The 68,831-nt window shown below is 39.6% G+C and overlaps 7 protein-coding genes and 1 long non-coding RNA gene across 13 annotated transcripts in view; 3 read left to right on the top strand and 5 right to left on the bottom strand.

The window, feature by feature from the left end:
• Positions 1 to 320, top strand: part of LOC117806993 (probable E3 ubiquitin-protein ligase RNF144A-A) — a 4,671-nt gene extending 4,351 nt beyond the window's left edge. The window contains exon 4 of the mRNA XM_034676015.1: positions 1 to 320. This exon is cut by the window's left edge and continues 334 nt beyond it. Coding sequence (XP_034531906.1) covers positions 1 to 122 — 122 coding nt within the window. The 3' untranslated portion in view covers positions 123 to 320.
• Positions 321 to 1,350: 1,030 nt separating this feature from the next.
• LOC117807665 lies at positions 1,351 to 2,899 on the bottom strand. The gene is made up of 2 exons (XR_004630023.1): positions 2,635 to 2,899; positions 1,351 to 2,393 (listed from the first exon to the last, which is right to left on the bottom strand). It is a non-coding gene; the product is annotated as an uncharacterized LOC117807665 (long non-coding RNA).
• Positions 2,900 to 11,719: 8,820 nt separating this feature from the next.
• On the bottom strand, positions 11,720 to 22,993 carry LOC117807630 (ubiquitin carboxyl-terminal hydrolase 47-like). 4 transcript variants are annotated; one of them, XM_034676975.1, is made up of 11 exons: positions 22,665 to 22,993; positions 20,072 to 20,199; positions 19,892 to 19,988; positions 17,395 to 17,510; positions 17,233 to 17,303; positions 16,871 to 16,996; positions 16,423 to 16,518; positions 14,722 to 14,850; positions 14,506 to 14,634; positions 14,333 to 14,408; positions 11,720 to 12,486 (listed from the first exon to the last, which is right to left on the bottom strand). In XM_034676975.1, the coding sequence occupies exons 2-11, from the start codon at positions 20,127 to 20,129 to the stop codon at positions 11,831 to 11,833; spliced, it is 1,554 nt and encodes a 517-aa protein (XP_034532866.1). In that variant the 5' UTR covers positions 20,130 to 20,199; positions 22,665 to 22,993; the 3' UTR covers positions 11,720 to 11,830. The 4 variants fall into 4 exon arrangements, with proteins under 4 accessions (XP_034532866.1, XP_034532867.1, XP_034532865.1 ...); XM_034676976.1 differs by having other exon boundaries at positions 22,682 to 22,993; XM_034676974.1 differs by having other exon boundaries at positions 22,728 to 22,993.
• On the top strand, positions 22,434 to 28,920 carry LOC117807632. 2 transcript variants are annotated; one of them, XM_034676980.1, is made up of 5 exons: positions 22,434 to 22,998; positions 25,104 to 25,207; positions 25,339 to 25,439; positions 27,295 to 27,468; positions 27,560 to 28,920. In XM_034676980.1, exons 2-5 carry the CDS (start codon positions 25,111 to 25,113, stop codon positions 28,013 to 28,015), a joined length of 828 nt encoding a protein of 275 aa, XP_034532871.1. In that variant the 5' UTR covers positions 22,434 to 22,998; positions 25,104 to 25,110; the 3' UTR covers positions 28,016 to 28,920. The 2 variants fall into 2 exon arrangements, with proteins under 2 accessions (XP_034532871.1, XP_034532870.1); XM_034676979.1 differs by having other exon boundaries at positions 22,435 to 22,998; positions 25,090 to 25,207.
• On the bottom strand, positions 28,785 to 35,829 carry LOC117807631 (ubiquitin carboxyl-terminal hydrolase 47). Its single transcript, XM_034676978.1, has 13 exons — positions 35,654 to 35,829; positions 35,097 to 35,216; positions 34,873 to 34,965; positions 34,436 to 34,541; positions 33,865 to 33,977; positions 33,695 to 33,765; positions 31,797 to 31,922; positions 30,368 to 30,454; positions 30,116 to 30,244; positions 29,906 to 30,034; positions 29,766 to 29,803; positions 29,332 to 29,363; positions 28,785 to 29,137 (listed from the first exon to the last, which is right to left on the bottom strand). The coding sequence occupies exons 3-13, from the start codon at positions 34,943 to 34,945 to the stop codon at positions 29,031 to 29,033; spliced, it is 1,011 nt and encodes a 336-aa protein (XP_034532869.1). The 5' UTR covers positions 34,946 to 34,965; positions 35,097 to 35,216; positions 35,654 to 35,829; the 3' UTR covers positions 28,785 to 29,030.
• A 3,474-nt stretch (positions 35,830 to 39,303) lies between these two features.
• On the bottom strand, positions 39,304 to 53,088 carry LOC117807119 (leishmanolysin-like peptidase 2). Its single transcript, XM_034676182.1, has 18 exons — positions 52,689 to 53,088; positions 51,317 to 51,410; positions 51,081 to 51,132; positions 50,852 to 51,001; positions 50,635 to 50,760; positions 50,463 to 50,547; positions 49,396 to 49,544; positions 49,141 to 49,324; positions 48,939 to 49,008; positions 48,711 to 48,807; positions 48,443 to 48,550; positions 48,193 to 48,330; positions 46,946 to 47,055; positions 46,512 to 46,856; positions 45,752 to 45,790; positions 45,448 to 45,630; positions 39,867 to 40,255; positions 39,304 to 39,633 (listed from the first exon to the last, which is right to left on the bottom strand). Exons 1-14 carry the CDS (start codon positions 53,038 to 53,040, stop codon positions 46,694 to 46,696), a joined length of 1,878 nt encoding a protein of 625 aa, XP_034532073.1. The 5' UTR covers positions 53,041 to 53,088; the 3' UTR covers positions 39,304 to 39,633; positions 39,867 to 40,255; positions 45,448 to 45,630; positions 45,752 to 45,790; positions 46,512 to 46,693.
• LOC117807120 (putative E3 ubiquitin-protein ligase ARI6) lies at positions 40,189 to 46,137 on the top strand. The gene is made up of 4 exons (XM_034676184.1): positions 40,189 to 40,459; positions 43,495 to 43,595; positions 45,109 to 45,258; positions 45,355 to 46,137. Exons 1-4 carry the CDS (start codon positions 40,189 to 40,191, stop codon positions 45,805 to 45,807), a joined length of 975 nt encoding a protein of 324 aa, XP_034532075.1. The 3' UTR covers positions 45,808 to 46,137.
• A 1,602-nt stretch (positions 53,089 to 54,690) lies between the features above and the next one.
• On the bottom strand, positions 54,691 to 68,294 carry lrp10 (low density lipoprotein receptor-related protein 10). 2 transcript variants are annotated; one of them, XM_034676991.1, is made up of 10 exons: positions 68,068 to 68,294; positions 65,609 to 65,766; positions 65,422 to 65,454; positions 65,090 to 65,234; positions 64,615 to 64,808; positions 62,837 to 63,432; positions 62,192 to 62,628; positions 60,936 to 61,130; positions 60,353 to 60,482; positions 54,691 to 58,413 (listed from the first exon to the last, which is right to left on the bottom strand). In XM_034676991.1, the coding sequence occupies exons 1-10, from the start codon at positions 68,124 to 68,126 to the stop codon at positions 57,769 to 57,771; spliced, it is 2,592 nt and encodes an 863-aa protein (XP_034532882.1). In that variant the 5' UTR covers positions 68,127 to 68,294; the 3' UTR covers positions 54,691 to 57,768. The 2 variants fall into 2 exon arrangements, with proteins under 2 accessions (XP_034532882.1, XP_034532881.1); XM_034676990.1 differs by lacking the exon at positions 68,068 to 68,294 and having other exon boundaries at positions 65,609 to 65,767.
• Positions 68,295 to 68,831: the final 537 nt, after the last annotated feature.

Here is a 68,831-nt window from a genome sequence, read left to right as displayed (position 1 = left end):
AGTTCTGCTTTGTGTGTCTGAAGCTCACTCCTGAGTGTCTGAAGACGAGCTGTTACTTCATCCCCTGCAGTGACGGAGTGGCTCCCAGACAAACCTCTATACCTGTGTGGCATAGAAACTAATAAAGGATCGCAACATGCATTAATCACTCCTGTTGTAGCTTAAAGCCATTACTTTACACACTGTAATGTACTGATGCTCTTGATTTTCATAAGGCAACACATGTCAACACACAGAATATCATTGCTGTATTTCTTCCTTTCACTGCCATCAAAGTTACTTTTATTAATGCATTGATTAATAAATTCTCTCTACAATAATAAAGTGTTTGTGTTGATTTGTTATGCAGATGCATGCATATGAACATATGTCCTGTGCTGACAGGGTTCATTAACAATCAAATCTTTCATTTTTACATGCTAATTCAAAAGATCAGACTAATACTAACCCTATGATCTTGTATTGCAGCTGATCAGTTATACCCACTAAAGCAGGGGTGTCAAACTCATTTCAGTTCAGGGGCTACATGCAGCCCAAGTTGATCTGAAGTGAGCCGGACCAGTAAAATCATAACATAATAACCTCTAAATAATGAAAACTCCAAATGTTTCCCTTTGTTTTAGTGCAAAGAAGTACAAGTACATTCTGAAAATGTTCACATTTAATGAACCATCTTTCTACAAAAACAGCTGTTGTATTTTTCACCATGATGACTCTCATAGTGGGGCCAATTGTTATATTCTTTAAGCACTGAGACCTGCTGCAAACACACAGCACACATTCACCTGACAGAGTGAAATGAAAAACATGAATTATAATAATAAAGAATGTAAATTTGACTATTATGGACCCTCAGGTCCAGCATGAACAGTGTGCTTGCTGGACACTGTTGTATGCAGGGGTGTAGTGCTAGTGTTAGTAGTGACAGAGCACACCTGTGACGCATGCACATGTATGGTAAGCAGGCGCATGATATGTTGCTCCTTTAGAAGATTGTGGATCCACAGTTTACATATACATAAACTTTAGTGCTAATTGGATCATGAAGTGTTCTAAAATGTATTTCTGAATTTCAACCAGATTATGCAAATTATTATTTTTCCTCACTGTGAGGACAGAAAGTCCTGGAGCTACCCCCGGATAACAAATTTGAAATAGTAAATACTTTTATTGAAAAATTGCTGTTAATGTCTTCTCTGTAATTTTTTCACTTTGCAGAGTCATCCCATGGGCCTGATTGGAGCCTCTGGCGGGCTGTATGTTTGACACTCCTGCACCAAGGTATGAAAGGGTAAAAAAAAAATCACACACCTGAAGAGTGAACAATAAAAACACAGACGACATCACATGTCTCATGACTGAAACGACAGCTTAATACAAACCCAGTTTAAAGCTTATTAATTATCTGGATTGAAACAATGCATCATTTCTCTTGTGAATTATGACACAAAGCATTTCTTTAAGTCTTCATGATCCGATGAGGTCCATGAATCTATACAATTAAGGGTCCATTTCATGAGTTAGTGTCCTGTTTAGACTGAAATCAAAGATAATGTGAGGTATATTCAGGGGTGTGCCAACCTGTCATTAACAAGACACAACTGATGCAATCATTTTTTAAGGATAAAGATATTGAAATGTGTATCTAACAAACAACAACAACAACAACAACAACAACACAAAAACAATACTGACAGCGACTCACAGCTTCAAAAATCAGGATAACAAACCAGTATGTGAAGTCGGTGAAGGTGATCATCTCTGATTGGTTCAGTCTGAAGTAACAACATGGTAGGAATCAGGAAGTTGGTAACAGATTGTAAGAGTCCAAGGCACTTCTTTAAAAAGTGAAATATTGTCTGCTCAGTGGAAACACTATCAGGCTTTAAAATTATATTTATAGAAACATATACAATATGTTTTGATGTTGATGGTCTCGTTTCCTTTGATAGATGATATAGAGATATGGAATGTTGACTATATCCACCAAACAATAAAGAGTCTTTCATCCAAAGGATTGCTGAATGGTTCTTCTTCACATCAAAGTCCAGAGTCTTCAGCTCACTTTTTGGGAACACTAGCTGCTGAAGTGCAGATCTGGTGTGTGATTGAAATGTGTCCCAGTAGGAAACTGATACTTCACTGAAGACTACAAAAATTAGCAAGCGTTTCCATACTGGCGTTTCGTCCGTTCCTGTCACCCATTCCACCACCTTCCTCATCCGAAGAGTCCGAATCTAGAGGGTCCACAACTGGAGGAGTCTCACCTGGAAGCCCTCCTCCCCGAAGATTTAGACCCATGTGAGTTACTGCCCCATGGCTGATGCGACAATCAGACAGAGTCGACCCGTCCCACAGTTGCTTTCCTTCAAAGATCAGTCGCTGTTGATCGACTACAACACACACACACACACACACACACACACACACACACACACACACACACACACACACACACACACACACACACACACACACACACACACACACACACACAGACACACACAGGAGTTAATGGATTAGATGTTTGGTGTGACACTAATTGTCACATTAAAAGGTCCTTGCTTCAACCAGACATAACATTTAAACTGTGAACACATGAAGGCCGCAGGATTAACATTAGAAGAGATCTACCTGGAGTTCCTTCTTTATCCTGAATCTTCGCCTTCACATTTTCCACAGTGTCACTCGGCTCAACTTCAATCTTAAGCGTTTTCCCAGTCATTAGTTTCACATTGATAATCATTTTGGTGGTGTTTGTTTTCTCCTGGAGCTCAGTCAGTCAGGGTGGTGTGTTTACGGCTTCAGTCGATGATCTGAAAAACTACTTTCACTTTCGTCGAACAAGTTAACCCTATAAAGCCCGAACCATCAAATTCAGACAATTCTATTTAGAGACTTCATTAGACCTTCTGACAATTGTTATATACGAGTTTGAATTTGTGTCATATTTGATACATCAGGCATTTTTGTGCAATTTATTGCTCAAAGTTTATTCTTTTTTAACAAACAAAAACATGTATAAATAACATTTTTAACTTATTAAACTTTAAGTTTCCTTCAAATTTTTCCCCAAATAATTTCAAACATAGACATTTTTTCCCCCCATATTGCTCGACAACATCATACATCATCTGTATCTGCAACACAACAAATATTTACAGATATTTCTTCTCTGAATTGTTCAATTTTTAGTGGAATTCAATGAGCAAATGATAATTATTTACAAGCGAGCCATTGCATCAATTATCATGATACAGAAGTTTGAATATATAAAAATACAATATTTGTTATAAATATCTCTATTTCTACTCTAAATATACCTAATTATGTCATTTAAATGTATTCTTAACAAATAAAAATACTTCATGTTGCTTCCTTCAAATTTTCCCCCAGATAATTTAGAACATTGAGAAGATTTTGTTTCCCATATTGCACAACAACATCATACATATTCTACTGGTGATTGTGCACCAAGAAGACCATCACACTATTGTTATACTGCTTTATTATAATCTGAATAAAGCAGAGTTGACAGGGTTCATTGACAATACAATCTTTATTTTTTAAATGCAAATTCAAAATGTAATTTACTGAACCTATGATCATGTAGTGCAGCTGATCAGTGTTATGCCTACAAAGGAATGAAGGATTGTAAAATCACTCAGATGTGGTTCCTTTAAAAAACCTTTAGCGCCCTCTGGAGGTCAATCCTGAACAGTGAACAATGAAAACACAGATGACAAGTCTTATGATTGAAGAAGCAGTTTTAATACAAAAGCTTATGAATCATTTCTGGATTAAAACAATGCATCATTTATTTGGTTTCCCAGTAGGAAACTGATACTTCACATTAAAAAACAGAGTGGAGGAGGAGGCACTAAGACCATGTGAATTGATGATATGTGTCTGATGCCATAGCCAGTCAGAGTCCTCCCGTCCTCCAGTGGCTCGGATCCAAAGGTCAGTCTCTGTTGATCGACTACAACACACACACACACACACACACACACACACACACACACACACACACACACACACACACACACACACACACACACACACACACACACACACACACACAGGAGTTAGGACCAACCATTTACAAACGTCCTCAAAACATCACAACAGATTTAAAGTTCCCCAACTGGAACTGAAGTAATGGATATCATATCATACTACATAACATTTGTCAATCATCTGAAGCTCAGATGTTTGGTGTGACACTTATTGTCAGATTAAAAGGATCAAGTTCACGTCAGTGTGTAGCTACTGTGTCCCTCCAGCAGTAAGCTACAACCAGACATAACATTTTATCTGAACACATGAAGGCCACAGGTTTACCAATAGAAGAGTTCTACCTGTAGTTCCTTCTTTATCCTGTATCATCATCTTTACATTTTACACCGAGTCAGTCTTGCGCACAGTTGACTCTGAAATTATTGTAATTTATTGATTTATTGTAGATTAAAAGAAGCTCCTTACACCCAGCTACATAAAAAAGTGACACTCAGCACAAGGCCATCTTTGTTGTGAACAATATTCTACTTTTAAAACAATGATCAAATGAAAACTGCATTTCAAAGGCTGCATTCAAGGTACCTTTGTACTCTGGAGACCTCTCTTCTATCTTTTTTTTCAGCTGCAAGACTGTCATGCTCTTCATCTCCTCTTCTGTATTGCAGAGGTCAATGATCCACTCTCTCCCCCTTGGTCCATGAACCACGACCTGATAGGTTTTCCCCATAATGGTGTAGTTTTCCTGTTTGTCAGAGAGCAAGTCGCAGTGCTGCTTTCAAGTTCTGTGTCTGAGAGGTAATGCCAAAACACAGTTCTGGGTGTTGTTGATAAAGCGGTTGTAAAGAGAATACTTTCACTTTCATCAAAGTGGACGAAAAAACAGATGAGTTGTTATGCAGAAGATTTAAAAAACAAAGTGGATCAAAGTTTAAGACAAAAAACACACAAACATGAAATTCTGTCTTATAGAAAGAAAAGAAAAAAGACTATAAGTTGTCATGAAGTAATACAAAGGGCACAGCTAATTCTAATTCATCATGTTGATGGAGGTTGGTTAAGTTTAGGGTAGTTTAGCATAAGTTGACTTTAGTTGGTTTAGCAAAAGGTCACTTAAAGTCAAGCTGCTAAAGTTTAGTTGAGTCCAGCTTTAGCATAGGAATGTTAAGCTAGGTAAACAAGTTAGTAAAACTGTTTTTAACACTTTCAAAACTCTTTGAAACAAAGTGCTTTACAAGAAAATAATAATAATAATAATAATAATCATCATCATCATAATAACCATAATAATAATAATAAATTTTATTTATAAAAGTGCTTTATAAGTTTCACTAAAACACTTGACAAAAAAATAAATTATACAATAGATAAGCAAAGGAAAGCAAAACAAATTTAAATCGCATCATCATCTTTAATTAACAGGAATTAATCTTTCAAAAGGACATGTAGAAAATCTTGAATCTTTCTTGCCAAAAGAAAAGAAAAACACCCAAGACGGCTGCTCCCTAAAGATAGACGCAGATAACAAAGTGTCTCAGCACCCCCAAGACCACTGAGCATGGAGGAAATCCAAAAGAGGCCTCAGACATCGAACCTCCACCAACGTCTGTGATGAACTTTGGATCATCTCAGGACAACTCATCCGTTATTAACTTTGTTTCAACTTGACACACACACACAGAGATGCACACATGCAGAGGTACAGTGTGTGGGTGCTTAAGCCCATAGTGCAACACCCACACCCTCTGCTCAGTGCTCATTGAAAGTAACTCTTCAGTATGTGTGGGGGAAAGCAAATGGGTATAAGAAGGAAAGTACCTTCATTCATATAGAAACCTATTTGTGTATGCATGTAGCAGCTTAAAGAAAGTGTTGTGCAGCTTAGAGATCCAATAATTCCATGATCCACACCCAGAGCTGTGCCACAAACTCTCACCTTTCTCCAGTACCCTGAATATTGAAGTGTGATTCTGCTCCAAGAAGACCATCACATTATTGTTATACTGCTTTATTATCTATGATGGAACCCAGAGTTATTTATAAAACATCATTAAGTGACTTATGAAAGCCATCCTTTTTATGATTGACACAAGCTCTTAGGGTGCATGTATTGAGGCCGGAGTGTCCTACATAACTGAAGGTGGAACATTTATATATTTAAAGATTCCTTCCTTTAAAAACCTTTAGCGCCCTCCGGAGGTCAATCCTGAACAGTGAACAATGAAAACACAGATGACAAGTCTTATGATTGAAGAAGCAGTTTTAATACAAAAGCTTATGAATCATTTCTGGATTAAAACAATGCATCATTTATTTGGTTTCCCAGTAGGAAACTGATACTTCACACTAAAAAACAGGGTGGAGGAGGAGGCACTAAGACCATGTGAATTGATGACATGTGTCTGATGCCATAGCCAGTCAGAGTCCTCCCGTCCTCCAGTGGCTCGGATCCAAAGATCAGTCTCTGTTGATCGACTACAACACACACACACACACATACACACACACACACACACACACACACACACACACACACACACACACACACACACACACACACACACACACACACACACACACACACACACAGGAGTTAGGACCAACCATTTACAAACGTCCTCAAAACATCACAACAGATTTAAAGTTCCCCAACAGGAACTGAAGTAATGGATATCATATCATACTACATAACATTTGTCAATCATCTGAAGCTCAGATGTTTGGTGTGACACTTATTGTCAGATTAAAAGGATCAAGTTCACGTCAGTGTGTAGCTACTGTGTCCCTCCAGCAGTAAGCTACAACCAGACATAACATTTTATCTGAACACATGAAGGCCACAGGTTTACCAATAGAAGAGATGTAGAGCTGTAGTTCCTTCTTTATCCTGTATCATCATCTTTACATTTCACACCGAGTCAGTCTTGCACACAGTTAACTCTGACTTTATTGTAGATTAAAAGAAGCTCCTTACACCCAGCTACATAAAAAAGTGACACTCAGCACAAGGCCATCTTTGTTGTGAACAATATTCTACTTTTAAATCAATGATCAAATGAAAACTGCATTTCAATGGCTGCATTCAAGGTACCTTTGTACTCTGGAGACCTCTCTTCTATCTTTTCTTTCAGCTGCAAGACTTTCATGCTCTTCATCTCCTCTTCTGTATTGCAGAGGTCAATGGTCAGCTTCTCCCCCTTTGGTCCATGAACCACGACCTGATAGGTTTTCCCCATAATGGTGTAGTTTTCCTTTTTGTCAGAGAGCAAGTTGCAGTGCTGCTTTCAAGTTCTGTGTCTGAGAGGTAATGCCAAAACACAGTTCTGGGTGTTGTTGATAAAGCGGTTGTAAAGAGAATACTTTCACTTTCATCAAAGTGGACGAAAAAACAGATGAGTTGTTATGCAGAAGATTTAAAAAACAAAGTGGATCAAAGTTTAAGACAAAAAACACACAAACATGAAATTCTGTCTTATAGAAAGAAAAGAAAAAAGACTATAAGTTGTCATGAAGTAATACAAAGGGCACAGCTAATTCTAATTCATCATGTTGATGGAGGTTGGTTAAGTTTAGGGTAGTTTAGCATAAGTTGACTTTAGTTGGTTTAGCAAAAGGTCACTTAAAGTCAAGCTGCTAAAGTTTAGTTGAGTCCAGCTTTAGCATAGGAATGTTAAGCTAGGTAAACAAGTTAGTAAAACTGTTTTTAACACTTTCAAAACTCTTTGAAACAAAGTGCTTTACAAGAAAATAATAATAATAATAATAATAATAATAATCATCATCATCATCATAATAACCATAATAATAATAATACATTTTATTTATAAAAGTGCTTTATAAGTTTCACTAAAACACTTGACAAAAAAATAAATTATACAATAGATAAGCAAAGGAAAGCAAAACAAATTTAAATTGCATCATCATCTTTAATTAACAGGAATTAATCTTTCAAAAGGACATGTAGAAAATCTTGAATCTTTCTTGCCAAAAGAAAATAAAAACACCCAAGACGGCTGCTCCCTAAAGATAGACGCAGATAACAAAGTGTCTCAGCACCCCCAAGACCACTGAGCATGGAGGAAATCCAAAAGAGGCCTCAGACATCGAACCTCCACCAACGTCTGTGATGAACTTTGGATCATCTCAGGACAACTCATCCGTTATTAACTTTGTTTCAACTTGACACACACACACAGAGATGCACACATGTAGAGGTACAGTGTGTGGGTGCTTAAGCCCATAGTGCAACACCCACACCCTCTGCTCAGTGCTCATTGAAAGTAACTCTTCAGTATGTGTGGGTGAAAGCAAATGGGTATAAGAAGGGAAGTACCTTCATTCATATAGAAACCTATTTGTGTATGCATGTAGCAGCTTAAAGAAAGTGTTGTGCAGCTTAGAGACCCAATGATTCCATGATCCACACCCAGAGCTGTGCCACAAACTCTCACCTTTCTCCAGTACCCTGAATATTGAAGTGTGATTCTGCTCCAAGAAGACCATCACATTATTGTTATACTGCTTTATTATCTATGATGGAACCCAGAGTTATTTATAAAACATCATTAAGTGACTTATGAAAGCCATCCTTTTTATGATTGACACGAGCTCTTAGGGTGCATGTATTGAGGCCGGAGTGTCCTACATAACTGAAGGTGGAACATTTATATATTTAAAGATTCCTTCCTTTAAAAACCTTTAGCGCCCTCTGGAGGTCAATCCTGAACAGTGAACAATGAAAACACAGATGACAAGTCTTATGATTGAAGAAGCAGTTTTAATACAAAAGCTTATGAATCATTTCTTGATTAAAACAATGCATTATTTAGTTGGTGCATTATGATACTAAGCATTTCTTTAAGTCTTCATGATCCAATGAAGTCCATGAATAAAATTAAGGGTCCATTTCATGAGTTAGTGTCCTGTTTAGACTGAAATCAAAGATAATGTAAGGTATATTCAGGGGTGTGCCAACCTGTCATTAACAACAGCTTCAAAAATCAGGATAACAACCCATTCTGTCAAGTCAGGGTGATCATCTCTGATTGGTTCAGTCTGAAGTAACAACATGGAAGGAATCAGGAAGTTGATCACTATGTAAAAGATTGTAAGAGTCCAAGGCACTTCTTTGCAAAGAAGTGGTAAAGCTTTAAAAGTATGTTTATGGAAACATATATTGATGTTGATGGTCTCGTTTCCTTTTGTAGATGATATAGAGATATAAAATGTAGACTATATCCACCAAACAACCAAAAGTCTTTCATCCAAAGGATTGCTGAATGGTTCTTCTTTACACGAAAGTCCAGAGTCTTCAGCTCACTTTTTGGGAACACTAGCTGCTGAAGTGCACATCTGAAGACTACAAAAATTAGCAAGCTGTTGCTGACTGGCGTTTCGGCCATTCCTGTCACCCATTCCACCACCTTCCTCATAAGAAGAGTCCTCACCCGGAGGAAGCTCTCCTCCTCCCCGAAGCCTTCTGATCAGGAGAATTGTTGACTCGTGATGGATGGTATAATCAGACAGAGTCCTACCATCGTCCAGTTGCTTGCCTACAAAGATCAGTCGCTGGTCATGGACTACAACAAACACACACACAAATACAGAGAGAGAGAGAGAGAGAGAGAGAGAGAGAGAGAGAGAGAGAGAGAGAGAGAGAGAGAGAGAGATAAAACCAACCATTTACAAATGTCCTCATATACATCAAAACAGATTTAAAGTTCCCCAACAGTAAATGAAGTAATCGATTATCGTACTAAACAACATTTGTCAATCATCTGAAGCTCAGATGTGTGTAGTGTAGTGTGTCCTCCCTGCTGCTACAACCAGACACAGCATTTAAACTGAGAACACATAAAGGCCGCAGATTTAACAATAGAAGAGATCTACCTGGAGTTCCTACTTTATCCTGAATCTTCACCTTCACATTTTCCACAGTTTCACTCGGCTCAGCTTCAATCTCAATCCTTACACCGTTAAGTTTTCTCACAAAGAACTTCATTTTGGTGGTTTTTGTCTTCTCCTGGAGCTCAGACAGTGGGACAGTGTGTTTACTGGGTCAGCCGATGATCTGAAAATCTACTTTCACTTTCGTCCCTTAAAGACATACACACCAGCATTTTACTCGGGAGGGGAAAAAAAGCTCAGTCTTAGTTTAGAACATTTTACAAAGCTCCTCCAGGACGAGTCACTTTAGATGTTAACAGTAAACACGAGTAAATTAGCAGCATTTATCCTCTTAAAAAACACAATGTTAAATATCAGATATGTTACCCTCTGTTTTAAATTTGATGAAAATGTTGTTTTGTTCATGTTTGTAAATAGCAGTGGTGTACGGGGAGGGGGGCAGTCCCAAAGAAGCCGCCCTATAGTTCCCCTTTTGGATTCCACTGATGTAGGTAAAACATTCAAAATTGCCTGCTCTGGTGCTCTCTCCGTGGAAAATGCATAGAAAAGAGCCCTCTTGATGCCTCAAATATTCAAACATCAAAAAAAGAAGTACCCTGATGCTCCCAAAAGTATAAAAGAGTAAAAAGTGCCCTCAGGATGCCCCTCAAATGTTCAAAAGTAAAAAAAAAAAAGTGCCCTCTTGATGCCCCTCAAAGTATAAAAATCTAAAAAGTGCCCTATTGATGCCCTTCCAAAGTATTAAAGAGTAAAAGGTGCCCTGTGGATGCCCCTCAATGTTCAAAAGTTTAAAAAAAGTGCCCTCATGATGCTCCTCAAATAAAAAGTACCCTCCTGATGCCCCCCAAATAAAAAGTACCCTCCTGATACCCCCCAAATAAAAAGTACACTCCTGATGCCCCCCAAATAAAAGTACACTCCTGATGCCCCCAAATAAAAAGTTCCCTCCTGATGCCCCCAAATAAAAAGTACACTCCTGATGCCCCCCAAATAAAAAGTACACTCCTGATGCCCCCCAAATAAAAAGGACACTCCTGATGCCCCCCAAATAAAAACTGCCCTCCTGATGCCCCCCAAATAAAAAGTACACTCCTGATGCCCCCAAATAAAAAGTACACTCCTGATGCCCCCCAAATAAAAAGTGCCCTCCTGATGCTCCCCAAATAAAAAGTATACTCCTGATGCCCCCAAATAAAAAGTACACTCCTGATGCCCCCCAAATAAAAAGTACACTCCTGATGCCCCCCAAATAAAAAGTGCCCTCCTGATGCTCCCCAAATAAAAAGTGCCCTCCTGATGCCCCCCAAATAAAAAGTACACTCCTGATGCCCCCAAATAAAAAGTACACTCCTGATGCCCCCAAATAAAAAGTACACTCCTTATGCCCCCCAAATAAAAAGTGCACTCCTGATGTCCCCCAAATAAAAAGTACACTCCTGATGCCCCCCAAATAAAAAGTAAACTCCTGATGCCCCCAAATAAAAAGTGCACTCCTGATGTCCCCCAAATAAAAAGTACACTCCTGATGCCCCCCAAATAAAAAGTACACTCCTGATGCCCCCCAAATAAAAAGTACACTCCTGATGCCCCCAAATAAAAAGTACACTCCTTATGCCCCCCAAATAAAAAGTACACTCCTTATGCCCCCCAAATAAAAAGTACACTCCTGATGCCCCCCCCAAAAAAGTATACTCCTGATGCCCCCCAAATAAAAAGTACACTCCTGATGCCCCCCAAATAATTCTTCTGTATCCTGGATATTGAAGTGTGATTCTGCACCAAGAAGACCATCACATTATTGTTATACTTCTTTATTATAGGCTGGAATGTCCAAAATAATGAAATTTGAACATTTTATGTATACAAAGCAAAGTAAGACATTTAATCAGACACCATTATTATTATTTCAACACCTCCATGGCTCTCTAGTGACTCTGTCTCTGCTTTTTGAAGCCGCTCTGGGCCTTCTTTCTCCCTTTGACGCGGTGTCTGTGGTGGACGTTATCTGGCTGATGTCCACCTCGGTTTTGTTTTTCACAACTTCAGTCTCTGCAGGTTGGACTCTGCTTCTTGTACGGTTCACATCAGTCATTCTTGGTGCTGTTATTTCAGTCCTTGCAGCAGTGAACTCCTGTGTTTCACAGTCAGTGTTGGTCCCCCTCAGTCTTCTCGTTTTAGTTTCATGTTTGTTTTCTAACAAACAGTTTTGAAAGTGTGTCGTCAAATGCGCTGAGGGGGTCCCTCTGATGCTAAGATGCAGTATGGGATCCACTGAGTTCATATCAAGTCGCCGTCTGTTTAGTTCAGGAGTTTGTTGTCCACCGTCTCTCGGGATCATCTCTTCGTGTGGTGCTCTCTGGTGAAACGGATTTTCCAAACCCTCTGAAAAGTTTGTCTGTTTTTGTCTGCCATTCAAGCGCTTGAAGTTTTCCTCCTCTGCGATGCATTCATCCTTGAGTTGATGATGAAGACCAGGCACCTCTTCCCTTTCTGCATCAACGTCAGAGTTTGGGCAGAGAGCGTCCGAAGCACCATCGTCACATTTTTCACGATGTTTGCTCACTTTGAAGAAGGAAAAAAATAAAGGTTATTACTAAAGATCCCATTACTCATACTCAAGCTCTACTAAAACATTGATATAGTAACAGCAATACGATAACTGTATCCATGATAGATGAGGTAATTTGTTAAAAATCTTCATGGTGGGGGTCGCTGCTGGCCTAGCGGTCGATGCGTGCCCCATATACAAAGGCTATAGTCCCTGTTGCAGTGGTCACAGGTTCGACCGCCAGCCTCTACCATTTGCTGCGTGGCTTCCCATGGCCATGGCTTCTTTACAATGGCTTCCTGTTAAATTCGGCATTGATTTCAAAATTATGTTACTAACTTACAAAGCTCTACACAATCTAGCTCCCTAGTACATCACAGACCTTCTCACTAGGTCTAAGCCTGCCCGCCCTCTCAGATCAGCCGACATGGGCTTGTTGGTTGTTTCCAGAGCTCGTTTGAAGTCCAAGGGCTTTCGGGCTTTCTCAGTCTGGGCTCCTAAACTGGGGAATGACCTACCAGCTGAAATAAGGAATGCTACTTCTGCATGTAATTTGAAATCGCTGCTTAAAACTTTTTTTTTTTTAAAGGCTCTCATAACTATGTAAACATGTTATTCTGCTCTTGATGTCTTTTCATGCATTCTAGTACTTTGGAGTTCCTTTATTCGTTTAAATTTAAAAAAATGTATTATTATTATTATTTATACTGTATATATATAAATATAAATATAAATATATATTATTTTCTTTGTTTATTTTTGTGTCTTTCTGTGAAGCACTCTGTGACTTTGTTTAGAAAAGTGCTATAGAAATAAAGATTATTATTATTATTCCCTCGCTCTCTACTCCCCACATTTCCTGTCTTTCTCCAGCTTTCCTATCCAATAAAGGTAAAAATTCCCCAAAATATAACATCTAAATTTCTTCATAAATGAATAACATTGCAGTGAAGAGTTCTATCTAGAAGTGTATAACATCACAGCCCATCGCCAACAGCAGAACTTTAAATTCAGACAATTATTATAAATAGCCGTTAAAGCCATCTTGATGTGTTAGGAAGGCTTTACATTTAAGAAAACAGGGAACACAAATCTTTAGGTTTTAAATGATAAAAATCAATGTCTCCTTCTTGGAATTGTTCAGAAGAAAATGAAGTAGAGTGAAGAGAGTAAACATTTTAACGACAGTGTTGTTTCAGGAGGACAGCAGGAAAGGACAAGGTTTGTTTTAAGGATTTCAGGATCACTTAAGCCTGAGAATGCTGTCGAGCAGGGGTTCCCAAACTTTCAGCCCGCGACCCCCAAAATGTAAGTACAAAAGACTTCCAACCCCCACTGTCCCTCAAAGTGATTTAATGTGGCTTCATTTATCTGGTCTGCAAAACAAATTAGCCTACCTATATGAGCATGTGTCTGTGTTTCATGTGCTGTTATGAATTAACCTACTGCTACTGATGCTTTTGATAATTAACTGTTCACTAACCCTAAACTTAAGAGTCATCTGGCAACAAAGAAAGGCAGAAAACTCATTACATGTTCTATTTTCAAGGTTTTATTTCAAGGTTAGTTACTATTTTTTGATATTCCTTACTATAATGGGTAAAATATAAAATTTTTAGATAACTTAAAAAAAATAAAGCATTCTGGAAGACATCTCACGACCCCAGGGAGTCCCGACCCACACTTTGGGAACCCCTGCTTTAGAAAATGAGGCCCAGGATTTTTCAGCAATCCTAAAGCAGGCTGAGAAACACCTTCATGGTCTAAACATTACATATCAATTAAATACAAAACAAGAAATATGGATTAAACAATAATCTAGAACACTATGAAGTCTTTACTACACTTAAGCCATCTTACCCTTCCTGTACATGAGGAGGTACGCTGTGCGAGACCTCAAACACTCGTCCTCCGCCCCAAATACGGCATGTCTGACCTGAAGTGGTGGAAATATCACAGTTAATGTTCTCAGCGCTTCACTGCACAGTGTTAGGATTTGTAACATTGCATTGCATGAGGCAAAATGAGCTTACCCCACTGACAATATCATCATTGAAGCGGTACCACCCCTGAGTTTCAAAGGATTTGATCAGAGCGGTGTAGTGACCTCCTGTGAGATCACCAAAGTGGTCAACTAAAGCGTAGAGGTCATACGTACAATCCTGCAAAGAGGGAAATCATATAAAGTCAGCACATTTCAAAGAAATTCAATTTAAAAATGTTTAAAATGTGAATAAATGACGACATACCGCAATTTGTAAAGTTTTTGGGACTTCCACTTTGCAGTGCAGCTTGATGTAACGCCCGCACTTATCGTCAAAACTGAATCTCTTCAACAAGAGGGTCAAAACTTCTGGACTTTGTGCGATGTCACATCCCTAAACCACATGATTAAAACAGAATAATTCACAAAGAAGACTTCAGGACAATAAATACATTTGTTTTAATGATTTCTTAAAGATTTGAACAAAGAAAAAATGTTCCCATTGGTAAACTAACTCTAATAGAACCACTGCAGTTTATAAGCCACTATCTTATATAGTGGAAGTAAAGTATACTAGTGAGTTATGGATGTAAGTTCACATTAGGGCTGTCAACGAATATTCTAAATTTGAATATATATTTCGAATATTAAAACAAGACGGAGATTCGATTGTGAAAATTAATATTCGACTGTGGGAAAAAAACACATTGGCGGCTGCTTTGTGAGTGGGCGCACTGCATGACGGGTCAGGGACAGGTCACAGGAGTCGCACGTGCACAGCGTGAAGCAGATGGCAGAGAGAAATCTTTCCGTCCCCGGATCCTCAGAGCGCTCTGAACGCGTCTTTTCCTCCGCTGGGAATATAGTGAATAAAAAGAGATCGGCACTGGCCTCTTCACATGTGGACTGTCTTGTGATTTTGGCAAATAACCTGTCAGGCCTAAGACCCTACATTGACAGTGGACTAAAAGAGCCAGACAATCAGTGACACTGGGATAAAATGCAGTTTTTTCTCTTTTTTTTCATACAAGCGCCAAGAATGTAAGTGGACTACTTTTTCGTTTTTAACTTCAATTAATGTTAATAATTGCTTCAATCACTGAATGAAGCCTGCCTATATTAGGGACAAGAGTCGGGACCTTTCATTGCTCGCACAAGTCTTGCTTAGCACTCACTCAGGTGGGGGGGGGGGGGGGGGGGGGGGGAGGTCTAGAGAGGTCTACGGTCTTAAAAGTGTTACGGTATAGGCCATCAGGTCATTTACTTGTTTTGTAATGTGTAGGTATGTTTTAGCCATGTTAAATCTGAAATAAAAAATACCTATACAAGTAGTTATGTCTCCTTGTATTAGTTTGTCCACCTGTTATTGACATAATGCGCAAATATAGATATTTGAATGGTTCGAACCTATGGTTTTTTTTAGAGCGAATATTCTAACATCATTTTGGAGCAATTTTGACAGCCCTAGTTCACATTCACAGCAGCCATGAATTAACATGAACTTATGATAAATTATGAAAGTATTTCGACACAGTTGTTTTTAAGTGTTTAAATGGTCTGGCACCGTCTTATTTATCAGATCTTGTACAGCCTCACAGTACTTCCAGAGCACTAAGGTCATCAAACCAGCTGCTCCTGGCAGTACCTCGGTCCAGACTCTTTACTTGTGGGGACAGAGCCTTCTCAGTGGCGGCCCCAAAGCTGTGGAACAGCCTACCTTTCCAGGTTAGAGCTGCACTTTTCTCCTTGGCGTTCAGTCCCAGCTAAGGAAGAATCCTTGGCTTCTTACTTTTTTACTATTTTTATTTCCTAAGTTGAGCTCTTACTATTCTTTTATTGTTTTTATTTATTATTATATTTGTGTATGATTACATTGTATTTTAATAACTGTACAGCACTTTGGTCAACTGAGGTTGTTTTTAAATGTGCTTTATAAATAAAGCTTGACTTGACTTTCAGTACTCACAAACTCTTCATCTTGCTTTTTGTTGCAACGGTTGCAGAAAATCTTGTTTTCCCCACAGACTTTTTCTCCCTTGAAGAATGTCTCCAACCCTTTCTCCTTTAAATCAAGTAAAAAAAAAAATCTTAAAAACACAACCTGCTTTTATTTGCACTTTAAAAGAAAATCATACAGTGAAAGTGCTGGGAAAATAATTTCCCCCCTTACTGGTTTCTTATATTTTTCAAGGTGGCACAACCAGTTATTAGGTTTAGGGTTCAATTACTTTTTCACATAGGGCCAGGTAATCACCATTTAAAAACTGCATTTTGCATACACATATTAAAATGTGTTTGATGATCTGAAACATTTTAGTCTGTCAAATATGCAAAAATATAAGAACTCAAGGAGGGGGCAAATACTTTTTCGCAGCACTGAAGCTTCTCTACTTTAAAAAAGGGAAGTGGAGTACCACACTGAAGATCTGACGACAAGGATCTTCCACCGCAAGAGGCAGAAACCAAAAAGAGCCCCTGGTATTGTTCGTCTCTGCGCACTTCAGGCATTTGGTCCTGTGGTTTAGTTGTCCTTTAAACATCTGGATACAAAGACACATCAGTGGATCATTAAGTACTGCTTTAACTGTCAGGGGAAGATATCGTAGAGTGTTACTTACTTCCTGTGTAACCAACCTTTTCACATACTTCCAAGATCTGATTTAAAAATAGCTGAAAATAATCAGGGACTCTGATACTGAGAGGCGTGTGTATTAACTTGGTACAGTTCAAAGTTAAACCTATAAAGAAATATTTTCCTTTCTTTTTTTTTTTTTACCTGGGATGCCTCTGGACTTGTCCGACAAAGGATTTTCTCAAAATACTCAGCAGCATCCCGTTGCTCATACACTGAATGAATGGATTAAAAAACTGTTATACAATGTAAGATCATGTTAAATTTAAAACAGGCATCAATGTGATGTCAAAAATCCAAGCTTACCATTACCGATGCCCAGTTTTCTTATGATTCCATGAGTTCTTGACATTTTTTTCTCTAAGGCAGAAAACAAATCTGCCAAATGTGAGTCTATAGCTGTTGAATCTTCACTGCTGCATCTGTGACAGAGTGAGAAGTACATTTTTATATTACTAAACATGTCAAAGTATTTTATCTAAATTCGTACAACAACCAGCTCATGTCAACTGCATTAATTTCTCTACTTCACTACTATCATTAATTATGATAAACCAGACCTGAAGGAATAACCATAGACTGTTTAATAAAGGGAATAACTCAACATTTTAGGTGTTTTTCAACCAGAGGAAGTTTACCCCGGAACTATGTGCGTTTCGACCGGTGGACCCAGGGTCTAAATGTACTTCAGGGGTAGATAATCTCCCTTGGTTATCTACCGTAGATTGGTAGATTAACCGCAGTGTTTTTATTCCGCCCGTCGTCCACAATAACATCACACACATCTGGGATTCACTTGATTTCTCTTTCTTTCATTTGTTCTATCTGTTTTGTATGTGTGTGTATTTTTCAAAAGAAGAAGCTGTGATTCTCTTGATTTAGCAGCTTGTAACAGTAGTCTTCTCTCAGCCCACCACGAATGCATCTCTCCCGGTGTTACGGTTTTAAAAGTGACCCTGTAAACTGGAGACCTTCAGCTGAATGTAACAGTGTTTGTGGAGTTTACACAGCTGTTTAAACACAGAGGGAGTTCCTGGGAATGTATATTTAAAGATCTGTATTTAATGATCGCTTAAGACGCTCATGAGGGATGCATCCGGCTGAAAGTCCCCAGTTAACAGGGTTGCGGTTTAAACCAAAACACCGGCAATCTCTGCCACGGCTTTTTGAGTTAAAAAGGATTTTAAAGCCGTGTTGAAACGTCTTTGCTACTCGCGCTTATCTCCTCTCACATGTTGATTCAGTGAATCTATCTGTGATGAAATGTAGCACCATCTAGAACAGCGCAAGCTGAGTCTCTTCCATGCTAACAGGCTAACTGTTGTGTTGTTTGTCTTTGTTTTACTGCCCTCTACTGGTCTGGTGGTGTAGTGCCTTTACTTTTTATTTCTCCATACGTCACTGGTCTGATTTGAACAATCCACCCGGGACTTCGGTCCGCGGTCAAAACCCAAACAACAATGGGGGGCACAGGAACCTTTTAGTTCAGGGTAAAGTTTTTCTGGGGGCTAAAAGACCCCAGAACTCTTGGTCGAAAGGCACATTCTTGGATACAGCAGGACCTATGAGCTGGTTAGCTTAGCCATGTTTAACATAAATCCTTAAAATAGCTCCACTAAAGTTCAAGTCTAAAACTCCAGTAGTGTTGTATGAACGCTGTAACGCTGTAACATGCTTCGTTTTCCTTTTGCACTTTTATATTTCCCCTTTTTATTTGTTTATTTCTCCGTGTTTACAGCCTTGTGCTAGCTTTACCTCTTAACTCAGACAGAAGCGTGTTATTGATCCACTCACGTGACTTTTGGCAATACAGTCGACATATTCAATTCTTAAAATTGCATACTAATTGTTAGAGCCATATTTGTATCGGTGTTATGTGTGGAATGTTTGATTTTGTTTGTTGCACTTCCCTGTTTACACACTAGGTGGCGGGTTTTACATGAAGGGTGTTAGAAGCATAGACTGTATAAAATATGGACGGAGTATCCGTGACGTCACCCATCTGTTTCTGAAGCGCTGTTTTGAGGCCAATTGTGGGCGGCAGCCATATTGCTGCTTTCGAGCGAGTGTGACGTAAAGAGGCGGGCTTTGAGCCTCCTCGCCAACAGCAACAGTGTTCCCGCCTGTCCATCAAGTCAGCTGTGCCTCTCATTGGAAGACTCGTAATCTCAATATCTTTGAAATTAGCGCATTATGAAAAAATTCACCCCCCCCCCCGTACAGTGTGTGCCGATCGTGAAATGAGCTATCCAGACTACACTCGTCTTTTGTACCAGACTGTAAACATGTTTGTTTCTGCTGTAAAGATCAGCTTTTTTGAATTGATGTGTATGTGGTTTCCGGTACTTCAGGAGCCAGCCTCAAGCGGATCCTCGATGAACTGCAGTTTTTAGCACTTCCGCATTGGACTCATTTTTAGAACGGAGGTTGCCGCTTGGTTAGAAGGTACAAAGAGAAAAAGACACAATTCGTGGCAGGTGAGCTGCCTACCGAGAGTAAGCAAACAGTTTTTGACAGTCATCGTCTGTAAGCCTGTTAATTATTGTGCAAGTTATTATTGGATGTAAGTGCAAATTGATCGGCAGAGCTTTATTGTCTAGCGTTGTAAACAAACCTGTGAGTGCACAGAGTGTGGACCAGAACGTCATTGATTCATTCGCTAAAGAGGAGACGTGTCAACTCAGTAAGTCCCGGACAAGCAGCCACCCAGTGGTTTTGTTTCCACTGGTGAAAGCAAGCCACTACACTGATCATGTGAAAGAGTGTAAAAAACAGAAGATACCATTAAGAAGAAGCTACATACCGTTTTACGGCCTCTCGGAAATCTTCAGTCATAAAAAGCACCTGGAGGATGCAGTTCAAATAGCAGGTAAGACCTGGACTCTTCAGACCATGGTGATCTAAAAAAAAACAGAAGAGTAGTTTAAGACACTAAACTGTCACATTTACCGGAGTGTGGGTGGTTTAACTTTGAGTTACTTACCTGCGATGTTTAAGCTGTACAATTTCTTTCTGAACAATTTCACCAAGTCATGACTCATAGTGATGTATTTCAAATGTTGACATCTTTAGATCCCAAAAGTTTTTTAGGGGATGAACAGATTCATCAGCCTGTTGAGGCGAACAACATACAGCAGAATATTAATACATGGCAAGCAGGTTTACAAGATTTCACAGACAAGTTTGAGTCACAAAGCACTTATAAAAGGACACTAGAGTGAACAGGTATAATGCAGTACAAACAACAGGCCCACACAAATAAGCTAGCATGAAAAGGACTATCAAGTTGCATTAACTCAATATAAATCTGTGTCCAGTGTGAAAACCATCTATTAACAAACACTGCCCCACCCCCCCAAAAAAATTGCCACCTGGATATAAAGAAGCAAATAGGTAAGAGCCTTTCATTGGATAGTGATGAATATGTTTCAGCTGGCAACAACTAATGTAACCCTAGATGATGTAGTTTAGCTACTATTCTTTACTATAAAGGGTAAAACGCGCTATTTTTAGATCCCTTTAAAAATTTAAAAACAACCTCAGGTCTTAAAATATGAAGCCCATGCAGAAGTGTTATAAACTGCAATTCATCGAGAATCCGCTTGAGGCTGGCTGCAGAAACACCGGAAAACACATACACACCAATTAAAAAAAGACGATCTTTGCAGCATAAATAAACATGTTTACAGCCTGGTTTTTGCCCAAATAAGGACATGACTGACTGGCTCAAACTCCGCCTCTTTACGTCACACTATGGCTGTTTCTAAAACTGCCTACTGTACTAGCAGTACGTACTGATTTGGCCAAAATTCAGTATGTAGTAAGTAGTATGTGAACAAGAGCAAAATCTGCAGAAAACTCCCCGGATGTCTACTGATTGGAGAAAAATTCACAGTATGCATTATTTTCCACCATAATTTACAAATTAATTCTTTAAAAATCCTACAATGTGATTTCCTGGATTTTTTTTTCTCATCTTGTCTCTCATAGTTGAAGTGTACCTCTGATGAAAATTACAGACCTCTCTCATCTTTCTATGTGGGAGAACTTGCAAAATCAGTGGCTGACTAAATACTTTTTTGCCCCACTGTACTCTCTATGTTGAATTTCTGTAAAATGTATGTGGTTGTAATATTTATGTGCCTATGTTGCCACCTGGTGGTTTGAGCAGCGCAACTGTAGCTGTAAGGCTCCTAGCTGGATGCCATGGGCACCTCAGCAAAGGAAACGTCTCCTGAGCTGCAGGTGGGTGCGTGTGTGTGATGCTCCGTTCAATGTTTTGAAGTTTAATGATCTATAAATGTCCTAGAAACTGTCAGTAATGTGGATTCTAACTATGACCATGTATATAACTTCTAGTGAAAGTTACAGACGTTTAGGTGTAGAAATGGTAACTTTATGCCCGAGTTGTACTTTGCCTTAGACAAACTAATGTTAACTAGCTTAGGATGTGTCAGTCGCTCCCCTCATGACAGTATTCTCAACAGTTACTGACCGTTATCTTCTGTTTTGTATTAAACAGATGTGAGCCTTGCAGTTGTGCATGCAGCACACTGACTGTGTAATTTTGATGTAATCACCAGTAAAGGCGAATCAGATGAAGAGCAACTTCTGTGTGGTTGTTGCGTCCCTTCCTGCAGAGAGATACATTCAGGATAGAGTAGCAGAAAAACACAACCAGTTACATATAGTAAAACCATAGACTGTATAAATAATGGACGTAGTATCCGTGATGTCACCCATCTGTTCCTGAGCGCTGTTTTGAAGCAAATCAACGGCAGCAGCCATATTGGAAATGCGGAACTCAACCAGGCAGAGTGGGACTTAGTGTGAGCCTCCTAGCTAAGCTATGTGTTCCCGACCGGGAGTCACGCCAGTCATGTCCTTATTTGGGCAAAACTCGTAATCTTAATATCTTCTGAACCGCCACGTTAGAAAAAAATTCACCCCCGTACAGTGTGTGCCGATAGAGAGATTAGCTTCAAAGGCCAAGCCATTTTTTGAACCAGGCTGTAAACATGTTTATTAATGCTGCAAAGATTGTCTTTTTCCCATTCATGTCTATGTGGTTTCCGGTGTTTCTGCAGTCAGCCTCAAGCAGATTTTTGATGTATTGCAGTTTATAACACTTCCGCATTGGCTTCATCGTTTGAGACCGGATGTTGCCGCTTGGGTAAAACCCCGTATTTTAACCTCTAATAACTAACGGGAAAGAAACTTTTCAGGAAAAAGAGGCCTTGAACACAAAACAGTCAAATAATAACTACATATCACCACAGCATACGGATGTGAGAAACATTGGTACGACGTATTTGTTTTCTAAAGTTTGACGGGGGAGATAATCTACCCCAGGACTACTTTTTTTCTCTGGGCCGCACGTAGTTCCCAGGTAAAGTTCATCTGGTCGAAAAACACCTTATGCTCGCGACCCTCCAGGGGGTCTCGACCCACACATTGGGAACCGCTTGGCTACACTCTAAGCAGGAAGCATCGATGGAGTTTTTTTTAACAACAGAAGTTATAAACCAACAATAAAGGTAGCATAACGTGATAGATTCACGTGCACTTAAACTCACGTGATACAGGCGGTCACCTTTTATTTGATGGAGTAGTCAAAAGGCACGTGCAATAGTTCTTACCGTGCCGCGTGCTTGAGATGAACTGTTTTCACTTTCGAGTGGGAGGGGAACACCGCTTCACCGACGGACAGAGGAGGTGAACACACAAACACAAACACACACACACACACACTACCCCGACTACACTATCAGCACACAGTGGACACTTTAAACAGCCGTGAAACAGCCTTAAACTCCTGCGTTGAGTCGTGGACAGGTGTGGCAGCTCGCGGTGACTAAAGCTTGAAGAGGAAGTGAGAGAAAACGAAGACAGTCAAGCTGTTCCAGGAAGGTAAGACACAACTTCCTTTTGAAGAAAAATACTGTAAATATAAGTTGTTTTAAAAGCTTTTGTTTGTCTGGGGATGACTTCTGCTTGTATTGACGAGAAAAAACGTTGTCAGGAGATTTAAATTCAGCCCACACTTAGAAAAAATGACTACTAGTGTAATTACTTTATTGTGTTGTCTTTTTCTTGTTGTTACACTCACACTGAAATGTTCTCTGTGCAATAACTGAACTTATCTATGCATAAATAGAAGGTGTACATAGTGAATATATATTTGTTTTATTATAATTTTACCTTTAATATAACTATATTTTCTTACTTTAGCTGTATAGCACTTTTCTTTCTTTTTTTTTTTTTTTTACTTTATTGCCACAGTTTCAAATTAACAGGCAATTTATACAAATTTACACAAAAACAGTTACACTTTGAGATTGGGCCCCTTCCGACTCACATAAAGATATTAGCTGAGCAGTCCTACACAGGGTGGAACATGCACACATCAGCCATACATTGCCACTCACAGTCATCCTCATTTACATATACAGGTATGCACAGGTAGACCTACCATTCACATGACACATAACAATACATACATACAGACATAAATTTAGACTTACATATACCAACGATTTATAGAGGTGAACATCCAAATGATAAACGTCCTAATTGAAATAATCAATTACTGTTCTCCATCTTCTTTGAAACACAGGCAGTGTCAGCCGTAGCTGGGCAGTCATTTGTTCCGTCATGTATACATGTTTGAATTTTGAAACCATTGGTCAACTGAGGGGGGATTAGGCTTCATCCAGTTTATAGTGATGGTCTTTTTAGCAGTCATCAATAAAATGTGAAGAATAAAACACTGATCCAAGGTAAACAAGTGTCCAGGTCATATTTATACAATAAAGGGTCCAGGGGAATGTCTGTTTCTAAGATTTTCTCCATCTTCTCTTTAACAGTTCTCCAGAAAGATTTTATTTTCGGGCAATCCCAAAATATGTGGGTATGGTCACCCACCATATCACAGTTCCTCCAGCATTTATTTGTAGAGTTGATCTTGAAGGTACAAGTTATCAGTGGAGTTCTAAAAAACCTAACTTTAACCTTCCAGTCAAACTCTTTCCATAACTGATGTCCCTCTGTGACATCTCAAACATGCATTTTCCCATTCATCGTCATCCACTACTTTATTTAATTCCAGTTCCCATTTACCTTTAAAATGTACAGTGTCATATCTATAGCACTTTTCAATACAGGTAACAAAGTGCTTCACATAAAAACAGGAAGAAATGCAAAGCAAAATTAAGTGATAAAAAAAAACCCATACAGGCTTATAAAACCAGTTAAAATTAAATAAAACCACACAACAAAAGCTTTCCTGTACAAATGTGTCTTGAGTAATGAAATAAAGAAAGAGACTGAAGTCTACTTCCTCCAGAGTGAAGGAGCTCTGACTGAAAACGCCCCGCCCCCTTTAGTTTTCAGTCAGGTCCTTGGAACAGCTAACAGAGCACTGCCAGAGGATCTCAGACTGTGACCGGGTTTGTAGGGGGATAAAAGCTCAGAGATAAAGAGAGGGGCAAGTCCATGTTGTGCTTTAAAAGTCAATAAAATAATCTTAAAATCAGTCCTAAAATCAACAGACAGCCAGTGTAGATGAGCTAGAATGAGGGTGATGTGGGCACATTTTTAATGTCCCAATGGAGGACCAATATAGTATCTTATCTTATCTTATCTTAAACTTTTGGCTAATAGCCTAAAGTGTAAGCTATTTCAAGTTTCCAAATAGTTATTGGTGTTAAATAGAAGTGTTTTTAAGTAACATCAATGTAGGGAGAGGTAGTGTTATTGTTAACATGTTTTTTGTTTCACTTTAGCTTGAATAATAATCTCAAAGACACTGGGAATTCCCTGAGTTTCCACTCAGTGAGTCAGATTTATCTTCAGCTCAGTCATTCTTGTAAACCATGTTTACAGCCATGTTGTTCCCTTCGTCAAGAGTATGTCCCCAAGAACTGTTAAGCTTGTGAAACTTGTCTGCTAACTTTTATGATGTGTTATTTAAGTATGATCTGTCTGTTATCATTGTGTCAGACTTTCTTTTCCAGCGTCAAAATGAGCCTTCAGGGACAGGAGCAGGAGATGAAGACATATGACCCACTGGATTCCACCCTGACGTTTGTCATCGGGAAGGACGACTTGGATTTTGTGTGTAAGATGATTTTTATTTTCACTCTATTTTTGTTGCAGAAAGTGGAGCAAACAGAGACAGGTGTCATAGTTTTCATTACATTAATGAGAAACGTAAGATACTTGTTTTAACACGTCGTTGTGATACCTTAGCCTTAGGTGATGGAGACGATGGTGTCAGAGCAGAGATGTCCTGCGGTCATGCTGTCACTCCAGATTCTCTCACAGACTGGTGTTTGAGACTGCTGAAAGAGGTACCAAAAAAACTTTCTTTAATGCCATTTCAAATTGAAGTATCTCATAAAACCAGAATCTTATTTGTGCTGCAACATTAGACAGTGATAAGAACAGATACTATTATTGTTTAGGCTTTTTCTACCACCTACTTAAGATTAAGAATGTGTCACTCGAAGACAGAGAACTAAAGATTACTCAAGCGTAAGGTAGTAGCCTAAAAAGGCCACCAGGTGTCCCTGTTCAGCTGTTTATCGCAGCCAGATTGAGTAGTTCCTGCTGGTTTTGTTTTCTCATTTTGTCCCTCATGCGACACCGTTGTTGCGAGATTGTTTTGTTTTTGAGCGGACGTAATGTTTTGTGTTGGAGACGTGCTGGTCTACACCACATCCCAAACCCGGCGTTCAGTGTTTCTCTCGGCACCACATCCCCACATCCCTAAAAATAACAACACAACCGGAAGATCGGTAAGAAAGCCGGGTAATAAAAATAGTTATTACCCGACACTCTTAATGATCTTCTGGCTGAGTAAGATGCTTGATTCTGATTGGTCAAAACCATTTGACAACCCCTTGATGACGGTTATTAACTTTCATCGACATGAGCAACAGGGTCAGGGTGTGAAGAGACCCCTCCTCTTCACGTCTGGGTCTTGTCACACCCTGTCCGGATTGTATTTCCCATAATCTAACTCTACCTTACCCCTTACATATTGAAGCTTCTAAAGAGCATAAATCAAATGAAGTGAACAGATGTTGAAAATTGAAACAATGTGTTGAACTGGGAACGACCAGAACACATCTTTAAAATCAAGTAGGGGTCGACTGATTATCAGCAATGGCTGATTATCGGGGTTGATATCGGACATTTGGCCAATTATATATATCAGTGTTTTATTTTACCCATTACAAAAGTGTGCTACTTTGACTCCACAACATTATCTGACTAGCTATGCAGGACTGTGTGACGTTACTGTACTTGAAGCGGCCAAGATTGAAAGTTGTGGGGCTCTCGTGGCCTAGCGGTCTAAGCGCCCCACATACAGAGGCTACAGTCCTCGTCGCAGGGGTTGCCGGTTCGATTCCCGGCCGGTCGACCATCTCCTGCATGTCTTCCCCCGCTCTCTACTCCCCATATTTCCTGTCTCTCTTCAGCTGTCCTATCAAATACAGGCCAAAAATATAACTTTAATTAAAAAAAAAGATTGAAATTCGCCGAAGAGACTAAATGGGGTCGTGCTTGTGGCACGTCTTGCCATGAATCAAAATCAAAGTTCAAAGTAAGTTTTCTATTTATTAACAAAACACTCAAAATAAATCAATACCAAAAAAGATCGAAATAAACAATGACAATGACGATGACGGTGGAGATCAACAAAAAATACTCAACCCAACTCACCCTCTTTGTATACCTCCCGCCACCTAACTGAACAGGTACTTAAAAGGTTAACCACACCCATGAACCCAAAACCTGAAATGAAGTAAGCAATAAAAAGGAAAATAATCATGATTAAGGAATAAGACAGAAAATCAACATTTTGGCCCCTACAGTACTGTTAGTGTAACGGGTTAACTGTTAACTCAGTCTTGATTACACATTTACGAAAAACATTCAATCAAAGTCTTGTGTTGGAGTTTGTTATAATCCAAATTTCATCTTTTGAATTTTTACTATACAAGCATTTCAGTTCCAAATATCAGTTACCGGTCTCACGACCTGCTAATAATCAATATCGGTATCAGCCCTGAAAAAACACTATCAGTCAACCCCTAAACTAAAGTGGCAAAACTTGCCAAAGTAGATATTACTATGCTTCTATTTGTATCTATTTGTTGTTCTATGATCTAAAACTGATTTGTCTTGTATTCTTTAAAGGGTAAATACAAATTCAGATGCCCTGCAGTGGACGAAGCTACCAACAGAGTGTGCAATAAACTGTGGTCATACCAGGAGGTGAGAAGACTGGCAGATTTGACTGTTGAGGAAATGGTGTACTTTGAGGAGACCATGGCCCGCCTGGTTGCTGCAGATTACTTGGAAATAAAGCCAGTAAGCAGTCCAGTGGTTTTGATATCTTGACTTTGAAGTAAAACTGCAGTGATTTCAAATTATTTCTGTTGTTGTCTGTTTTTCATATCAGTGCCCACAGTGCAAAACGAACGTGGAGAGGCTGGATCTCGCCAACCTGTGTGTGGTGTGCACCATCTGTACAGCCGATCAGAAGAGAACATACCAGTTCTGCTGGCAGTGTCTGAAGACGTGGAAAGGTCCAGGCCCCCGATCCGACCGATGCGATAACAAAGGCTGTGTCAACAATGACCTGCACCTTCTGCAGACCTGCAAGAGCATCAGTCTGCCTGCAGTGAAGGGGGTCACCGACTGCCCCTCCGTGCGGTCCTGTCCTAAATGTGGCATGAGGGTGGAGCATAGCCAAGAAAACTGCAAAAACATCAAGTGCCCTCGCTGCCACAGGGAGTTCTGTTTTGTGTGTCTGAAACGGAAGAGTGAATGTTCCAAAACAAGCACACCGTTTCAAATCTGTCCCAGTGGTGTGGCTCCGAGACAGACCTCCATCCGCGTGTGGAAGAGAAAATGAGAGAAAATATCCACTCAGGCATTCTTTTATTTGAGGATGACAACCAGCAACAACAGAATACGTGATATGATTAGCTTTCTGGGGGAGTGCAGCTATACACAGGGATTTTATGGCTATTTATTTTACTTGTTAGCATAGCCCATAACCCCTACTAAGCAAGCTAACTTGCTAACTGTACAATAGCTTCTATTGCAAGAGCTTTGATAGGCAGTAGACAGGGGAGCGTCCAGAGGGGTGGCCAGGTTTGGCACATGAACCCCCCTTGAAATCTGATTGGTCATCCCAGGGTGCCACCCCAAAATCCTAAACTGCCGTGGGCTATTTGCCTTGATAAGACAGGAGTTTGGTTGAGATCAACCATATAGGCTGTGCATTAGCAGGCTGCTAGTAGCAAATTTTGTATTTAAAGGTAGCACACTTTATATTGTTTGTGCCCTCAGAAGCATCTTTGGACAAACATCTTGTTTCTTGTTTTGATTAAAGATTTAAGCTAAGGGGATGTTTGTGTTGCCACTCTGTTGTGTTTCCTTTAAAAGTAAAGCAATATATTCATAGGAATATAAGAACTGAGTAATACAGTAATGCAAGTTGTTAAAGTTGGGAGTGAAGACAGAGAAGGTAAATGCTATTAAATTGTGTGTATGCACACAGATACCTCGGCCACCCCTGTCTAAGTCAGTTCACCGGTTCGGCCACTTGGAGAAATGTAGCTGTTATTTTCAGTGTGCACAACTTTAAAAACGACGCCCCATACATTCATTCAGCAATATTGAATGGGAAATGTCAATCTTTTATTTCATGTTTATACAGATACAAATGACTATTAATGTTATGACCTATAATCACCCCGACAGTCATCCAATAAATGTGTTTAAAAATAAAGAATTAAAGAAGCAAGCTGTTGACCCAAGTATGTCTTCATTTCCATTATCACCCTGATAGAAAGCTGCTGGTTCACATTTTTTAACCCAGCCACAGTGCTGACATCAATCCTTCCACCTACATAGCGATAAGTTTACAGTACAGTTGGCAGAACAATGATCAGTATCGAAATTAATACACAACCACAAACGAGAGCAATGACAGCTGGCTTGTTCAGGACCCTGGCTGAACTCTCATTGTCTGTAGGAAATTAAATAGAAATTATCATCAGTCATTACTCCTTGGACCTCTTGTCCCATCTTGTCTTTTGCTTTCACGTCATCTCCCTGACTCTCTGAGGCTTTAATGTAGTAGATGGAATCAATAAATATTGATATACTATCCTTAAATATTACAGTTTACAATAATGTCATTATGTATTTTGGTGATCGTACCTCTGTACAGGAGCAGGTATGCAGTCCTTGAACTGTTGAACATGGAACAACATCATAAATACATCCAGTAAACATTTCAAAAAAGATCATCAAAAATATCTCAGACTTTAGTTGAAGTTTCATTCTTGGTCTTGACATAAGTAACTCAAGAATTACACTCATAAACCAGCAGGAGCTTGAAATCATATCTCATGATCTTCTGAGCAAACTTTAAGGACTTCTCTTTCATTTTGGCTTCAAGAAAGATCCTTAAAGTAAGCTGAAAAAAGAAAAATGATCCTCTAAAATTTGACTAAATCTTGGTAAATCCTTCTGAGGATAGAGCTCATGTTTCACGTTACATTCATCTCCAGAGGGACCACAAAGTGGACCTTATGGTAACATTGTTTCTTTAACTATGTCAAACCTAAAAACAAGGATTTAACTGAACGTACTTGTAAGTCCCGGCATTTGAAAATGGTTCTTCGTCAACCTGCAACATTTAACAAAAAGAGTTCATATTTGATGTTATGTTTTGTATTGTTTTGTTTTTGAATATGTGCACTTCATATGCCTGAGCTGAATCCATCTTCACCTTCCTGACTTGAGAGTCATCAAACTCGTACCAGGTCTCGTCCTCTCTGGACCGTATGGTGGCCGTGTAATGTCCTCCTGTTAGTCCACCCATGTGATTCACAATCCCGTACAGTTCGTATGCCTTATTCTACAATTAGAAACAAAGTCAGGTGCATTAAAGATTTTAAAAGCACACATAAGAATCATTATTTTATGGTACTTGACTTTCCTTTCTCTGCAATGTTCGTGGCACCTCCACACAGCAGTCAGATTTGAAATATTTCATGGTGCTGTAATCCAGGTCAAATCTCTTGAGGAGTAAAATCAGAATATGAGGAAATTCTAACATCTGACATTCCTGAAAAACACAAATAACATAAAACAATTCATCATTTGTTCAGTAGAGAGTTCTGTAAAAAAAAAATACAGAAGCATTTGATTCACATTTGGTCAGAAAATAATGAACTATTCGTGAACTCACACTCGTGGCCTCTGTTTTCTCTTCACATTTGTTACAGTACACCTCGTTGTCTGTTTTTTCCAGGAGAATCTTTCCAAAGCCATTTTCCTTGAATATATAAATATTGTAAGGCTTTTTAATTCCAAATAAGCAAACGCACTGGATAGTGAAAATTCAAAGAGATATCATGCTATATTTTAAGTTTAAAAAACGGTTTGACAACCAGTTAGCTTACATCAGAACATTTAGCGTTCAGCAACTTCCTAGTTAACAATTCCATTTAAAATCACAGACATGATTGAACGTAAAATCATTCGTTTATAGATGACTACATTGAAAGCATTAATTCTCATTTTTCTATATTTACCTCATGTTAACTAGCCAACAATCAAACAATCAATAATATGTTTGGCTGGCTAACCTATTTTTAAAACAGACACAAACATAACTGTTTGGATGTTATTGGTGATCCACACCTTCATAATAAAAATAATAATAACAACTTTATTTATATAGCGCTTTTCAAAACAAATTACAAAGCACTTTACAAAGAATTTAAAAAGAAGTAGGCAGTAATGAAGAACATATCATTAACCAGCAGTAGTGATAAAACAAGCAGAAAATGCTCAATCACCTTTTGTTTCTGTTTGAGTGTGGAATATATGTGGGGGTGGTGGCTGACAGGAGAATTATGGCCAAGCTGTCATCTCTGATGGACATTTTTGTTGAAATTCTTGTACTGTACACCTTCTTGTTTGCTGCTGTAACTTCATGAATTTCTCCGTGGTGGGACGAATAAAGGAGTATCTTATCTTATCTTAATAGTTAGTAAAGACCTACCGTAGGATCTGAGGTGACATGATGATGATACAGTCACATGTCAAAGGGTCCTTGAGCAAGACACTGAACCCCGACTTGCTCCCTCTGTTGTTCAGAGGTGTGTGAATGTGAACGAATGAGATTAGCTAATACTGATAGTCCCTCACTATATAGCAGCCTCTACCATCAGTGAGTGAAAGGGTATGAATGGGTGAATGTGACGAGTAGAGTAAAAGCGCTTTGAGTGGTCAGAAAGACTAGAAAAGCACACAAGTCCATTTAACATTTACCATTTACATGATGGCTTGTAGGGAGTCAAGAGGTCAGCAATGTAGTCTGGAGCTGACCCCCTATAAGCTTTAAAAGTCAACATCATCATTTTAAAATCAATTCTAAAATGGACTGGGAGCCAGTGAAGCAATTTTAAAATAGGTGTGATGTATTCTCTCCTGCTGGACCTGGTTATGAGTCTGGCTGCGACATTCTGGATCAGCTGAAGTTTATTGAGGTTATTTTGTGAGACAGGGCAGTTTTCTTAATTGAAAAGGTGACTTCGGTGACTATGTAACCAAACAAATGGAGGCTTCAACATAAAACTTCTCAACCAGAACCCTGAAATCCAGCCGCTCACCACACTGTAGCTTGTATCGTTGGCATCTTCCAGAGACAGCGGGAGAATCAGGAACGGATTTATCTCTTCGATGATGATGTGGCCTTTAGAGCATGTTGTTGTGTATTTCTGTTGTCCTTTAAAAACCTTGAGAGAAAAATATGTTACTCTCTGTGTACCATACAAACTACACACACATTATTATGATATACACTGCTCGAAAAAATAAAGGGAACACTTAAAAGTTACAATGTAACTCCAAATCAATCACACTTCTGGGATATCAACCGGCCCAGTTAGGAAGCAACACTTATTGTGAATCAATTTCACCTGCTGTTGAGCAAATGGAACAGACAACAGGTGGAAATGAGAGGCAATTAGCAAAACAACCCCTATAAAGGGATGGTTCGGCAGGTGGAGACCACAGACTATTTCCCTGTCCTCATCCTTTCTGCCTGATTTTTGGTCCCTTTTGCATTTTACCAGTGCCCTCACCACTAGAGGTAGCATGTGGCGGTGTCTGCAACCCACAGAGGTTGCTCAGGTAGTGCAGCTCATCCAGGGTGGCACATCAATGCGCGCTGTGGCAAGAAGGTTTGCTGTGTCTCCCAGCACAGTGTCAAGAGCATGGAGGAGATACCAGGAGACAGAGAGGGGGCTGTAGGAGGACAACAACCCAGCAGCAGGACCGCTATCTGCTTGTTTGTGCAAGGAGAAACAGGAGGAGCACTGCCACAGCCCTACAAAATGACCTCCAGCAGGCCACTAATGTGCATGTTTCTGCTCAAACCGTGAGAAACAGACTCCATGAGGGTGGTATGAGGGCCAGACATTCACAAGTGTGGCCGGTGCTCACAGCCCAACACCGTGCATGCGGATTGGCATTTGCCAGGGAACACCAGGATTGGCAGGTTCGCCATTGGCGCCCTGTACTCTTCAAAGATGAGAGCAGGTTCACACTGAGCCCATGTGACAGACGTGACAGAGTCTGAAGACGCCGTGGAGAACGTTCTACTGCCTGCAACATCCTCCAGCATGACCGGTTTGGCAGTGGGTCAGTGATGGTTTGGGAAGGCATATCCTTGGATGGCCGCACAGACCTCCATGTGCTAGCCAGAGGTACCCTGACTGCCATTAGGTACCGGGATGAGATCCTCAGACCCATTGTAAGACCATATGCTGGTGCAGTGGGTCCTGGGTTCCTTCTGATGCATGACAATGCCCGACCTCATGTGGCTGGAGTGTGTCAGCAGTTCCTGCATGATGAAGGCATTGATGTTATGGACTGGCCTGCCCATTCCCCAGACCTGAATCCAATAGAGCACCTCTGGGGCATCATGCCTCGCACCACAGACTGTCCAGGAGTTAATTGATGCCCTGATCCAGGTCTGGGAGGAGATCCCTCAGGAGAACATCCGTCGTCTCATCAGGAGCATGCCCAGACATTGTAGGGAGAGTATACAGGCACGTGGAGGCCACACACACTACTGAGCCTCATTTTGAATTGTCTTGAGGAATTTCCACAGAAGTTGAATCAGCCTGTGATCTGATTTTCCACTTTGATTTTGAGTATGATTCTGAATCCAGACCTTCATGGGTTAATGCTTTCGATTTCCATTGATCATTTTTATTTGATTTGGTTCTCAACACATTCCACTTTGTAATGAATAAAGATTTTCAACTGGAATATTTCATTAATCGAGATCTAGGATGGGTTGTTAAAGTGTTCACTTTATTTTTTTGAGCAGTGTATATATTTAATAATTTTGTCTTAGGTTGTGCTAAAAATGTAACTTAGTTTCAGCTGGGCAGATTACAGATGTCTCTGTCATAAATTTAAATAGTCTTGGCTATTTCTATCCTTTCACTGAGAGTTCTGATTTGTAAACGGACACAATTAGGTAGGGATGCATGCTCACCTGGGAGACATTTGAGCTGACTTTGTGTAAAATCTTCTCCAGACACTGAGCAGCATCACGTTGTTGACGAACTGAAATAAAACAGAATTTTAATTCAAAGCCCACTAAAGTGTTTTTGACTTTCCTTCCTTATCCTAGTTAAAGATTTTTACTGACACTGGTGAACTTACCGTTTGTAATCTCCAAACTCTTGGTAATGTTTTCTGTTCCACATGTTGTTTTCTTCAGTTTCACAAAGAGGGTTCTCAGCTCTTGATCTATGACCGTTGCTTTTGGATCCAACCTTAAAAAAGAAGGGTTATTATTGATGACTATTTACTGTATTTTACTTTTTTACCCAATGTTTGACCTCTTTTTTGTCTGGTAAACTATTGTAAATAATACTAAAGGAAACTGCTGTCCAGAAGTAAACTGTTAACTACATCTAAAAATAATGACTCTGTATCATGGTCAAATGTAACACATTTTTAATTTAACATTTAACATGTTTTTTTTCACACCAATATGTTTGTTGTTTCAATACTAACCAACTAAAGATTACATTATCTAATGTGCTCTCCTTTTTTATTCAATTTGATTATTCGATTTGATTTGATCAAATAAAAATACAAAAGGATGAATGGGTTATTTCCTAATGGAATAGCCCCATCTACTGGATGAACTTAAGTAGCACTTGCTCAACAATGATTTCTCTAATTTAACATGATGGTGCCGCTACATTAAATATCATCTTTGTCAAACCTGTCATGGATCTCAGGTGTCATGAAGAGAATTTGCAGCATACTGTTGAGATAGCATGTGGCTCCCTGATTTTTCAGACCATAGTGATGTCCCATAAGTGGAGTCCCTTAAAGAAAATAAAAACACAACATCACTGACCCATCTTCAGAAACAGCAGCTAATACTTAATTCCTGCATTCTGGTGAATATTTATGTGACCATTTGTGCTGGAAATTGAATTATGAAAAAGGAAAACACAAAACTATTTATTTATTTATTTCTATATTATTGATTATAGTACATAATTAACATAACATAACAAAATGAACTACATAGGTATCCATACAGCACTTTTTTTTTTTGCGTTTATACATTTTAGGGGCATCCAGAGGGCACTTTTCATGCATCTTCCTCTGAAAGGGCCATTGTCTGCTTCAAATCTATCTTTCTGTACTTACCAACATCTCTGTTTCCTTTGTGTCTCTTCCCTGCTGCTTCCACATCTTCACATACTCTTTTTCTGTAGCTCATTTTCTTGCCTCTTGATTCTCCTTCAGAGTATAACATGTATCCAATTTTTAAAAATACATTTGTTTAATTAAAAAAAAAAGTTTAATAACACATCTGTCTTTGTAAAGTCACAGCTCTCTGATGATTAAACTTAATGATGTAATGTCAATACCTTAATGCATAGCCTTAAACCAGCCTTTCTGGCATTCTGTATCCAGGAGGGGGCATTATCACTCCACTTGATCCTCAGCTGCACTGGACTCACATTACTCAACAAAGGAACAATTAATGTCTGCGTCATGAAAATAATAAGAAGTCCCAATAAAAAGTTAAACCATCACAGAAAGGCTTTTTTTCATATTAATTTGGGTTCACATTAATGGCTCTTTTCATTGTAATCTCAGAAAGTCTGCAAGAATAGATCCAACACAGACTGAATGACCGGTTTTCATTTTCAAACTGGTTTCAGTAACACTCGTGACTTTTAAAGATTTAAGAATTTTTTTCCCCACACAGATCGATGAGTCGGCAAACACCTGCACTATTTCAGATGAACACAACGATAGGATACTTAATAACATTTAATACGAGTGTTAGACGTCAACCTCCCCCGATAACAGAGCAATGAAAACACAAATATATGCAGAGATTGAATAAAACATGCAGCATGGTGTTACTTTATAACATATATATTAGTTTTAAATGGAAAAAGCAGGATCAAGTACTTACAGATGGGTGACAAATTTAGAACGAGCAACTTCAAGAGGAGGATGTGGCTTCTTCTATCCGTCTCTTTGGCAGACAGTACTGTGGTTTGTCTTAATGTTGTATAACGTAGCTAGGATCTATTCATAGGCAGAGTCATCTGCATTTTAATTACTAGCTACTGTTGTATTACAGACCATATTTTAATGATGAGGGAAAACAAACGTAAAGAAAATGTTTCTTCAAAATCCTGAAATGTTGCATTGACGACAGAATTGGTGTTAATGTTTAACTATGATATTACTAGTTTCACTTTTGTTTCTAGAACCAAGGAGGGAATGTTATCATGGTTTATTTATTTAACATTATCACAATTGATGTCTCTACTTTTGGTTTCTGTTCTTATTAACTTGATAATTTGGTGTTGTAAGCCTGTTGGGCTGGGCAAATCATGTATGCACATAATAATAAAATAAAATCAATCATTGATGAAAATGTTAAACTAAATGTTTTTAAAATTTAAGATTTTATTAGTTGATTAAAAGATGATTTCTCCTTTAACATAAAGCTGCCACAAAGGATGACTATGCAAGTATATGAAGGTTGGAAATGCCCAATATTTCTTAATGTTACCCTGTGAAGTCAGTGTTAGAGTCAGAACTTGCAGAGTCATGCCTCATTTCCACCTATATATGTGGTTGGTGTATATAGAGCTTTAAATAAATGGATACCTGCAGTCTGGTGTCCAACACGAGGATGTACATTACTTTATGGACTGATAGAAACCAGATTAAAAATAAATGATAAATAAATGATAAATCTGACTGTATTTTATGTGGAATTTACAAAGAGAATCTGAATGTTCCTAATGTATAAATATAAAATATACATTCATATACTGTATGTCCAAATATAAATGTTTTTTTTATGTTAACTTAAAAAGAGCCTGCATTTGGAGCGCATCCCTTTCCATGGAAGCCGCCATCTTGCAGCGCCATGTTTCCACAGTAGCATTGAATGAACAAAGAAGTAACAGATGCACGTTTGAATTTATGCAGTGGCCGCTCCAAATGCACTGACTAAACGACAAAGTAGAAGAGAGTTGTATTTGCTGTGTTCAAAAGAATTTGGTATTGATCGACACAAATGGAGGATCCTACTGCCACTTCACCGACAGGATGGGTGAGCAAGGAGGCGTTTTGATGTAGAATCTAGCTATCACTACATTTTTCTGAATTCTACACATTGCGCCTTTAAATCTGCAATTTAGCTGCTGCAACTTTAACCATAATAACTGTGCTCTTGGATGACAATATCAGTTTGCTGCCTCACCTTGCTCTTGTTTTAGAGCATGGAAGCTTTTTAGCCTGAATTACAATAGTTTTTCTTAGTTTGGTTGTCTCAAGAACATAAAGGTACCCAGTTTTCGAGCAAATATAAATCAAGTGTTTATTTTGGATGTGTATCCATCCATCCGAATGTAACAGGGTTAAAAATGCAATATTAATTATTATTTCTTTATAATTACACAAATTATACCTGTGTGTGTGTAGAGCCTCTTTGTATATTTATTTTTCTAAAAGTATTTTGAAGTGCAGCCTCGTCTTCCGGTCATTTTCTTCTTCGTTGGTTTCTTGACCTTTATATTTGATTTGCCCCCTTTCCTCTCCCCTTATGTATGTAATCCCTTGGGGAGAGGTAGGTGTCCGTAGCTTAACTTTTCTGTTTCCATATATTTATTTATTTTATGTGTGCTTTTGTCCTGTATAGTGTTTTAATGTGTAAATACAGAGTTTACTTTTATTCCTTTTAAAAGTCATGTTTAAGCAGACTAACTGAACATGCACATGCTTCGTGCTGGTTTGCATGAACTGAAGGTTTAAGCTAGTCGAAATGTGCTTTGATCTGTGCAGGAGCGGAGGCGGGCTGCATACTTTATAAACTCAGAGGTTCTTGTCTGTCTGATTAACAGATTAACAGAATAAACGCAGAGCAAGCGAGATCCTGGTGTTGGTCGCCAGTCAACTTTAACAAACACAACGCAGATTCCCACCGGTTACACATCCATCCATCTTCCTCCGCTTATCTGAGTCTGGGTCGCAGGGGCAACAATCAGCAGTCCTGTTTGGTCTGACTAAACCTGTTTACTTATCTAACAGCAAGTGTCAGCAAGTGTTGTTGTTGACACATCCATGGAAAATGCCAAAACAAGTCTAACACATGGCCAAACTAGGATGACTCATGCAGTAAACATGGAGCTATCAATAGCAGCAAAAAATGGCAGATATCAAACATTAAACTGGCGTCACGCAGTAGCTGGTTGAGTCTTTGTCGCTAACGCACACTGGGGGACAAGGAGTCAGTGCTAAGTATTTCCTGGAGAACAGCAAGTTTCCTCCTAAATCTACTTGAATCTCCACTCTTTGAGAGGCCTTTGCAGTCCTCTTTTTCATCTGAATTAACCAGTAGCTGATATATTTCAGCATTGTCTAACCTTCCATTTCTACAACCAATTTCTTTAAAGCCTAGCTAGCTGGGCTACCCATAAAATATTATGGAATTTATTGAACCATTTTGCTTGGCAAAATTAATTTGCATTGGATCAGTTTCAGCGGTTCTCTGCTGCACATACCGTCACATTGCGGTCACTTTTTTCAAGGTTACTAAATGAGCAAACTTCTTTAATAGTTTATACTGCCGCCATGTCAATTAATCAATCAATCTTTATTTATACAGCGTCAAATCACAGCAAATGTTATCTGAAGACTCTTTCCAAACAGAGCAGGTCTAGACCGTACTCTATGTTATATTATTAACAAAGACCCAACATCAAGACAGGATAAGATCCAGTCCCATCTTACAGACAGGACTCAGTCTGATCTCATCTTAATCCACCATGAGCAGAGCACTTTGCAGCATTTAGCAAGTTACAGCGTCAAGGACAAACTTCCTTTGACAGGCAGAGACCTCGAGCAGGACCAGACTTATGTTAGACACACATCTGCTGAGACCAAGGTGGAATTGGGTTCAGTTCCTTTGTTTTAAGTGAGCTATTTTTTCTGCCATTAAACACATGGGCAAACAGATCAAACTGAGCATAAAAAAACCTAAATGCATACTTGTGTTTATTACACACCCACTGAGAATATGCTCCCATTTAAATGTGACCTATTGTTTGCTGACTGTATGGAATGTTAAGAAGCATATTTGGATATAAAAAAACATTCCGTTTTACAGGAAGCCACATAGTTAAATGACATTATCACAAAATCAAGCTATTCGGAAAGTACAGAGAATTCCTGCAGTTGGCACCGATACAATGAAAACAAAAGCAACAGCAGCAATGTTTCGCTTTGAAAGGCATGGGGCCACATTTTTAATCAACAAGCTAACTTAACTCCGGCGGCTAAATAACAATGTTTCTTTATAAGTCATGATATTTATTTTTGATCTAAGACCTATCCCCATGCAGCTTGAGATGTTTGAATCACCATGGAAGCCTAGCCTCATAAGTTATTATTATTATTTAATGTGGGAAATTTCAAAGTTGACTTTGTGTGAGAATAAGACCAACTGAAGCAACAACAAAAAAAATACTAAATTACTGCAAATGAAATATAATCAAGTATTTTAAGAGTGGCATATTTGGATACTAATACTAAGGAAATACTATAAAATGTTTCATGTTCCTTTATTTTTTGTGAGCCCACAAAAGTATAACACTGTGAGATGCATCAACATATTCAGGGTGTTTACTTCATGACAGACAGAACAAAGAGAATACAAGCCCAGAACAATTCAAGGCTGTTTGGATTATAATATTGATATAGATATGACATTGTGAGTCTGTCAGCTGTTGTCTTTTCTGCGTGCTCCGGCTGATTAGAGTCCTCCTGGTAGTATCAGTAGACAGTGGATGATCGAGAGGTGTTTGACCCCATATGACATCAGGCAGGTTGATTCTTCTAGAGTCTCAGCCCCGTACACCATCCGGAATTCATCACCTGAACAGAAATAAAGAGTCTGAACTCAGGGCTTTCAAGAACACATCTTTTCTCCTTTTTTCCCTTATTTTTTGAAGAAGTTTTCAACATAAAAGCACACACCGTCATTTCAGACAAATACATTAAGAGGTTTAATAATTACTATGTTAATGAAAAAATAAAGCTCTCCTCCTGTTTGTCAGTATTATAAATCCGTATACTAGTTACTTGAGAGAACAGAAAGTAAGACTTACTCATCCTCAGCTCTTCTTTGACTTTGCTTCCCAGCTGCTTCACAGTGATTTTTTCCATCTCTTCCACATCGTCACATATATCAATGATGTTATCTTTTCCCTTGGGATCCTTTACTTTCAGCTGGAACATCATTTTGCAGCACAGCAGGTTCAGAAAACTCTGAGTGTTCAAAAACAAGCAGCCCAAATGAATATGAAACTAAATTCAAGGTGCGGATGGTTTCTTTATTGTAGAGTTGAGCCTCGCCCTTTTACTGAAAATCACATGACACAGATAGGAGAACAGATCCAGCAGTTTATCTTTCATTCGGACTGAGTCAAGATGGGAAACGGATCATCATCCGATGAGATCCCTGTTGCTCCAACACCATCCAGAGAAATACCTTTAACTGCTTCCAGTAGACAAAGGACAGAAAATTGGAACACTGTGCTTCCAAGCAACACTCCTGGAAACATAAACAAAGTTGCTGCTCTAACACAGCGGAGTAGCACAGCGCAGTATAGTCCAATAAGACGGAGTAATCAAGAGGAAAGATGTTATGATCCCGAAGATCTCACTCTTACATTCGTGGATGGAGACGATGACATGGACTGTAAGTAGAAACAGAAAATAAAATTGACCTGAATTTTACTGACAGGATGTTTAAGGAGAATTAAACGTACTTTCTTCACCATGGGTTGGATAAATACTTATTTTGAGCGGCTGAAGGTTTTTAAATTAACTGGTGAGAGTTAGACAAGTATAAAGCAGTTTGAGTAAACTATCTGCTCCCTTTAATAAAGTCATTTAAATACAGTTACATACAATGACTGTGAATCTACGGAGCCCCTAAAGTGACATGTGCAGAATTTTTTTTTTGGAAAGTATCTCGTGCGCACGAGATACTTTCTCGTGCGCACGAGATACTTTCTCGTGCGCACGAGATACTTTCTCGTGAGCACCAGATACTTTCTCGTGAGCACCAGATACTTTCTCGTGCGCACGAGATACTTTCACGTGCGCACAAGAAAGTATCTCGTGCGCACGAGAAAGTATCTGGTGCTCACGAGAAAGTATCAGCCAATCATAGTGTAGATTCCAGGGTATGTGGTTGTGAAGCGATCCCTTTAGCCATGCCCGAGACCAGAGCACACCGAGACCAGAACGCACCGAGACCAGAGCGCACAGAGACCAGAGCGCACAGAGACCAGAGCGCACCGAGACCAAGACTAGTCGATATCATCCCGCATTTAGGCAGTTATTTAATGAGGACTATGTTTGATCCTTTGTTACAATGGGTAGCCTATCTGCAAACGTTTTATCCTCACCCTGTTACTGTATTATTGATCAGTCTGACGTTCGTTTACCTGCATATGAGTGCTTCAATTCCTTTAACCCATTATGTTAACACTATGATGATGTTTTATGCTTGGTCCAGATTTGCTGAAGTCCGTTTTACACTGCTGGTATATCAAAGTTAATAGAACACTGATTAGGAAATTGCTCAATGTATTTGTAAAGCACTGGAGTGCGCAGGTGTCTTCTTGCTGTGGAGAATAAGCAAAGCTTGAGTCAGTCTCTACTCTTTAGACTTTGACATATTTATTGAGGCCGTACAGGAGGTTTCATCATTAATATCCTGGCATAAAACACAATCTCCTGCTCTCCTCTTCATTAACATAACAGGGCGCAAATACTGTGTGATGACGTCACATCTGCACGCACAGTGTAACCTTTGACAGAACAGTACAATACAAAGAGCAAGGGCGCCATCTAGTGACAACATTTAACAGTATTATTACCACAGATAATATCTGATCAATAAAAATAAGTTCACTTTGATTTGCCAAAGACTACCAAAGACTACCAAAGCTACCAAAGCTAAATCAGTTCTTCAGTATAATGTTCAAATTAAAGGAATTATAGTACTTTTCATATGCAGGTAAACGAACTTCAGACTGATCAATAATACAGTAACAGGCTGAGGATAAAACGTTTGCAGATAGGCTACCCATTGTAACAAAGGATCAAACATAGTCCTCATTAAATAACTGCCTAAATGCGGGATGATATCGACTAGTCTTGGTCTCGGTGCGCTCTGGTCTCGGTGCGCTCTGGTCTCGGTGCGCTCTGGTCTCGGTGCGCTCTGGTCTCGGTGCGCTCTGGTCTCGGTGCGCTCTGGTCTCGGTGCGCTCTGGTCTCGGGCATGGCTAAAGGGATCGCTTCACAACCACATACCCTGGAATCTACACTATGATTGGCTGCATAGGAGTGAGACATCTGATTGGTTACAGACATTGCCCTGCAGTCTCAAAAATTCCATTCACAAATGCAGTGAGGTTCACAAATTACAAACAGTTCATAAATGCAGACTGAACAGTCCGTATATAAATGTAACAAGATACAAGGCAGCCCAAGGTTGAAATAAAGCTCAACTAACTGCTGTACTGTCATTTTTAGATCGAAACTGGTTGATCTCCAGTGCTAACTTGGTATCTCGTGCGCACGAGAAAGTATCTCGTGCGCACGTGAAACTTTCTCGTGCGCACGTGAAACTTTCTCGTACGCACTAGAAAGTATCTGGTGCTCACGAGAAAGTATCTCGTGCGCACGAGAAAGTATCTGGTGCGCACGAGATACTTTCCAAAAAAAAATTTCTGCACATGTCACTTTAGGGGCTCCGTATTAATCTAACCATGGAGGATGATGTTATTATGGCCCGAGCTCCATCACTGAGAACACTGTTAGAATCATATACGCCTTTTTCTTTCTTTCTCTGTCTTCCTTTTTTCCTGTCTTTCATTTTTCCATCATGTTATTTCTTCCTTTTTTCCTTTCATTCCCTTTCTTTTTTTGTCCTTCTTCATTCTGTCTTTCCTTTCTCCCATCTTTCTATCCTTTCTTCCTTCATTTGTTCTTTTCTTCCTCCCTTCCTTCCTTTTTTGTCTTTCCTCCCACATTCTGTCCTTTGTCCCTTATTCTTTTTTCTTTCTTCCATCTTTCTTCCATCTTTCTTCCTTTTTTTCTCTCTCTTCCTTCCTTCCTTTTTACTTTCTTTCTATCTCCCCTTTTCTTTCTTCCTCTTTCCTTCTTTATTCCTTTTTTCTTACTTCCTTTGCCTCTGCCTTTTTTTTGTTCTATTCTTTTTTCTTTCTTTCCTCTCTTTGTACTTACCTTCCCTTTATCATGTCTTTCTTCCTTCTTATTCTTTCTCTTTTTATTTCCTCCCTTCCTTCCTTTATTGTCTTTCTTCTCACATACCATCCTTTGTCCCTTTTTCTTTCTCTTTGTTTCTTCATTTCTTCCTTCCTGTTAAATTTCTTTCTACCTCCCTCTTCTTTATTCCCTTTTTTGCTTCCTTCCTTTCTTTGTCTGTCTTTCTTTCTTTCTGTCTTCCATCTGTCCTTCTCGTCTTTTTTTCTTCCATCCTTTTCTTTCATCCCCAAGCAAACCCTTCAAGATTTCCATGATCAGGATTTTTTTGACTCTCACCTTTTTCCAAACGAACTTCTTTTCTTTTATTTCTTACTTGTTTGTTTGTTTGTTTGTTTGTTTGTTTGTTTGATTGATTGATTGATTGATTGATTGATTGATTGATTGATTGATTGATTGTTTGTTTGTTTGTTTGTTTGTTTGTTTGTTTCACAGTTGAGCTAAATGAGTACAAGTCTCTCAAAACAAAGATGTCCTGTGGTCACACAGTTACCCCGATGTCTCTCATGAACTGGTGTCAACGGTTGCTAGACAAGGTATTCATTTATTTTGTATCACCATAACACTAAGTTTCAAAACTAACATCTACTTCAGGTGGACTTCATGGCTCATTTCAGAGCCTTCACTCTTATTTCGATTGGTTTCGATAAAAATGCGTACAGCTGGTTCAAGAGCTATCTCTTGGGCAGACAGCAGTGTGTTGCCCAAGGAACTGTAAAGTCAGACTTGGTTGAAATTGTAAATGGTGTTCCACAAGGTTCTGTTCTAGGACCTGTTCTTTTTACTGTTTATATCAATGATATTGTGTCTGCTGTCTCAGATTGTAAAATTCATCTTTATGCTGATGACACAATTCTGTACTGTACTGCTGCTAATGCACAGTCTGCTGTGCATTCTGTCCAACACTGCTTCTCTGAATTAGAAGCTGCACTCACCCAACATAGGTTGGTCTTAAATGCTGAGAAAACAAAATTCATGCTCTTTTCCAGGTCCAAACATATTAATCTGAGTAAATTCATCATCAATTCCAATGCAGGCACCGAAATAGAAAGGGTGAAGATTTACAAATATCTCGGCATCTGGATCGACGAGAAAGTAACTTTTAAAAGTCATATTTTAAATTTGTCAAGTAGACTTCAACAAAAGATTGGCTTTTTTTAAAGAAACAAGTCCTGTTTTCCTCTCCACTTCAGGAAAACTCTGATAGAGGCAACATTTTTATCAGTCCTCGATTACGGTGACATATTGTACAGGCATGCTTCAGCCTCTACATTAAAGCCACTTGATGCTGTATTTCACTCTGCCCTACGTTTTATTACTGGTGATAGTTACAGCACTCATCATTGCATACTTTACCAAAAGGTGGGATGGTCTTCTCTGGCAGAAAGACGTGATTTGCATTTTTACTTGTTTATTTATAAAGCACTTATTGGAATGCTACCGTCATATTTATCTTCGATGCTAGTTTGGTCTTCTGGGGCAAAACATACCAGATCAACTGGTTGGCTCACTCTCCAGGTTCCCAGAGTTAATTCTGAGCTGGGAAAATCTGCCTTTTGCGTATTTGCACCATCTGCATGGAACTCCCTGCAAAGCACTTTAAAAATAAATGCACTGGTTTCTTTTAATCATTTTAAATCATTAGTTTTAAAATGTTTAACCTCTGATTGTACCTGTTTTCACTAACTTTGTGTAACATTATTTTTTCAATGGTTGTAACATTACTTTTAACTGTCGTCTGTTTTTAATTGATCATCATTCTTTTAGGGTTATATCTTTTATTTGCTTGTCATGCATTTTAATGTTTCTTTTATATACTCGTCATCATTGTAAATGAGGGCTTGCCCTCAATGATTTTCGAGTTTAAATAAAGAGAAAATAAATAAATAAATAAAATAAAAATTTCCTATGAGCAGAAGATTTATCAGTTATCATGAAAGTTTAGACACCAAAACAAGAACTAGTGTTTTATTTAGGATGAACACAAACACTTTTGAAGACATACAGCTCCTCCTTCTTATAGTTTGATTTTTCTCTTCTATTCCGTAGGGTGAGACCAGATTTGTTTGTGGTGTGTGTCCTGCTAAGTGGTCACATGAAGAGGTTTATAAAAAGGCTCTAATGAATCCTGAAGAAATTGAGCACTTTGACAACACACTGTTCAAAAGAGTTGCTGAAGATCACTTGGGTGTGAAAAAAGTAGGTTTCCCCCCTTCAGCAGTTTTAAGACATATTGTTCATTTATGTTTTTTTTTACAAATCTGTTGTTTATTTGTGATCAAATTCACTCAACAGTGTCCTGGCTGCAAAAGTTTTGCGGTGAGAAGAGACCTGAATAACCTGAGGGTGAAGTGCACAGTGTGCACAGCTGACAAAGGAAGAACCTACCAGTTCTGCTGGCAGTGTTTGAAGGAATGGAAACGTCCGTCTCCATACTCAGACCGCTGTGCAGAAGACGGTTGCTTCAGTCAGCAAATGGAAATACTGAGAACATGTCCAGAGATCACCTTCGAGGATGTGAAGAACGTCACTGGCTGTCCTTCTATCCGTGCCTGTCCCACCTGTGGTGTGCTGATTGAACACAACAGAAAGAAATGCAAAAACATCACATGTGAACGGTGTAAGGTGAAGTTCTGTTTTGTGTGCTTGAAGCTTGAAACAGAATGTTTGAAATCATCTACACATTACAAACCTTGCTTCAGTGGTGTTGCCCCACGACAGACCGCCATACCTGTGTGGAAGAAATGAGTATTTTTACTTTTCTGTTTTTCAAACATACAGGTGTCTTTATACATCTGGCAATCTCAAAATCTTACACCACACTTAATTTCATTATCATTAAAATGTTTAATCTCAATCACAGCCTTCTAATTCTGTATAGGTTGTAGGAGTATATAACGTTCCTGTGCAGTCTGTTGTTGTTTCCACTGTCTCTTCTTTGTTGGTTTTGCTACGTTTCCCTTAAATGCTAATTCGATATCATATATTATCATTATACATTGGCGAGGAAACCAGCTGAAAAACGGTTTTCTCATGATTTTGCTGAATTTTTTTCCAATAAATATTTTAAAAAACTGACATTTTGTTTTTGAAAGGTTATTTTCTCTTTAACCCAAGCGACATGAGAAATGAAGCTGATGCAGACGTGCTAAAGTTCATTGAGCATCAGCTTGAGGCTAGCTGCGGAAACACTGGAAACCACATACACACCCATTCAAAAACAATGATCTTTACAGCAAAAATAAACATGTTTACAGCCTGGTTTAAAAATGGTTTAGGTCTGGAAAGCTGTTTCTCTATTGGCTAGAACAGTACAGGGTGAATTTTTTTAAATCGTTATTTTTGAAGATATTTAACTTTCTAGTTTTGCTCAAATAAGAGCACGGCTGACTTAATTCTCAGGCGGACACCGTGTAGCTGTTAGCTAAAATGCTAAGGGCCCATCTCTTTACCTCACACTAGCTCAACGGAACCAGATGAGGTTACAGATACAGCATCCATTTATTACAGTCAATTATTTGACCTAATAAGTATAGCCCTTAATGAACAACTGAGAGGGAAAAAAAACAGAAAAAACAACAAAAGAAATTAATCCAACGCCAGAGGATTACATCAAAAGTTTTTGAAGTGTTTGCTACGGATTACTGTGATCCTCAGCAGCAGTGTGGATCCTCATCCTACAGGAGCAACATTTCCTGAAAGACAACAGGACTGCAGCCAGGAAACACACAGCAGTGGTGACGCAGAGAGCTGTGATAATACCAGGGGACAACCGGGCAGAAGTCTCAGAGGGAACACTGACCAAAAGAAAAAAACAAAGAAAGTGAAGTGAAGATAAAAGTTACCCAGAGTAAGAGTTTGTCTGCTTGTTTAGAGTCACACTCACCTGGTGATGGAAGCAGGGAGTGTGATGATGGCGTCTGAAGGAGGAGTGATGTCAGAGTAAAGACATAACCTTCTGTCAGGGCAGGAAACTGAACCCTGGTATCCTTTTATCTGTTCATTCAAAAAGACAGAAACAGACTTTTGTAATATTTTTCAACATCCTCCTCTGATGTGTGTAACTTTACATAAAGATTAAACACAGCCTGTTATACTTCCTTCTCATAAATTGACAAATAGAACTTAATACTTCAAAGTTAACATTTGCGACTTAAGTTTTTTTTTAATTTACAGCTTTTTCTCTTGAAATTGTAACTTTATTCAAGTACATTTTCAACTTTTTTAATGTGAGATAACAATTTTTATCCTTGTAAATTTACAATTTCAATCAAGTTTTTATGTCATTTATTTTTATAATTTTATTCTCATACATTTTCAGCAATGTTTGAACTTATTTTCATTACTTTCAACTTTGTTTTGTGACTTTTCCCCTTAAAATAACAACTTCCGTCATGTGGGTTTCTATTATTTTTGTAAATGTGTGACTTTTGTCTTGTAAATGGAGATCTTTATATTTTGCTCTCTTGTAAATGAACAACTTTTTCCATTAACCATTACTTAATTCTCATGTGATAAGGGATTCCTTATTGAAAATTAGTGTTGTTTTTCTTACAGATTTAAATGTTTTTTCTGTGAACTTATAACTTTATTCCCACATTTTTTTTAACTGTATTCTTCAAAATTCTGATTTTTTTTTGTCATACATTTTCAACTTTATTCTGGCAAATGTACACCTTTTCTCTAGTAAATCATCATGTTTATTATTGTAAACTAAAAACTATGTTTAATCAATGTACTACTATTTTCTTGAAACTTCTGACTTCATGTAGCTTTTTTATTTTTAATGTAAATGACAGTCTCATTTCTTAAATTCCAGTGTTTGTCTTACCAGCTAAAACATCCTTACATAGCCTTTAAAAAAATATTTATTTATTTATTTATTTATTTATTTATTTATTTATTTATTTATTTATTTATTTTTAAAGGGACAGTGCATATTAATGAACATTTAACATAGCTCCATGTAGTTTTGCCAGAGGTAGTCATAAAGCTTATTAATTTGAAAGTGTCAGTACTTCAGAATAATTTAAGAATATGAAAAGCTATTCCAATTTTTTTTAGATATGACCATGGTTACTACTGAAACTATATCAACAAGTAAAATCTGATGGGTTTTTTGTGTGTTGTTACCTGAATGCTGCCCCCTGTTGGACAGTCTGTCCACTCAGAGCCAGACACCTGGATTTGGTATCTGTTTCGTCCGGTACACCTGTGTCTGTAACAACGTCCCTTCACTGAGCTGCTGGACAAAAGAAGCTGACTCTGGTTCTGAAGGAAAAAACAGAGAAGAATGTTTAACAAAGGAAAAAGTTAGGGACAGACACTTTAAACACTGTACATGAACACACACACACACACACACACACACAAACACACACACCTGCCGCGCCAGGCTGGAAAAGAAGCATCGGCTGTCAAAGCCAAAGATCTCCCCACTTAAGTCCTCTTCAGCTGACTGCCTAGAGTTCTCCTTTTTCCAGCACTCACTCTGAAGGCAAGATGAGGAGAAAGTCAAATATGAATCTGCATTGACAATAAAATGATGCCAACTTTAACAGATTTCATAAAAATGAAAAAGGAGTATTAGACAAAAGAGGACCCCAACTTCAATTTACTGGATGTTGATAGTTACATGAAAAGAAACTCACTCCATTCTTGAGGGGTTTATACACTCTGCATCCCTCCAGGTATTGATCAGTCTGGCACTCCCCCTTGTGGAGGTGCAGAAAATGACATCCAAATCCACTTCAAGGCAAAAAATGCAAACATTAGAGCTTAGAATGTAAGATTAAAATTTAAAAAGTGGCTCACATTCGTATTAGAATTGTGTTTTGAGTAGAAAATTGACATATAGATGAATATGTTGATAGTTCTACCTGCCAGTGCAGAAAAAGGTTGATGATTTGTTCTGACAGGTTGGCAGGGAACCAAATGTGGCTCCTTCTCCTACAAAACAAACATCATGAAAACAAAGTTAATCACTCCTTTCCTGGAGATCATGTTCAGAAACTTAAGTAGGACGTTCTACCTTAGGTTTCTGACTTTCCATTCATATAAAAACACTTTACTCATTCTTACCATCTCCCCACACCAGACTCTGCGCCCGGCTCAGGTCCACAGTGTACCAGCCTGTGTCCTGCAGTGCTGCCAGTGTTACCGAATCGATCCTGACTGTGGTTGAGTCTCCCAGCGACGCTGCCATGATGGAGCCCTGAAGGACACGGGACTCCCAGTGTGAGGACACCGTGCCTGGAGGTGCATCCTGCATGACGACACACAAAAGTCAGAGCTTGATAACTCTAGGGTTGAAGTTGTAGAAGTGTAGTCCTGTACCTGGTTCTCTAATGGTCCCCCGAGCTCAGGATCAGTGGATTTCAGGTGTTTCTGCAGGGCTGAGATGATGGACGGGGTGTAAATCCTGATCTGGCCCGATCCATCAGAGTGAGTCACTTTACCCCGAGGAGAACATTCAGCTCCCTTAACTGGAAAACACACAAGTGAACATTTTTACACTCCTATCAGGAATTATATCTGAGATATCCATAATATTATTAGATCTCCACAATGTATAATGTGTAATTTCAGGTATCCAGGACACTGTCTTTGCACCTACTCAGTTTTTATTTTATTCTTGGTCTGGTTCTGCTCGAGGTTTCTGCCTGTTTAAAAATAAGTGGGGTTTTTTTTACCTCTGATGTGCACTGCTTGTATATCTAGTGTCTCTTTAAGCAATATAACAGAGTACTCTTTAGACCTGCTCGCTTTTCATCCTCCTTTATCCCTCTTTCCAACCCCAACTTGGTCGAGGCAAAAGGCTGTCTAACATGAGTCTGGTTCTGCTCGAGGTTTCTGCCTGTTTAAAAATAAGTGGGTTTTTGGCGTCTATCGCACTGCTTGTTCATGTAGTGTCTCTTTAAGTAATATAAAAAGAATACTCTTAAGACCTGCTCTCTACCTCTTCCCCTATCCCTCTTTCCAACCCCAACTCGGTCTCGGCAGATGGCTGTCTAACATGAGTCTGGTTCTTCTCAAGGTTTCTGCCTGTTAAAGGAAGTTTGTCCTTGCCACTGTAACTTGCTAAATGCTGCAAAGTGCTCTGCTCATGGTGGATTAAGATGAGATCAGACTGAGTCCTGTCTGTAAGATGGGACTGGATCTTATCCTGTCTTGATGTTGAGTCTTTGTTAATAATATAACAGAGTATGGTCTAGACCTGCTCTGTTTGTAAAGAGTCTTGAGATAGCAAATGTTGTAATTTGGTGTCATACAAATAAAGATTGATTGATTGATTGTGAAGTTTATTTTGGAATTTTATGCATTTATTTACCATAAGTGGTGAAGGGCCAATGGCCTGAATAAATATTGAAACAGTGACGTTAAAAAGCAAAATGTTAAGAAACCTTGAGACGTGGAGGAACAGTCTGCCCAGGTGTGGAACAGCTCTTTGGAAAAACCAAGCACATGAAACAGCTCGTGGATCACAGTCTGTTCAAACACATGAACACACACAAGTTCAAACACTGTGAAGTATTATCATTATCATATTATGAGTAGTAGGAGTATCTATCATACCTGTGCAGCAGCCTGGTGTCTGTAGGTTGCTCCGGTCAGTCTGTCCCTGCAGATTACAACCACTCCAGCCACAGGTCGTCCACGAGCGTCCGTCTGACAGTGAGCAGCGTAGGCCAACACGTGAGGCTGAAGAGGACACCGGGACAAGTATGAGGGGAAAGCCAGGAGATAATAACAGCTCCACATACTTCTCTTGGAGAAAAACAACAACGTGTACCTCTGCTCTACACTTGTCAGTGGACTGAATGTGGAGGTAAAGCAGGAAGTCAGTGTCGGGGAGTCCTGCACCTCCAGGACGAAGCTCAGTCCTCCGAGGGGAATCAGCGTCCAGGTAAATATGACATCCAGCCAGGTGGTCGTCCGGAATCTGATGATAACAGGATTGAATAATATGCTTGTTATCTAATGTAGATCAGGGACAAATGCTGTTAATGACTGATACTCACTGTCACCTCCAAGCAGGTCTCTGTTCTGTAGCTGATGTTGGCTCGACCACACCTGTAGCATGAAAATGTCGCTTTAGAGACATCCATGGTTGCAAAACATTTGAATATTCTGGATTAATCATAGAACATACCAGTTTACAGTGATGATTTTAACAATAAAGGTGAATGACACATGGCTTAAAAGGGTGTTTGACTCACTTGATCTAGCTGCAAACACACTCATATTGAGTACTAACCTGTTGTAGTTGGCAGTACTTAAATTCCTCCAGAGAAACTTGCAGTATTTGTTGATGTCTCTGCTGAGAAGCAACGGTCCTCGGACTCTGTACACTATTGGAAGATGAACAGTTTAGAGCATGTACGTGTGTGTTCTTCTCGGGCTTGGTCTACCTTCTGGGACTAAAGATTAGTTAAGTCACATCTGAGAAAATGCTTATACGGACAACTTAGAGGCAAACATCTTAGGTACTGAGGTACTTAGCACTTCACATCAGATGCATACATGTAAGTAGAAAGGCAGTGGTTCCTGTTGTTCTTTGTTTGTTATTTTGCAGACTTCTATATGTCACTGGAACTTATTGAAAAAAAGGTAGGATGATAAAAAGGAAGTTGTATACAATATTATCAAGGTCCTGTATTTTCTAACACCCCACCTTTCCCTGTTTGCTCTTTTGTTTGTTTACCTGATCCCTGCTCTTTTTCTGTTTTCATCTTGTTTGTGTCTAAATTGATTTTTTTGGTGCTTCTTGATTCTATCGTTCATTTCTCTGTTAATCTTCTTTTATTAAAAAAAAAATGTAAGGTTCAAGGTAAAGTCCCCGGAAAATAATAGTGAGTCAATGTCACGTCCCCAGAAGTGAACAAAGTTAGGAATATGTGTGTGTGTGAGTCTGTCTTGATACACTTGTGAGGACCAATTTTTTAAGGACAATCGCTCTTTTAGGGACATTCTTACTTCTAAGGATAATTTTACAAAGTCCTCACCGAAAAAATTTGGATGAGCTCTTTTTGCAGTTTTTGAATGCTGTTTTCTTAAAAGTGACATTTTAACTCATACATTTTTTGCACCATATCAGCTACACTGGAAATCGTAGTCCACAGAAAGAACTTCCTGAAGGCTGTCCTGAAAAACTATTAAAGACATGTCTGTGTCAAGCAGAAACCTCCGGTCTCAAAGTATGAAGCCCATTCGGAAGTGTTAAAAACTGTAGTTCATCGAGTGTCCACTTAAGGCTGACTGCAGAAACACCGGAAACCACATACACACCAATTGAAAAAAGATCTTGCAGCATTAATAAACATGTTTACAGCCTGGTTCAAAAAACGGCTTGGCTCTACGTAGCTAATTTCTCTATTGGCACTCACTGTACAGGGATGAATTTTTTTCTTATGGAACAGTTCAGAAGATATTAAGATTACGAGTTTTGGCTACGAGGCTCAAACCCTGCCTCTTTACCTCACATTAAGTTCGGTTGAGTTCAGCATTTCCAATATGGCTCCCGCCGACCATTGGCTTCAAAACGGCGCTCAGGAACAGATGGGTGATGTCACGGATACTACGTCCATTACTTATACAGTCTATGGTCTATATGTGTTTGGGTGTCTCACCTGACAGTAAAGAAGACACCACTTTAACAGCCTCCTCCACCGCAGCCTCCAATCTCTCCTTCTCATCCTCCGACAGGCTGTTGCTCTCTTTCACAACCCATGTTCGTATCCTGATTGGCTGGGGGAAGGCAGGAGTGGGCGGGGCTATCATTCCCAGTATTCTCCTCCTCATGCCTGAGGCCCTCTGTCCTATAGGGTCTGTTGGTTGGAGCAATCGGGGCCCAATGGTTGCAGCTTGGACCACTCTGGCCTGGGCCTGAACCTCATCGAAGATACACTTCTGCTCTGACACCACCACCAAAACCACCACCAGGATCCCCACCCGGAGTCTCAAGGATGGAGGTGAAATCATGGTTTAAACCAGATCCTATTGGAGTGAATAATCTGTTGGTCAAGCTGCGGGATACATTCACTCAGAGACAAAAATTGTAATTTGTGCTGTCTTTGTTATATTTTAATTGATTGATGACATATTTTAAGTAATGTCAAAATAATGAAAATGTGTGTAAATGTCTGACATTTACATTTACCATATATATTAGCCCTTTTTAGCCTTTTCGCTAACATACTGTGATACTGTCTCATTTAAAATGCTGGTTCTGTTCATCCCCTTTTATCATATATCAAAACTGCTTTCCATTATACCAATCAGACTTCATTTATAAAGCGCTTTTCCTGCAATGACATTGTAACACAAAGTGCTGTACGTAAAAACAACTTAAAATAGAATAAATTAAGAATTAGGTATATATAAAAATCCATTCCTAATCCCAACCCAAGCCCTGACCCCAAATTAACCCCCCAATCCTAAAGTTAAGAACATGATATATGCAACAATAATAATAATACCAATAAAAATAAAATGAATTAATAAAAAAAAAAAATAAGTTGCTGAACGAACTGAGGAAACGCTGTCATGATATCTTAATGAAGATGTTAAAACTCAACACAGGAAATTAAACTCACCAAAATAAAATACATTTCTAAGATAATAAAAACTAAAATATTAAACCATTAAAAGAGAGAATAGGATGCTATACTTAAAATGAATAAATAAATAAATGAAATAAAATAAAATAAAAAAGTGATTAAATTTTGAACTAGATATTAAATAAATAAATAATAAATAAATAAATACATAAATAAATAAATAAAGTAAGTAAGGTGAAATAAAACTCAGTTCAAAGGGAGACTAAAAAGGTAGGTCTTGAGTTTGATTTTAAAAATGTTTATGCTCTGTGCAGGTCTCAGATCTTAAGTTAAGGCGTTCCACATGCCTGAGGGCCATGATGATAAAAGGCTGCCTCACTGTGAGTCTTTGTTCTAGCCTTCGGTACAATGAAAAGTCCACTACCTGAAGACCTGAGGGCTCTCACTGGCTCATATGATAAAAGCAAATCTGATAAATAAGAAGGAGCAAGACCATTAAGAGATTTAAAAAACAATGAAATAATCTTAAAATCTATTGAAATGAAATGAAATGAAATGAAATTAAAAACCTTTATTTATTCTCAGAGACATTGAGGTTTCCCTCATTTCCAGTGTCGTCGAGATCACAGGCAAATTTTAAAAGAATATATTTGGAGAAATAAAAAAATAAGGATGCTACTTTTGAACCAAAGAAGTTGCTCTTAAAGTTGGAGTAATAATGTAAGGAAGTAGTTACAATTTTAGCAGAAATGAATACAAAAAAAAATCTGCATGATCGACTCCACTTTTAATTACAAAATCTTAATGTTCTTTTCTAGCATCATAAACTAATCAAATCAAAAGATCTCAGTAGAATTACCTTCCAGGTGAATGTGACCCAAATCCAGCCATGCAACCTCAATCCTCACCGGAGACAAGTAGTGCTTATTTGATCCTGAAGACCAGCGTCTGTGGACCCCCCCTCAGGAGTCTGTGAACCTCAGTGAGACTCTTGAATACAAAGCACAATGCAGCGAGTCTGTGCTCTCTGTTTCTGAGGTGTAAGGTGTCAATAAACACAATACGCGTCACCTAAAAGTGCAAATTGTTTAATCTCAGCCACAATTTTACTTATATACAGTGAAGTTGACCCTAATAAACCATAAAATCACTTTCTCTCTCAGTTACCTCTGAACATCGCAAATTTAAAAACTTCTGGCTACTCCAGGTCGACCCGAATACATTCAACAAAGCAAAAATGGAACTAAAAAGGAGGAAGAAAATAAGAGGATTGACTTAAGATGAAACACAATAAAATGTACAATAATACAAATGGCACACCATGAAACTGTTGTGATCGATTCCCCTCAGGTTTGAAGGTTCAAGTTGAGTTTGTTTTGTGAAATCGGGGGCCCTCTTTAATCACTGGGGCGCCTCATCTTCCTGTGCACACTACACACACACACATACACACGTCCTATCATCAGGCACCAGATTGTCTTTTTGACACTTAAGCTTTTGATTACATACATTCACTTGGGAAAGGTACATCAAGGTGTCGGTATGAAAATATGGGTCCCAAATAGTTATTGCAGAGTAGACATGCGTTTATTTTCAGGTATAATAAAGCCTCTGATGTGTCAATGCGTGCTAAAGTGTTTGAAAACGTGCCTCAGTGTGTGTCGGTGTGCAGCGTGTGTATCAGGACTCATCCGAAACTCTTCCAACCATGTACAGGGAACTCCTCAAAAGGCACTTAAATAGGGGGGGTAATTCATTTTTCTAGAATTATCTGTGATAAAACATGAGACTGGATGCAGATGGCAGAAGTATGTGATAATACACATCTACGAACATACTCCACTGTCAACGTAAGACTGAAATGCTAATGCATTCACACAGATGCAGTCATACAAACACAATATTTTCCATCATGTTATCTAAAAAAAAAAAAAAAACTCTCATCATTCAATCTGACAGCAGCCTGCCTCCATTTCAGGATAGGGAAGATTCTTCTGTGCAAAAGGTTACCTTCAATGTGCAGCCTAGCGTTTAATTAAGTGCACGTCCAACGCTCAAACATACGTCAGGTCAGCCATGCTTGTGTCTAAAACTTTCTCAAGGAGGTCTCTTTAAAAAAAAAAAAAAACACACAAAAGAAGTCAAATACTTGATTCCATAAGTCAACAACTCAATTTCAAAAAGGCACCAGACTTGCACAGTGCGGGTGAGTCTCGCCGTGGGCCACTCCTGTGCTCAAGTTCAAACAAACGTGGAAAGACTGGGGTTCAATCGACTGTTTTCACACGCGGCCATTTTCCTCTGACATCACGCTCAGGGTGGGTGGCTCAAATGCTGTTGTGTCATACCGCTCAGGGTCTGAAAGATGTAGAAATCTAAAAGGAAATCTGCTGTATTAACTATCAATCCACCTAGCTTGCCTCTGATAAAAGCTAATGTTAGAATTCAGCCACTTCTTATCTAATATCTACGTTAGATAGGAAGTGACGAAAAATTAACACAACTCTTTGAAAGTGTTATAAGATCTAAGAGGAAAGGCAAAAGTTCCTCACAGCAGCTTTAAATTACACCTTAAATAAGTTAGGATGTTGTAAAAGAGGGACAAACGCACTTAAATGTGTCTCAACTGGGGCGCTGGTGGCATAGCGGTCTAGAGGCTATAGTCCTTGTCGCAGAGGTCGCCGGTTGGACTCCCGGACGGTGGACCATTTGCTGCATGTCCTCCCCCACTCTCTACTCCCCGCGTTTCCTGTCTCTCTTCAGCTGTCCTATCATTAAAATAAATTTTAAAAAGGCAAAAATGCCCAAAAAACACAACTTTTAAAAATGTGTATCAACAAAAAAGTTGATTACACATTAACTACCAGATAACAGCTAACATTAGCATACCGCTGTTTCCTTGCTAACATATCTGTTGGTGTCTTACTCACTGCTATCACTACCCTTTTATTCTGTCCAAGCGGCAACCTCCGGTCTCAAATTATGAAGCCCATGTGGAAGTGTTACAAACTGCAATTCATTGAGAATCCGCTTGAGGCTGGCTGCAGAAACACCAGAAACCACATAGACACCAATTCAAAGAACACGATCTTTGCAGCATTAATAAACATGTTTACAGCCTGGTTCAAAATACGGCTTGGCTCTTCGTAGGTAATCACTCTATCGGCACACACTGTACGGGGGGGTGAATTTTTCTCTAACGCGACAGTTCAGAAGATATTAAGATTACAAGTTTATGCCCAAATAAGGACATGACTGACTTGACTCCCGGACGTTAACACATAGCTGTTGGCTAGGAGGCTCAGACTACGCCTCTTTATGTCACACTCTGCCTGGTTGAGTTCCACATTTCCAATATGGCTGCTGCCGTCAATTGGCTTCAAAACAGCACTCAGGAACAGATGGGTGACGTCACGGATACTACGTCCATTATTTATACAGTCTATGCTTCTGTCACTTTCTGGCTAATACTGCGAGCTCTAAAGTGGCTGAATGCTGACATCACCATATGCAAAAAGTAATATTTGATCAAATCGGCATTAAAAAACTGAAACTGGTAAAAAAAAAGAAAAGAAAAGAAAGAAAGTTAAAAGATAACCCATTAGCTACCATCAGACAACAGCTAATGTTAGCATTCAGCCACTTTAAGGCTCAGGTTAGCAAATTATACCTTCTCTATAATACTTTAAAGACAATCAAAAGCTTAACTACCATTAAGTTACTTCCTGGTTTATATGTTTTACAAGCTAGGAAGTAGCCAAACGCTACTTGAGAGAAAGCATAAACAGACTTAAGAGAAACACTTGCTATCCATTGGCTTACATGAATGAATATTAATATTAATGAATGCGGCGCAATTAGCTCTAAAGGTAATGTTTGCAATTGCTAGCGCAGGGTAATACTAGCTAGGAGGCGACCTAGCTAGCTGCTATCTGAATTTGAAATGAAGAATAATTGATTTATGGCATTTTGAGCGCTTACAACCTAAAAGCACTCTTCCATCCAAACAGCAGTTGAGCAGTTGAGCTTCCCACACTGAGCTTTCAAAAGAAAATGGCCGCCTTGTGAATCAGGTCAATTGTGATTAGTTAGTGAAGAAGACAAGGGGTCGGGTTTTGGGTGAAGTCACTGGGTGGGAGAGGGGGGTTATTCAGGTGAGCATGGGTACGTCATCCTCTGAGTTGGTGTCTTCAGAAAGAGGGATGAGCAGCACCTCGTCGTCTGAAGAGGACGAGGAAAAGGAAGGGGAGGCGGAGAGGGGCATGGAGTTGGTGGAGGGAGAGGAGGAGGAGGAAGAGGAGGGCGAGGCTCGGAAGAGGGAGATACTCAGTCCCAGCGTGTGGAAGATGGAGGCCAGAGAGGGGCTGCTGGGAGGGACGGGAGGAGTGGCCGATGGTGGAGCTGGGGGAGCGTACGGGGGTGGAGGTGGGGAAGCCGCTGGTGGTGGAAGCAGAGGAAGTGGGGCTTCCTGATGCTGCTGCTGCTGCTGTTGCTGCTCCGTCTGGACCAATAAGCCGAGTTTCTGAGGCACCGGCTGGTTGACCGCCTCCACCGCTGACGAGGAGCTGGTAGGGGTGGAGTGGGGCGGTTCCTGACCGGTGGGAGTGGCGTCCGTCTGCTGCAGGCCGGAGGTTGACGCCTGGCTCGGCCTGGAGGGAGGTCTGGGGATTAGACCCCATCGCCTCATGCGGCGGACGGCCCGGCGGACGAATCGGGGCCGACGTCTGCGGTGAGGGGAGTTGGCGGCGTCCTGGCGGAGGAGTTGGAGAATTCCCCTCAGAGAAAGAGAGGAGGTCTGAAACAGAAAGTTCAGAATCAGTTAAAACACCTTCGATCTCAGTTCAAGGAATGAGCATGTAGCTTTGCCAAATCCCATCAGACAGAACAGACTTTGTTTCAAAGTTAATCCCTCTGCCTCTGCGACCTCATGTGTCCTCCCCCGCTAGTTAAACAGCACCTCAGTGTGAACCAGCACAGTAGCAGCACATTAGTCTTAATTCTCTTCATGCTGCAGCCACACAGCCAGCCTGGGATTAATATGGCTCCTGAAGTGAAGCACATGAGTTCAGACATTAAGATTATGTCTGGATGCTTAAAGGAGAGGAGGAACAACTCAGAGGCGTGTGCTTTTTTATTTCATCATCATATAACTGTCAAAGCTCACAATACACAATCTTAGAGATACAACTTATCCTTCAATCGTTTTCATCTCGGATACATTGATAGCTGACAATTGTAGACTCAAGACTGCATCTGTAAATACATGATCAAAATAGTTTCTTTTTTTTTCTTTGGATCGTTGAATCGTGTTATCACCATTTTCCATTATTTTTTACAACTCATGAAGAGGTGGTAAAGAGGCATCAATGCATCTGTAAGCCAGGCGGTTGAATCCCACTGGGATATGAAATCACGCTACAAGGCAGCTCAGTCTTTTAGCGCTGGGGTTCCCAAACTTTTCAGCCGGCGATCCCCAAAATATAGGTGCCAAAACTCGCGACCCCCACTGTCCTTCAAAATGATTTAATGTGGCTTCATTTAGCTGGTCTGCAGAAAGTTAGCCTACCTATATGAGCATGTGGTTGTGTTTCCTGTGCCTTTATGAATTAACCTGCTGCTGCTGATGCTTTTGATAATTAACTGTTCACTAACTCTAAACTTAGGAGTCATCTGACAACAAAAGAAAGGCAGAAAACTCATTACATTTTCTATTTTCAAGATTTTATTTCAAGATTAGCTACTAATTTTGTTGATATTTTTTACTATAATGGGTAAAATGTACTATGTTTAGATAATTAAAAAATATATATCTGGAAGACATCTCATGACCCACCATTCGTGTCTCGCAACCCCCCCCCATGGGGACCAGACCCACATTTTTGGAACCCGTTCTAGTGTGTTCAAAACATCGGGGCCAACAGGGTTTATACAATTTAGCCTTTTTAAGCACTTTCTAGGTACCTAAAAAAACAAGCGGTTAATATAAAATCTCAGCAGTAAATATAGGTGGTGTTAAATTAAGGTTTAAAAAATTATAATATACCTGTTGAAATTGTAAGCATTTTTAAGGATGATATTTAGATTCAAGTAGAATTCAAGCCTTCAAAAATAACTGTTGAAAATTAAAATTATAATTTTTTTAACATCAAGGAGTTTGTATTAATGTTTTTTTTACTTTACTTATTTTTATTTATTTATTTATTTTTATAAATTACTTAATTTATGTTACCTCTAAATTTAATAATAGAGACAAGAATGGAAATTAAATGATTTTATATATAAATATATACATGCATATATATGTGTATATGTGTGTGTGTAAATATGTAAATATATAAAAAATATAATATAATATATAATAATTATAAAATGTAAACCTAATTAGTATTTATAAAATTATACATAATTACCTATATATGGAATTACATATATAAAGACATATATTTTTGTATATATATGTATTTATACAGATAGATTGGATTGTACGGGATAGGCAGAAATAAGCTTTGGGCTTCAACCTATTCCTTTTTTGGTCATTGTTGTTTTTATCGTGTGAAACAAACCAGAGTGAACTTGTCAAATTGTGTTCACTATTGTAAGATTGCTACTCACACAAACTGTATACCTTTCTTCTTTCAAATCAATGACCAAAATAAATATTCATTCATTCATTCATTCTACGATACACATCCCTTTGGAATGATTCCAGTTTCTGTGGTGCTCCTTCCTCTCACCTCATTTGGGTTTTCTGTTGGAAAGTCCTCCACAGGGGGGATGATGCCCTGGGCGATCAGCTGACCGTAAGAGGGAGGAGCCTGCTGCTGGATCAGCTCCGCTTCCTGGCGGCTGATTGGAGCAAACAAGCTGCAAGAAAAAAACAAAAACCCACAGATTAAGCTGTGGTAACACTCCGAGGACGATTTGATTCATGCCAGCTCTTGACGTTTAAATTTAAATCGCTGTATCGGCTCACTGTACGACTTCCTGTTGTTGAGTTTTCACTTCATAAAAAGGTGGTATTCATGTAACTTATTCAGAAGAGTACACATGACATAACACACTTTGGCTGAGATACATCGCGCGTGGGAGGCTCACACTTCACAACAACAACATGGTACTTCTTGTTGCTCTTATCATAAAGAGTACACAGTGTTCTGGTTGTGTTGTGAAAGGCTCTGCTTTGTGTTGGTCACATAGTAAGAACACAAACACCTGACTCACTGTCTCAGATTATCAGAATCTCGCTGAGGAACAAGAAGACCCCTCAAATGTTAAACATCTTTTCCACTAAGATGAGCTTTAAAAACAGTCCTCTACCTGTACTCCCTGGTCCTGAGCGAGTACAGTTTGCAGGTACAGCCCATGGCGATAACCAGCAGCAGCCCACAGACTAGGCTGCCCACTGTTGCCGCGGTGATGACCTTTCGAGGCAGGATGACAGTGCAGTTGAGCTCGTCAGTTCCGTCCTTGCAGTCCACCTGGCCGTCACAGCGCCAGCTCTCAAACACACACCTGCAGACAGAATACAAAGGAACGCTTGTGTATGAGAATGTGAGAGTAAATGGAGCTGCACACTGAGAGTCAGTAAGAAGAATTCTCATTAAACCGCATGACTTCAAACCAGATTTGTTGCACATGATTAGGTACGGTAGTATTGGGTGTTAAACTGTGTGTTAATAGGTTATGCTGGAATTAATTGTAAAGCTCATTTAAGGGATGGAAGTAATGTTTTATTCTGTGTATGCAGTGAATCCACATCTGCGCTCTGCAGATCATCCTGTCTGACACCTACCCCCTCACACTGCTTACAGGCATCAAAAATGACATTATAGAAATGATAAGTGAGCCGTTCACCTTCATATTTCATACAGGTCTTGTTTACAAGAGAACGTTTCTCCTTTGAGTTTTAAAAAGAAAATCTGCGTTTACATGAAAACGCTGGAGTCCGCATGTCAGACCATGATTGGCGGTATAATAACACGACACAAAGTCTTCAACCAGTCCGTCAAAACATCTATCTAAATTCTTACATGCAAACACACCCTCTGACTCACACACTTTTGTTAGACAAGACGCACCTAGCCTCGATAATTAATGTGACCACAGAGTGTGAAGACTCATTTGGCAAAACAATGTGCAAAGAAACAAAACAACTGCAGCTAAACAGAGACAAGAACTTCAAGTGAGAGTCTTTCTGCCTCCACGGTCCAGAATAAACTGCTTAATTAAATTTTAAAGTGCAAGAACCTAAAGCAACTCAGTGTACTGATGACCTATTATCAAAATCTACTGAACAGCTTCCAAATGGACCTTAGAGTAAGATTATTTTGTAACTTTTTGTTACAGAAGCAATGAATAAACACGGGGTGATAGTGTTTGCTTATTTAGAAAGCTAGAAAATCAATAAGTTAGGTCATTTTTTGAGGACAAACAACGATCAGATGTGAGTTTTGCTGATTTCTTAGTCTTCTATGATACAAAATTGAATAGTTGTGTGAGCAAATATTGGTAAACAAAATCAAGTAGAGTAAGTTTAGTCAGATTTTTTAAGCTAATGATGGATATTGTGTTACCTGTCGCTGTCACAATGAAAAGTCCCCGGCTGACACACCGTGCAGTCCCTCTCGTCGCTGCCGTCAGCACAGTACAGCTGGTAGTTGCATCTCTCAGAGACCGGGTAGCAAACCGGTCTGCCTGCGAAGTGAGTGGATGCCACCGCTCTCTGCCCCGCGACTCCGCAGGCGAACTGGTTCAGGCTGCAACCCCTGCAGCCCTCCTCGTCCTTGCCCGTTTCAGGGCAGTCCCACTTCCCGTCGCAGCGCTGCTCCTGAGTGAAGCAACCTCCCGCAGCTCCCCCGCAGCGGCCCTCCCAGGGGGGGCAGTAGGTACCGACGTGGAAGGTGGCGTTGAAGCCGCTGCCTTCGGAGCCGGGGAGGGTCTCGTAGGTCATGGACAGCAGGCCGGTGTGGGATTCGACCTGGACTGATTTGTAATTGGAGGCGCTGGTGATCTGTCAAAATGCAGAAAACGGACATCAGGTTACCAAAATACCCTCTTAATACTTTCTTATTAGGACTGTATTCAAACCTTCTCTTCTAGCTCTATCTTGTTCCTCTAACTACATTAATATTAACCCACAACCTGTTGATTATTTATTTCTGTACTCACACAAATTGTATCTGAGGAAGAATCAGATTCAAACTCTAAAACAAACTCACAATTTTAATAACGTCTCCTTTTCCTTGTTCTCTGTTGTACACCGTGAGTCGATCCCCGGGCCCTAAAACCAGCTGCTGCAAGTCCAGCCTCAGGGGCCTTGAGTCCTGCGGGTCCAGAGTCCAGACGCAGAACATGGCTGGGCCACGAATAGCCGGCGGAGAGAAGGTCCCGTAGAACGTCTGGAGGAGCCCACCGCAGGGCCACTCAATAGGAGCAGGCGTCACGAGCGGCTCCCTGCGAGTCTGCTGCTGCTCTCGATCCACCTGCGCCTCCTCATCCGCCCGCTCCTTCAGCAGCGCCCACAGATCAGACTCAGAATCGATGTCCTGTAACTTCTCCACAGATGTTATTCTCTCAGAGTTTCTGTCGTGGTTCCCCTCCGTGTTGGACTCGGCGGCTCTGGTGTCGGCGGCTCGCGTGGCACCGTATTTGAGAACGGGTGCTGTTGTGTCTTTTTCGGCGTCACAGCCCTGTTCGTCGGTGCCAAGGCCGACGCCTTCATTGAGACACTCCACCTGACCGTTGCAGCGCCAGGAGAGAGGGAGGCAGCGACCTCCGAGGCACTCGAACGATGTAACCGGACAGTCATCAGAGTCTGCAGGCGTGGAGAAAGAAGAGGATGACAGATTAAAGGTGACATATTATGTTCTTTTTCATCGAAATATATTGGTCTAAGAGGTCCCCAAGACATGTCTTTAAAGTTTATTGCTCAAAAAACACTTTGAAGTCAGATTTTGGTCTGCCTGTAAACCCCTCTTTTTCAGCCCTGCTCAGAACAGGCTGTTTTCTGGGTCTGTGCCTTTAAATGAGAATGAGCTCTCTGACCACGCCCCCTCAGGAAGTGGATGTGGCCTCGGCTCTCCAGCACGTTGATCTAATGTTTACATGTTGGCTGAATATACACGGCTGCTCACAGACCCGCGTTACTTCAACCCTCTGAATTTGATCCAGAATCTGATCCTGACGGGGACGCGCCTGCAGCAGGACCTTTCTGAACGATTGGTCAGAGGTTTAGTGTTTCTTGTTGTTTTATTTGTCAGTATATCGACATGTGTCTTGGTACACAGAGATGAACATGTAGCTATGTGGCTTCGCTAACTAGCACTAGCACTTATCCATGAAAAATAAAAATCATCCACTAGATCTTCAAATCTGTAGACGTGGGGAGTAAAACCGACCTTTGTGTTTATTAAGACAGCCTACAACTAGCATGCCTCTCTCCTAAGCTCCTTGTTAGCACACATGTATGCAGGTAATGAAAAACGGAGGAGGGGTTGAGTTGTATTTTATACAGTCTATGGGCTGAACAAGCTTCGAGCTCTGACTTCCGTTACAGACCGGATGGCGTTGTGACGTATGAAAAACACTGAAAACTGAAATGGCTCGTTTCACACACATTTACAGAAAGGTGGAGAAATCAGAACAGGGGCAGAATGGATTTTTTTCATTTTTGGGGGGTTTGTAGACATGCCAGGGAAACATATTTCAGGTAGAGAACCATTAAAAAGTTGATTTTGCAGGATATGTCACCTTTAAGTGAAATTCAGGAGACCAGTTAGGACGTAACAAAATTATTGTTTTGGTTAAACGTGTTGAAGTTATATTTCACTCAGTTTTATCTTTATGTGTGGTACGCTTTATAGTGGATATTCCAGTTTTTCTTTCCTGCTGTTATTTTTTAGAAATATAAAAAAAAATCTAAATTAAAATATTACACATTTACTCCATCAAACTCCTTGAATTATGTCAAAGCTATATAAAAAGAAATATCACAAACCTCTGGCGTAGTTCAACAGAAACGATGATACTGGGAACTGATGCGGGAGAAAGTGGTGCGTCACTGAAATGTTTCCCCCCGGGAACTCCATTGGCTGCGGCAGCTTGGAGCCACAGAGGACGATGGGGTCGCCTCCAGCGGACGACTTTAGGGTCACCCATTCCTTCCTACAGCGAGCCGAGAACTGGGAGAAGCTGGGAAATGGATCAAATGCAGAAGTGAGTGAAAAGACAACCTCACGTAGTAGATTGGAAGATTTCCCTTTGTTTAAACTTCTGTAATTATGTTAAAAGTTAAATTGTTTGCATCAGTTTTGTTATATCTTATATCGTTCATGACATCACATCTGACGAGATCTTGTAATTTAGGAGAAAATTGCGTGAGATCTGGAGCTCAATCCAGTATTTTTTTTAATTCCAAAAGGCTTCTAGTTTGGGCCAAATGATTGTAATCACTCTAATTATTTTGCCTTTACCTTAAGACTATCGGTTCTCCTTCTGCCCCCTTTATGACCCAGCAGTCATAAGTGGAACCGAAGTGGTAGGACCAGCTGCGGTAAGCAGAACTCCTGATCTCTCCCACTTTATTGTCCAAAACCTGGAGGGAGTGTCCGCAGCGGGCTGAGCGAGGCACGACAACACAAAGGAGAGACGGTTAAGTATCAAAATGTGTGGTTTGACACAAAAGCAAGAAAAAGTAGAGTTCAGTGTAATCTGCTGAGGTTTGTATCTTCTTTAACTATCATTGTGTCACATTGTAGGTTCAAAGAAAACTTGAGAGAAAGAGCTGATGGGTTTCTCTCCTCACCTGAGCAGAGGGCGGGCTCAAAGCGGCTGCACGCTGCGGATGAAAGAAGCAGAAACTGTAATCGCTGTACGACACGAGAAGTGCAAACACAACCTTTGCTTGATACACTCAAAGCAGGCACCTCACACACACAGACACACACACAAACAGAAGTTAAACACACACTGGTGAATGTGAATCCTCTCACCTGTGAAGGTGAAAACTAGGAGGGCACAGAGGTTGTGAGTGACGGTCATTGTGGAAATGCTTCTCTTCTGAGATGCTGGAAATTGTGTTAAAAACTGAGTGGAAAAAAAAACATCAGAGAGGAGCCATGTTTGGAGGGTTGGTTCAGGAAGACTTCCCCTGTAAGGTGAGAGAAGAAGAAAAGATGAGTGAAGGATCACGTCTCAGACTTTATCAAGTTCATGATCTGGACACCTGATGACCAATCCACCAGATAGCATCACAACAGTCAGTTAGATTCTTATGATTGAGACTGAGCTGTTCTATATTTGATTTGTTTTTAATGCTGTAAAAACAACCACAACCAAATGATCATAAACAATCACTTCAGGCATTTTAAAGTCAGATGCTTTTCTTTCTATTTGGGTTTTTCCAATTCTGTCTGGCTGATAAAAATGCGCAACCTCCGGCCGCGAGAATTGAAGCCAATACGGAAGTGTTAAATACTGCAGTTTCTCGGGGATCCGCTTGAGGCTGGCTCCGGAAGTACTGGAAACCACATACACACCAATTCAAAAAAGCCGATCTTTACAGCAGAAATAAACATGTTTACAGCCTGGTACAACAGACGAGTGAAGTCTGGATAGCTCATTTATTGATCGTCAGACACTGTCAAGATATCAAGATTACGAGTTTTCCATTTTCCCCAAAAAAATTATTTAAGTTAAATTTGGGTTTTTTTTGGCCTTTATTATCGGAAAAGCTCCGCAAAACCTTCATCATGTGTCAGAATTCAGATGAAACGGCCTCAGACCACACAGTCTCAGATACAGCCTCAGATACAGTCTCAGATACAGTCTCAGATACAGTCTCAGATACAGCCTCAGATACAGTCTCAGATACAGTCTCAGATACAGTCTCAGATACAGTCTCAGATACAGTCTCAGATACAGCCTCAGATACAGCCTCAGATACAGTCTCAGATACAGCCTCAGATACAGTCTCAGATACAGCCTCAGATACAGTCTCAGATACAGTCTCAGATACAGCCTCAGATACAGCCTCAGATACAGTCTCAGATACAGTCTCAGATACAGCCTCAGATACAGTCTCAGATACAGTCTCAGATACAGTCTCAGATACAGTCTCAGATACAGTCTCAGATACAGCCTCAGATACAGCCTCAGATACAGTCTCAGATACAGCCTCAGATACAGTCTCAGATACAGCCTCAGATACAGCCTCACATTGGTTTGATATTTCCCAGGTTTACTCAGGCTGTAGATAGAGGCTTTTTTTTCGCTCTTTTTAAAGAACACATTATGTATTGATTGCCATTGGGACATGTAAATATACAATGCAACAATTCTTCCAGCAAGGTTCCATATTTCTATTTATTTTATTATTTAACTACTATTTTTTAAAACTACCTCTGCTACTCACCACTGCACTATTATCATATTATTTTAGCCTGTACATATTAGTCATGCCTATTTGTTGTTCTTTTGTATTTAAAGCTGATGTTATTGTTATTATATCTTTGTTTTTATTTGTAGGTCTTATTCTTATGCCTTGCACAAAGAGAGCACAGTTTACCAAAGTCAAATTCCTTGCGTGTTCAAGCATACCTGGCCAATAAAGCGGATACTGACTCTGACATATAGATCATTTTTACCAGTATAACAGAAAAGTGTATCTAAATCTGACTACTAACCCCAGCTTTAAATTTAAAATGTGTTTTGGCCTTGGTAAAAGAGTTATAGCTGATGTAATTTTGTTTTATAAAATGTAAAAATGTTTTCGAAAATGTCAAATTGTCTCCAACTTTGTAAAAGTGTTTCATCTTTTGTTAATTTGTTTTGTCCTTCAGGGCCACCGTACATAATAATAAACCCTTTATTGTTCTAAATCCTGAAGAGAACACAATACTCGGGTATGGTAAGCACGGCCTCTTGAAGGGGACGTTATTTTGATCTTGCACGCACGCACGCACACACACACACACACACACACACACACACACACACACACACACACACACACACACACACCGATTTCCTTCCTGTAATCCTCTCACGATGACGCCAGAGACGCTAACATATCCGAGCATTAATAGTTTTAAAGTCTTTTTGTGTTCCAAGTGACATAAAACTATTAGTTTGTTTCGTTCTGGTCCATATAAACCTAAGTTTGTCCCCTCAAAGTAAAGATAACATCAGTTTAGTTTCTTTTTGAGAAAAAGAAGGAGGGAGCAGCTGCTTGCTCTCTTCAGTCACAGCTAGCATCCTGTCGAGCTAGCTTCTAACAACCTCACTTCTGCTTTCGTTAAAAGGCCTTTTTTTCAGGGGGCGACACCACCAGGAAATACTCCCAATCACAACACAAGGGATTAAAGTACCTTTAGAAATCACAACATGTGGGTCAGAAGAGGTGATAATGTGTCCAAATGATGTAAAAAGAAAAGGAGCAGAAGTACGTTACCATGTCAGTCGGCCTCTCTTGTTGACAAGTTGAGTCCACTTCCGGGTATTTTCGCACATGACGCGAGGGGGCGGGGCTTAACTCTGAACGTCCATTCATAAAACTCTTCAGTGGGTTTTATTCCCATTAATCGATGTAATCAATTCTGGATTAAGGATGTATTGTAAGAGCCACAGATAGCTTCATCTTTTTCAACACATCTATGGTGGATAGAGTCATGACGGAGACAGGAGGAAGTGCTTCTCTTTCACCACAAGGTGTCAGTGTGGCTTCACACGATATACAATAGAAGTTAATTCACAAAACTCTGGCAGGGAGCTCCAGGGCCATATGAAGAAAATTTAATTATCAAATGCTTATGTGTATTAAATGTATTATTTAATGGAATTGTTACATTACACATAGCACTTTTCAGCCTTCTTGGATTTTAAAAGTCTAGTGCCAAGTAGTGATGAGGGTTCAAAGGGGCTAAGTCTTTCAAAATATTCCAGAAGAGAAATATGTAATTTTACCTTTACAATGCAAATCATACTTTTTGTTTGTTTAGCATTTTAGAATACCCTCAGATTTGTTATGTAATTATGTAAGGGCACAAAAGTCACTGGGTAAAGGACCACCAGAAAATAACACCCTAGTCAGGGGCGTATCTAAAGTGGGGGTCAGGGGCGGCGTGGGCCCCCCTTAAAATCTGACTGGCCACCCTATACTTGCCATCCTAGACTATAGCCTCTTATACATTGCAACTCCACAACAGCGCCAAAACA

The sequence above is a fragment of the Notolabrus celidotus genome, chromosome 23, assembly GCF_009762535.1.
Source record: "Notolabrus celidotus isolate fNotCel1 chromosome 23, fNotCel1.pri, whole genome shotgun sequence".
Taxonomy (NCBI): domain Eukaryota; kingdom Metazoa; phylum Chordata; class Actinopteri; order Labriformes; family Labridae; genus Notolabrus; species Notolabrus celidotus.
The sequence above is the reverse complement of the archived record's forward strand: the minus strand, read 5'-3'. Positions and strand labels throughout refer to the sequence as shown.

What these genes read in the sequence shown, in the direction of transcription:
- LOC117807120 (XM_034676184.1), top strand. Translation starts at nt 40,189, where the DNA reads ATGGGAAACGGATCATCATCCGATGAGATCCCTGTTGCTCCAACACCA. An exon ending in GTCAACGGTTGCTAGACAAG is followed by an intron (nt 43,596 to 45,108) that starts GTATTCATTTAT and finishes TCTATTCCGTAG; the next exon opens with GGTGAGACCAGATTTGTTTG. An exon ending in ATCACTTGGGTGTGAAAAAA is followed by an intron (nt 45,259 to 45,354) that starts GTAGGTTTCCCC and finishes TTCACTCAACAG; the next exon opens with TGTCCTGGCTGCAAAAGTTT.
- LOC117807119 (XM_034676182.1), bottom strand. Translation starts at nt 53,040, where the DNA reads ATGATTTCACCTCCATCCTTGAGACTCCGGGTGGGGATCCTGGTGGTG. An exon ending in ACCTTTTTCTGCACTGGCAG is followed by an intron (nt 48,808 to 48,938) that starts GTAGAACTATCA and finishes TTTGCCTTGAAG; the next exon opens with TGGATTTGGATGTCATTTTC. An exon ending in ATAAACCCCTCAAGAATGGA is followed by an intron (nt 48,551 to 48,710) that starts GTGAGTTTCTTT and finishes TCTTGCCTTCAG; the next exon opens with AGTGAGTGCTGGAAAAAGGA.
- lrp10 (XM_034676991.1), bottom strand. Translation starts at nt 68,126, where the DNA reads ATGTGCGAAAATACCCGGAAGTGGACTCAACTTGTCAACAAGAGAGGC. An exon ending in AAGAGAGGCCGACTGACATG is followed by an intron (nt 65,767 to 68,067) that starts GTAACGTACTTC and finishes CTCACCTTACAG; the next exon opens with GGGAAGTCTTCCTGAACCAA. An exon ending in GGAGAACCGATAGTCTTAAG is followed by an intron (nt 64,809 to 65,089) that starts GTAAAGGCAAAA and finishes TCCATTTCCCAG; the next exon opens with CTTCTCCCAGTTCTCGGCTC.
- LOC117807632 (XM_034676980.1), top strand. Translation starts at nt 25,111, where the DNA reads ATGAGCCTTCAGGGACAGGAGCAGGAGATGAAGACATATGACCCACTG. An exon ending in GTTTGAGACTGCTGAAAGAG is followed by an intron (nt 25,440 to 27,294) that starts GTACCAAAAAAA and finishes TATTCTTTAAAG; the next exon opens with GGTAAATACAAATTCAGATG. An exon ending in ATTACTTGGAAATAAAGCCA is followed by an intron (nt 27,469 to 27,559) that starts GTAAGCAGTCCA and finishes TTTTCATATCAG; the next exon opens with TGCCCACAGTGCAAAACGAA.
- LOC117807631 (XM_034676978.1), bottom strand. Translation starts at nt 34,945, where the DNA reads ATGAGCTACAGAAAAAGAGTATGTGAAGATGTGGAAGCAGCAGGGAAG. An exon ending in ACGATACAAGCTACAGTGTG is followed by an intron (nt 30,455 to 31,796) that starts GTGAGCGGCTGG and finishes TATATATTCAAG; the next exon opens with GAAAATGGCTTTGGAAAGAT. An exon ending in ATACCTGCTCCTGTACAGAG is followed by an intron (nt 29,138 to 29,331) that starts GTACGATCACCA and finishes AATTTCCTACAG; the next exon opens with ACAATGAGAGTTCAGCCAGG.
- LOC117807630 (XM_034676975.1), bottom strand. Translation starts at nt 20,129, where the DNA reads ATGAGTCATGACTTGGTGAAATTGTTCAGAAAGAAATTGTACAGCTTA. An exon ending in CAAGTCCAGAGGCATCCCAG is followed by an intron (nt 16,997 to 17,232) that starts GTAAAAAAAAAA and finishes CTTTGTATCCAG; the next exon opens with ATGTTTAAAGGACAACTAAA. An exon ending in GTCGTCAGATCTTCAGTGTG is followed by an intron (nt 16,519 to 16,870) that starts GTACTCCACTTC and finishes CTTGATTTAAAG; the next exon opens with GAGAAAGGGTTGGAGACATT.